The following is a 54,835-nucleotide window of genomic DNA, read 5'->3' on the forward strand; positions in this document are numbered from 1 at the left end:
TGGGTATAGGTGCCCAGCGGCGGTGAAGCCCTGTCTAAGGTTGTCCCCCTCTGGCCAAAGGAAAATCTTACCCGTCATTGGGTCATCACCTCATGCACACTGGTGATCTCTCCATCCAATCAGGCAAAATTTATCATAGAGACTTTTCTCAAATTTGGCAAAATTACACACACACATTTTTTTGGGTTTGGGAGAGGAGCACTTGAGAACCACAACAGCAAAAGGAATTTTCTAAATGTACTAAACATTATGACAGTACAAACATAGCCAAAAGCCAAAGGAGCAAAAACATCAATCAGCAGGCAACGTGTGTGTGTGTGTGTGTGCGTGTGTGTGTGTGTGTGTGTGTGTTTGCTGTTTTCTTCACGTGTGTTCTGTGCCTTTTATCAATGTGAACATCCTTTGTCCACATGTGTGTATTCAATAGACAATCCTGTATTTGAGTATGCATATATTTGTGTCTTTCTAGTGTCATGTGCAGTGAGTCTGTGTCTTTATACATTTCTTTGTGTGGGTATGTCCTTTGCCCACTCGTTTTCCATCTTGGTGGAACGACTGCTGTCCATAGTCTCTGAAATGGTTCGATCTCTCCTTGTTACTCTTTTCCATTTTTTATTCTTTTCACATTGAAAAAGTCCTTCAAGAAGAAGCAGTCATTGCTGTTGTTGCAGTTTGTGAAGTTCCATCAGGCCCATCCATCCCATGGTGGGTCTCAGTGTTTCTAAATCTTTTTGGCTTGGAGTTCTGAATCTTGTAGGTCTGGAAATCTCTGGATTTCTGGTTCTGATGATCACTCTGTTCTTTAAGAAGTCTTTTTCTTGTGGAAGTCCCCTGGCTCCACTAGTTCTGCTGGCCTTTTTGTCCTTCAGATGACCGAATCATCATTCTCCTGGAGGTTACACCTTTCAAGCAAACATCTCAATGCTTATACCTGAAACAAGATCAAAAAGAAATGGTTGCCCCCCTTTCGCCCACAAGAATCTTTTCACATTTAAAACATCATTGTTACAGAAATTTAATCACAGAATGCAATTAAATAATTTCTCATACATTATATTTAAATATCAATGCCATTAACACATTTCTTATAAATTATAAAGAATCACCCCCTTTTTGATAGTAAACATATTTTTCTAAAATATAATACTATCATAAAACCATTTCTCCAGTTCACATCAGCATCTGCTTGTGACTGAACTACAGTCATGTTGTTCATGCAGTGCTGTGTCTGGTAAGGTGTGAATGGCTTCTTCCTTATTTCCTTTCAACAGTGCCAACTGAGTTTCTAAACTGCATATCTTCTTAAACAAATCACGGTAGCCCATCCTTCTTTTGTGTGAAAATGACACTGCCTTGCCATGTGTCCCATCCTTCCACAAGCAAAACAAAACACTTCCTGATCTTTCCTACTTTTCTCCAAACAATGCCTTGCTATGTGACCTTCCTTTCCACATGCATAACAGAGAGTAACACCTTCTGAATTTACTCTTTCAAATCTCCATGGTGTCTGATGGAAACCATTAGATAATCTAGAACATTCTCTCCTGCCAAAGGCAGCAACTGGTTGTCTAGATTCTGCAGCTTTCATTTCTTCTAATCTTTTCTTAGTTACCTTGTATGAGGCAAAAAGAGCTTGAAGTGAATTTGCAACTTTTCCCTCTTTGTTTTTATGCATTTTGTGACAATTTTTGAATTGAGACAGAGCCCACTCGTAGGGGTCGTCTGCTTTCTCTATCCCATCAAACATTCCCACTGAGCTGTGCTTAGCGATGTGTTTAACTATAAGCTCTTCCATTTTCACAATCTTAAAAAAATTGTCTTCAGCCATTCAATAGGCTTCTTTTCCTCCACTGACTGAACATTATCTATTTACTTTTAGATACCTGTTAGTCTAATTATTCACAGCGCCTGTGCTTTGGACGCAAATGAATAAAACAGCCACACTATGTCGGGCTTCTAAACCAACATTTTCACTTCTTTGCACACGGCCACACTCCGTCGGGCCTTAAACTTCACTACACTAAACTGTTAAAAATGCAACACTGTCACAGTACGTCGGACACCCACACTACTTCGGGTTTATGTTATATTTTTAAAACAGTTTACTTAGCCACAGTACGTCGGGCAAATCGACACTACACACAACAGTTATGAAATAATTCTGTGACCACACTGTGTTGGGTCAATTCAGTTACTTTAGCATTTCATCAGAACTATCACAACTTCACAGTCAGTTTCAATTACGTTAGAAACGTACAACTCTGTTTCAGTTACTTTAGAAACAACAATTCCAATACAACTCTGCCACCACACTGCTTCTAAGATTCTAATGGTTGATTCAGTTCCGTTAGAATCTTAAACAGAATTTGTAAAGAATAGGCTTAAAAACTCCTCCTGTTGATACTGACTAAACCAGTATCAACTTCTGTCCTAAAAATTCTCTTTTCTAGATTTTTTTTTAAATGAGGGGGTTCCCTGACAAAAACAGCATATAAGAAAGAACCCGCTTTTCTTACCTTTCCCCGATTTTTTTTTTGGAAAACCCTCGCTGGGTGGCTCGCCAATGTAAGAAAAAGTGAAGAGGACTTTGAAGATCTTGATGAAGAAATTTATTGCAGCATAGCAGTGACAAAGTACATGTAGTACCTTGGGTTCAACAGAGTCGGAATGAATCCAGAACATCATAAGTTCTAACCTTTTATACATTTCCAGTTTACTACCCTTCGTGTAAATGAAGTTGCTCATGTTGCAACAGCTGTAGTCTGTTTGTTAATTAAGTTCTGACACCCCTTTGTCTGAGCCCACATGGAAAGAACCTATATGAGGATATATGCGCATATATGAAACCTATATGCAGTATATATGCACATATATGATAACATGTGGACGAGGAGACACCACCCCTCACAATGTAGAGCACTTTGAGTGCTTAGAAAAGCGCTATATAAATGTAATGAATTATTATTATTATTATTATATAGGCAAAATTGAGGTGCATATGTGTGCATATAAAGGCCATATAGGTCTCCTGTATTGCTTCTTTATATCCACATATTTTGGGCTTTTATTTATGTTGTCTAGCAGCTATGGATTTTAATAATTTTACTAATATATAGGTAAACATATAGGTGCATATATGCACACATATATATACATGCATATATGTACCTATATAGGTACATGTATGCACGTATATGTGTACATATATGTATGCATATATGTGTACATATATGTGCATATATGTACATATATTATAGGAAAACGGCCAATTTTATATATGTCACATATATTAAAAACATATATCAAAACCTATATTAAAACATATATGTTTATATAGGTTATTTCCGTGTGGGAGGTTGTTCTCAGTGTCCCACACCCGCTCCCATTCTACAATTGGTGGCCATTTACTCAGGATGTGATCATCCCAAATGCAACACAACTGCCGACCTCCCTATTCTCTATAATAATTAAGCCATTTTGGGAAATGAGCATGATCAAACATATTGCGGAGTGGAAACTGGGTCGAGGCAGACTATAGATTCTTACACAATCTTACTGAATTTACGTTTAGCATTAGCCAGCACTTTTAAATTTGCCAAGATGTCAGGTGCTCTGGCTCCCGGTAAACATTGGACTATGGTGGCTGTTATCTCTATTTTCACGTTCTGTACAATAAAATCCCCAATAACTAGAGCAATTTCATCAGGTTTCTCAGTGGGTGCGTCACTGAGTGGGGAGAAGCTGTTTGATGGTCTGATCGGAACAGAAGAGCGGTGTTTTGACCCGCGACTAGGCCGCCTTACAGTCACCCAGCTGCCCTGCTGCACGGGCTCAACCGGAACCGAACAATGTAAAGGACTCCCTGAGCTAGTCGTATCCAAAGCAGTATCTACAGCCCTCACATTCTTACTATCCTCAACTAAAGTTTGGATGCGTGTCTCTAATTCTGAAACCTTCTCTGTCAGCCTATTTACCATTACTATTTACCTGCATTTATCACATGTGAATCCCTCATCGCCGACAGAGAGAGATAAACTATACATGTGACCTGAAGTGCAAACAACAATAGCAGGAGAAGAAGCCATTACTCACCATGACTGATGAATGATACCAAATTAACTTACCACTTAACAATGTTGTTTGATGAACTCGTGAAAAACGGAGCGAGAAAAAAAAAGCAATAATAGGCACAAATAGAAACGTGAGTAACAAGCTAACCAGCTGATGCGCTGCACTCCGGTCCAGAACAAATTAGTTAGATTAGTTGAGGTGGGTCATATTTTAGTTTCATATTTATGCAGCATTGCCTCTTTACGCAGACTTTGGGACAGACACAGAGTCACCTCCGGGCAGCCTTACCTGGACCAAGCCCCTCCCCTTTTTCCTAAACTAACCAAAAGTACCCCTCTATCAACAATTGTTTACAGTTATATCGTGGTCAATAAAACAACATGGATATGAATTATGACAACGTGTACAAAACAGTAGCGAATGGCTCAAAACTCGGAAAATACCCACTCATATCTGTCAGTCTGAGACATTGCGTTGCTAGGTTGTGTGCTCAAATTTCATTGGACAATGTGAAGTGGAGCGGTATGGTTTTATTCATAATTTGGTTGAAAACTATGTAGCCAGGGTCTGGTAATTAATTATAAGTAATGTTTTTTACTATTATAATTACTATTATTTACATACTGCATATTGATATACCTTTAAACATTTGATGAAACTATAGTTGGTTAAAAGAAGCCCAAGTGCCAACAGCAGGCCTATTGTGTAAAGTGTAAGCAGTTCAAGTTCAAGAGCGCGCGGAGGACTTTATTTTTATAAGTAGGCATGGCATATAAAATTTTACTATAATTGTTAAATTTAAATGAATAAAGGTGCCTTTTTTGTTAACATTTGAGCCCCTGTCCCCGAGGAACTCTCTGTATGTCCTAGACCTGGACTGACACCCTACAAATATCTCAAACAACTCTCATTTAGGCTAAATGACAAACTGCACTGTCCTTTAAGAACATTGGCCTGTAATATTTTGTTCATAAAATACTTAAATTTGACTTCAACTTCAACGAGTAGGAAATCCAGCAAATCAGCAGAGGGCCCCAGACTCCTGCATACAGCTGTTAACATGATGTAAGAGAGCGCCACCTGCCGGAGATTGGAGAAAACGCCCCCAATCAGGTGACCTGTGTCGGTACCTCATCACGTGATGAGCCCATGTTGCCATGTCCGGTTTTCTATAATCAACATTGTTCTTGGTTTTTATCAATTAGCCTATAAATATAGACAATCGTGGGTGGCAATTTGTAGCCATTGTTTTTATTATTCTTTCTAGAATAAAGTCATTTATTAGGGCTTACTTTGCCCATGTAGTACAAGAAAGCTTAATAACATTTGTCAATTATCCCCACCTGCGGCTCGAGTTCATTTCTATCTATCTTTACCCAGAGGTGTGTGTGATTTAGATGGTTGTAGCTAGTAATGTTAAACCAGTTGTATGCTGTTTGTGAAACATTTTAATTTGTTTGTAAAATGAAATGCTCTAATTATGGCATCAGACGAACGAAATCAAGCAAATATCGGCAGCACAAAACTGAGATCGCCTATTTTTTTTTTTTTTTTTGAGGGTTATGGGTTATTTTAGCCTTAGATTAGTTAGGCTAATGTTATTAGGGAGTTTTTAGCGAGATCTGGCAACACAGTTTTGCGTGTTAAACCGACGGACCTTCTCTGTCAAGGAGGGGGACGTGACGTTTCGTTTCGTATCGTCTTGGTAATGGCGGACACATGTGGCCAAGTCCTCCTTGGGTCTGGATTAACAATCCTTTCCCACCCTCTTATGTACATCAAGGTTTTAGTTCAGGTAGGATTCACACAATACACGCAAATATTAGAGCAGTAGCTCGTTGACGCCTGCACACGAGCTGTTGTCGTGTACTTTTGATAACATGTTGATAAACGTTAGCCAGGTCGTTTATGAACAGTAACGTTAACTGAGTTAATACATATTGCAGTGTGTCCTTTTGAGACATGGGCTTCGTTGTGTGGAGTACATTTGTTTACAGGGATAAAGGCGTCTATGTTCATCGTCATGGGGTAGTTAGCTGTACTAGCAGGGTTGTTGACCGCTGTCTATCTGGTCTGTGTGAGTTAATGGTCTAAAACAGGGCTGTCCAAACTCGGTCCTGGAGGGCCGGTGTCCTACAGAGTTTAGCTCCATCTTGCCTCAACACACCTGCCTGGAAGCTTCTAGTATGCCTTGTAAGAGCTTGATTAGCTGCTTCAGGTGTGTTTAATTAGGGTTGGAGCTAAACTCTGCAGGACGCCGGCCCTCCAGGACCGAGTTTGGACAGCCCTGGTCTAAAGGTCAGCCTGTTAGGTCTGTCAGGTGTAATTTTTATGGCAGTTTTTGTCAATATACTTACAAGTCGTGCTATGTTAATGCATTATAAGCCCACTGAAAACAGTACAAACAGCATTTATACACCAGTGTCCGCTGTCTTTCGGGATATTGATTAAGGTTAATGCAGGGTATTGTGATGTGTATGTGTGTGTGTGTACACACGCATAAAACATTGATGTGTGTAGAAGTGAAAATAAATTGAATCAGCTTTACTTCTGTAAGCTAAATGATATTTATACTCACTCAGGATTTAACTGTTTAAATCTGATATATTACCACACAGTTTTTCACTGTATAGCAATAATATAAAATGTATTATTTTGATTGTTTCTTTCTTCCAAGTCAGATATTGTATATAACCGATATTAATAATATAACAGTACAACAAGAGGGAATGGTGTGCCTACATGTTTTGTTTTTGTTTAGAGGTACAATAAAATGTATTGTGTATCAATTTGTCACGTTCACCTGTTTTTACTGGTGAACTAACATATTTGTATCTTTGCAAATATAGGTTGGACATGAACCTCTTCCTCCTACTCTAGGAAGAAATCTGTTTGGTCGACAGGTGTATCAGCTTCCAGGGCTTTTTGCATATGGTAAGATTATCAGGGAACGGATTGCTTCTTTTTTTGCGTCCATAGCCATTAATTTAAGTCTTCATTTGATATTTAATTTGATTTAAGAATTCTGGAAAATGCATGCAGTTCCTAGACTTACATTTGTTTCATTTAGCCAAACACATCGTCAAGATCGATGGGAAATCAGGCCTGTTTAAGGGTCTCACCTCTAGGCTTTGTGCTGGGACCATTGGCACCATTGTTCACAGTAGAGTCTTGCAGGTACAGTATACACGGTTCAGAGATTTCTTTGTTTTGTTAAGAAATGTGCATGCTTCTGAGTGAGTTTGTTTTGTTCTAAAAGTCTGGTTGTGTGTAATCCTTAGTTGTTTGGTGTATGATGCCCAGTTTTTCCTCTGTGTTTCCATGTTATCTTTTCCAGTCTTTAGATTTGTGCAGGGTGTTGCTGGCTGTATGTTGCAGTGTTCAGACTGTTGCAATGTGACTTTTGTGTTTATCTGGCTGGGCACAGCTAAGCAGAGGTTATTTATACTCTATTTTAAATGGCTCTAACCTTTTGTTATAACCCACAGAAATGCCAGGAGGAAAAAATTGAGGTAGGAACATGTTTTCAGAGGTGTTATTTTAGTGCTTGAATCCATTTATATTTCCTTTTTTTTTTTTTTTTACTTTGAGTGAAATTGCTGCAGTTAGTTACACACGTTAGATGATATAATAGCACGTATCTCATCTCTTCACCTTCTCAGGTGTTGGGAAGCAGTCAGAAAGCAGAAGATGGTTCTCTGCAACATGTAGTAAATGAGGTGAGATGCTTAAAGCAGAATTTTGGACTAGTTTCCATACCTTGTATGTCAGTCAAAACCTGTTTGTTTACATAGTCATGAGTCTGATGTGACTGAATGACACAAGTAGAAAATATTTGCAAACAGACTTTCATGTTTGCACCAGTTATTGTTTACTGAAATGTTAAATATTTTGTGTTTTTGATGTTTCTTCCCCTCTTTTTTTTATTTTTTATTGTCCTTTCAGACCACTAAAGAGATGATTGCACGCTCATGTGCTACAATTGTCACACACCCTTTTCATGGTAAATACAGTCAATACAATAAAAAACAGGTTTTGTGATTTGAATCTCACTTTTCTATGAATGTCACCTGTTTTTTTTTGTTTGTTTTTTTTTTCCCCCTTCCCAGTGATCACACTCAGATGCATGGTCCAGTTTATTGGTAGAGAAGCCAAGTACAGGTTAGTTGTTTTCTTTTCAGTTGTATTTCCTTCTCCGTTTTGCACATTTAATAATTTTTTGTTCTTTCCAGTGGTGTCTTTGACTCCATAGTTACCATCTACAGAGAAGATGGAATCCTGGGGTTTTTTGCGTAAGTGCACAATTATATATTTTCAAATGAGGTAATCTATAGTTTGCCTCATGATGCATTTTTAAAAGTTGTACTGTTTTTAATGTATGGCACCTTGTTAAAAATGCATATATGTGAAAAAAAAATCAGTCAACCTTACTAGTCTACCAGTAATTTTAAGTGCTAAATAAATACTTTCATGAATGCTGTCAGTCCATTATACAACTCTTTGTGTCTTTACCTTCAGCATTTATGTGTTTTGTCAACCCACAGTGGCCTCATTCCTCGTCTACTGGGTGATGTACTTTCCCTGTGGATCTGCAACATGCTTGCTCACTTTATAAACACATATGCTATAGATGACTCGGTACGTAAACACACACAAACTTATGTACAAACAACAAAACATCTTGACCCTAAATTGGAACCAAATTTAATTTTATGTATGTGAGATACTTTTAATCTTTCAGTATTTACTGATTCATCATTGCATACTGTTTTGCTAGAACAACAATTCTACATTTGTGTCAGTTGTAGTTGCATGTTATGTATTGAGTTGATTGTCCTGTTGTACCTGTCTCAGACGAGTCATACAGGAGAGATCAAAAACTGCTCTCAAGCTGTGACTGGGGTAAGTCATTTTTTACAGAAACATTAAATAACGAATAGTGTCTCAAGCACTCACCACCAACCTGTAATTTCGGTTTAAAATAACATGCTTTTATATATTTTTGTTAAAACATGGTTGCCACATTTCAGTTGTAATTATTAATGTTCTATAATAAAAAAACAACAACTTCACTGGCTGATGTGTCTAGCTCTTATGCTTTCAGATGATATTACAAATGTATGTGTATTCTTAAAAAGCTGAAGAAATTGGGACTTTTCAGATAGTTTCTACATGTCTTAATTGTATTAATAAAAATAGTAATATAATTGTAACAATAAAAAATAACATCTAAATTAAAAATAAATATATACATAGAAGTAAAACAAAACAAGACAGATCTTGATTTAGAAAAAAGCCAGAGAGATATGTTTTGATTTATGTATATTTGTGTGTGTGTGTGTGTCTGACAAGTACAATAAAAAATGTATCAGCCAGTGGCAACTATTGTAAATATGTATGCAGGGGGTTGTTTTGTTTGACTAAGTTGTGCCTTTGATCTCATTCTAATGTATTTACCTTTTGTTCTTGTATCTTTTTCATCGTTGCTCAGTTTTTTGCAAGTATGCTGACGTATCCATTTGTATTGGTGTCCAACCTGATGGCAGTAAATAACTGTGGGTAAGGGATGTTGTGTGACTCTAGTGGAAGCATTTATGAATGGCATTACATGAGACCTGGTTTCTTAACTTAATGAGAAGCTTGTAATCTTAAACTTGTTCACCCCTTTCAAATGATCAAGTTCTATGCCTGAAGTTCATTTATTCACCTTCTTCCCCTTTCCCAAAAAATGACATGTACTAGCATGTAGGCTACCTGTATGTCCTAAAATATTTAAAACTAATGGAGGTATTGTTGGAAGTAATGTTTCTCCTGATCTGACCCAGGCTGGCTGGAGGTCTGCCACCTTACGCTGCCGTTTATCCCAACTGGCTCCACTGCTGGAGTCACCTGAGCCGAGAGGTGAGCAATTTTTATTGATATAAGTTACTGGGAATGGGGATTTTAATTTTGTTAACGTTTCTTGAATGTCTTAGTTCTTCCGCTGATGAATTCTAATATTAATTGGAATTTGAATAGGCTAACCGAATTAAAAGACTAATAGAATTAAAGCAGCACATTACTGTAATAATGAGTTTACCAGCATGACTGCATAAAAACGGAAAGTATTTTATTCTAGTCATCTGGATGTTTTTTTTCTTCCTGTTGCTCAGTATCAAGATGTTTCTCTTGTCATTCAAACAAGTTAATGTGTTAAACTGGATGATTGACAGAACATGTTGAGCAACAGAAAAAAAAAATTGTCAATGACTCACAAAGACATTTCATTATTAGGGATGACGTCTTTTAGCAATGGGTAACATTTGAAGAAACTGTCAGAAAATATAATTCTGATTCCCTCTTCTCTTCTTGTGTCTCTCAGGGCAACATGAGCAGAGGCAACAGTCTGTTCTTCAGAAAATTGCCTGCAGGGAAGACGTATGCCATTGAGCAGAAGAGATTTTTTTGAATGGGAAGCTATCAGCATAGTCTAAAATTATAATAATGTAACTGAGCTGGCCCACAAAGTTGGACTCCTAATTCTTTGTATGCACTTGTTTAAGATGACAAACTTTTTTTGGTAATCAGTCAGCATCAGCCTCCAGGATTATTACTGTTAATTTTATCAGTATATTGTTTTCACTACATTGTGATTTGATTTGAAATTATGAAACATAAAGAGCTTTATTTTAATACCCAGGGATTTGTATACATGACCATGTTAAACAAACCACAGTATAACTTCAGTGGAGCACTTGAGGGTGCTCTGGACCATCTGTGCCTGAGTCCAGTACAGGCCCCTTACATCTGTTTTTTTGTGCTTGACCATAATGCTTGTCAGTAAAACGGTAATAATACACCTGCTGTTGTCTCTACTGGTTCATGCACTGACTGACTGACAAACATGAATTTCTCTACCCTGTTAATAGTAGACTGCGTTGTGTGTGTACATGTGAGAGGAATGTTATTCAACACCTTATACCACTGCATTGTCTGTCTGTCTGATGTCTACCAGATGTGTTTTGCATAACTTTAAGCTTTACCTCCACCCTGGTGATTTTGACAGATAAGAGCCTCTGTGGCTTCATATCAGTGAGGGAGTTAGAATAGTGTGTGTTGTGGAGAGCAATTTCCCACTGCATCTCCATCAGAGCTCCGGTCCAGTCACAATCAGTTGAGATTTTTATTTCTAATTAAGCTGTAATTGACACAAATAAATGCGAGAATGCTTGTTTTGGTCTTTGTGTCTTAGTCGTCCATCATCTGCACAACAGATGGGTGCTATACATAAAGAATCATTTCAGGAACTAGCTGTAACATTGTTCTTCACTTTCAAATTTGTCATTGTCTGGAGAGCAAAGTAAATGAAATACAGTTTAACAAGAACTGAATAGTGTCTATATTATTTACATATGGTGCAAGCAAGAAAGTATGAAAATGTATTTATTATATAGGGTTGTGTGAACCACTATGGATTTTTAAACCAGGGGTCTGCAGTAGCGGTGTCTGCCAGTTTTGTTTGATGATATGTTTTCGAAAAGATAAAAATATGCATTCAAATTATTAGTACCAACCAAAGCTACGCTTAATGTTTAAGTGTCCCGTCTACAGTTATGTATTATAATGTAATGTAAATGACTCTGATGTTACCACATTAAAGTGACGTGACGTGGCCAAGTATGTTAACCCAAACTTGGAATTTGTGCTCTGCATTTATCCCATCCAAAGTGCACCCACACTGTGAACCACTGATCTATAATAGATAATAATATATAGGTCAGTGCCGTGAACACACACCCGGGGCAGTGGGCAGCCATTTATGCTGCAGCGCCTCGGGAGCAGTTGGGGGTTATCAGTCGTGGTATTGAGGGTGGAAGAGAGCGCTGTACATTCACTCCCCCCACCTACAATTACTGCTGGACCTGAGACCTTTGGGTTATGAGTCCGACTCTCTAACCATTAGGCCACGACTGCCACCAGCTATAACATATTAATTTGCTAAAGAAGCACTCAGTATTTTTTTTTTACATCTCAGTAGATGTAATTTTAAACAGATGTTATACAGTACTATTTGTACTAAATACTATTAGAGTATGGAGAGTACGGAAAGGTGATTTTCATCCTCTCCTTCAGCATTTCTAGCATTTCATTTAATAATGACCAGAATGCAATGTTGGTCAAGTCATAAAGCTTCATCAATATATATCCCAAAATTAAAAGTCATCGTAAAGAAGAGGACATATAATTTGTTTTTACAAGTTTTTATAACAAGTTGTTTTTACAACAGAATTAGTTATCTTTAGCCCTTGAATGGGCAGAGGAAGGTCGGTCATTGAATGTGGTAATACACTCAGATTAAAAAGTGGGCAGTCTATATCACAACCAAATATAGTTTATGAAATCCTTGCTTAAATTACAGAATATGACTTTTTTTTTTTTTTTTTTTTAATGATTCGAGTGAGTACCTGCACATGTGGGAGTCCAAAGCTGATGATCTACATGTTGATACTCATGTGGGCTAGGCCTACTAAGCAAGACAGGAGTTAAAGGGAAAACCCACACAATAATAACTGGTTTAAATTGTTCTTTATCCAGAATAGGAAAACATGAAACAGGACTATGTATGACAGTATTGAACATGTGCTGCTATTTGATGAAGAAAACGTCACCTCACATTAAAAAATGTCCTTCCTAGTGTCCAGGGATAAACAAAAATACACAATGGTTTTAAAAAAAAATCTCAAAACCACATATTTAGATTAAAGAATTTTAATATAATATAAGCATACACTGTTACGTAATTAACAGTTTTCCTTTAATTTGGCACTCTACACTCTTGTCCAATTGGTGGCGGTAATGCACAATGAGCAGGTTTGCCAAACCCCAAAACAAAGTCCACAAGAAGAAGAGAAAGCAGAAACAACATTTCAAGATGTCGTCGCTGAATGACAGATCAGTTTGGGATGAAGTGGAGGTCTGTTATATGTTTTTTCCGTGGTTCTATACTATTTTCCAAAACTAGTAAATATTGTACACGTGCAGAAATATGTATCAGGAGTGGTGTGTTTAAATGATGTTTGAGCGCTGGGTTTGGGTCTGATGGCTTTCTGAGGGAAGAGCATAGCATGACACAGTGAATTTCACTGTGCTTCAATCATTCTTTATAAGTGTGAGCATTCACCCATACATCATTCATCGTGGTAGATAATGACAGAACAACTCCACATTTTAATTCGGTCTAAAATTACTAAAAGATCGCAATACATCTTTAGTAAACGTGTGATTGTAGCTTGCTAGGATAACGTTAGCAGGGTGAGCTAATGGTGATCATGGTAACTGAGGTTTCCTGCTGCTCACATTAAGTTTAATCAGGAGCTGTTGTTTAAGTATAGGAACTATACAGGAAACCTGACGTTTATGAGGCTGAAAGACTTGAAAACAGACAACTTGTATTCAAACATCCTCCGTTATATTTTATAGGATGGCATCGGCGAAGAAGTCCTCAAGATGTCCACTGAAGAGATTGTTCAGAGGACTCGTCTTTTGGACAGTGAGATTAAGGTAGCTGTTGTATAATTCACATTGAGTGTGCAGATGATTGTTTTCAGTGTCTTCATGCAGTTCTGTGCCTCATTATGGTGTTTATGATTGCAGATCATGAAGAGTGAGGTTCTGCGTGTCACTCATGAGCTGCAAGCCATGAAAGACAAGATCAAGGAAAACACAGAGAAAATAAAAGTGAACAAGACTCTGCCCTACCTCGTCTCCAACGTCATAGAGGTAAAATGTCTCCTTTCCTCTAGACATATTATTTAATGTGTCAGACTGTCATAAGGAGCTTTTTTTGTCTGCATCTAGTTTGTGTAGGGGATTTAAAGTTTGTATGTGTTGTGTGTTTGAATGGAAGCTGCTAGATGTAGATCCTAATGACCAAGAGGAGGATGGAGCCAACATTGATCTGGACTCGCAGAGGAAGGGCAAGTGTGCCGTCATCAAAACCTCCACCCGGCAGGTGAGTCAATTATGCAGCATTGTTATTGTGTGGCCATGAATTTCCATTATGCTTTTCGTTCTGATACTGATTCATGTAACTTTATCTTAATGGTTCTATAGTGTATGACATGGTACTATAATTGCAGACCTATTTCCTGCCTGTGATTGGTTTGGTGGATGCTGAGAAACTGAAGCCTGGTGATCTTGTGGTTAGTGAGAATTAATTTCCCTTGACAAATTAGTTCAGGATATTCACAACCTTAAGTAATGTTTTTTGAAATGTCTCTTTTGCTTTGAAATGTGTTGAATTTGCATCTGCTACTGTTCACAGGGTGTGAATAAAGACTCTTACCTGATTTTGGAGACTCTACCCACAGAGTATGACTCCAGAGTTAAGGCCATGGAAGTGGATGAGAGGCCTACAGAGCAGTACAGTGACATTGGTGGTCTTGACAAACAGATTCAAGAGGTATTGAAGTTTCTCACAATGACAGTATTGTAGACAGAATGTTAGTTGACTTATTTCTGAGCTCACTGCTTTGCTCTTTGCAGCTGGTGGAGGCAATTGTTCTGCCCATGAACCACAAAGAGAAGTTTGAGAATCTGGGGATCCAGCCACCAAAGGGAGTTCTGATGTACGGACCACCAGGCACAGGAAAGACCCTACTGGCCAGAGCCTGTGCAGCCCAAACCAAGGTACAGTGTGTCTGAGCGAGAGAGAAACATAAGTGCTAGGGCTGCATGATTTGGGGGGGGTCACATTCTGATGTTTTATTACTTTTTTGTGATTGCTATTGCTTACTGTTGTAATATTTAACTGAACAAAAACAATACAATTAGGGCTGGGCGATAATTCAATAACGATAATTATCGCAATATCATTTTCCTCGATAAAACGATATGAAGAGTTTGATAAATGTTCGATATAATGTTTATGTACCAAACGTGAAACGAAACGGCGCGACTCATTTGAAGCGTGCCACACGGATGACACAGATGACTCTGTGATCTAAACTAGTTTAAAGCCAAACAGGAGAAACACTGTGCAACGAGACAGTCAGAAGGCTTTTCAATCTACACATAGCCATCATTTACCATGGATTTACTGTAGTAACACTCGCTGCACCATGGTATTGTGGCAGAAATGTGGGATATTCACATTTAATTTTATTACAGGAGTAATGGTGTATAATTATAGTATGTATTTGTGATTTAAACTATATAGCATATGTGCATTTATACTGAATGTGTTTAGACTACTGTTTTTCAAACAATAGGCTACCTAAAAACCATATTTTTTACCATGGTATTGAGGTGCTAAATGTATGGTTTTTAACTGTTTATCACGATTTAAATGCATGCTACTATGGAAGACCAATGCTTAATAAAAAAAACTTGGTCAGAATAAATTTAACCATATAAAACTGAGATTGCTACAATTTTTTTTTTATTGTTACGGATTTTGATAATGAACAAAAATTTGCCTCTGCATTCTAACTCAAGCTACTATCAAATGTGCATTTTTAAGAGACAAAAAAAAAAGTGTTATTATTAATATTATCTGACAACCCAAACCTGTTTCTTGATTTGAAACAATATCACTCATTAGAACATGCAGAAATTAAGAAATTTATTTTTCTAGTTGGATATTTATTTTAAGGAAAATTAATGGTCTGGTTTCTACAACTTCACTTTGGAGTAAAAACCTGGCTTTAAACTAAAAGAAATAAAGATTGGACAATTATCGTGATAATTATCGATATGGACTGATATGAAAAAAATGATCGTGATAATTTTTTTTGCCCATATCGCCCAGCCCTAAGTACAATTATCAGTACAAAAATGGCTAATTTCATCATTTTCGAACATTAAACCATCAAACTCTTTTTGATGCAAAACTGCAGGGACCCTTAAAGCTTTTCATTTATTTACAACAGCCGATTTATAAGTATTTCTCATTACAAGTATGGGTTGCATATTAATTTCCAAATGCAGGTTACAAGCGACCCAAATACTGTAAACATCTAAGAACACAGTGCTTCACTCTGAAACGCATTTTTTGATTTATTTTAATTGCATCCTTTGCAATTTGCAGTTATTAACCCTTTGACATATACAATCAGTGAATTTAGAAAATGTTCAGTGAATCTGGTGCCGTTTTGAAAAAAAAGTAAACTACCCCTTATTATGAGGATTTAAATTTGTATTATATTTTATTATATTATAATTAAATAATGCACATTTTACCCAAGTAGAAATTGAGTTTGACACTCCTGCACTACATTTGTGTTGATGCATTAAACTTTATCTTGAATTATTCTTTTACTGTCCTTTCTCAGGCAACATTTTTGAAGTTGGCTGGCCCTCAGCTGGTGCAGATGTTTATAGGTGATGGTGCCAAACTGGTACGTGATGCATTTGCTCTTGCCAAGGAGAAAGCTCCCTCCATCATCTTCATTGATGAGCTGGATGCTATCGGCACCAAGCGTTTTGACAGTGAGAAGGCTGGAGACAGAGAGGTGCAGAGGACCATGCTGGAGCTCCTCAATCAGTTAGACGGCTTCCAGCCCAACATGCAAGTGAAGGTACACACTTGAGCCCATATGCTTGTCATAATTGTGGACCTGTCAGCCCTGTCAAGTTTTTTATTTTCCCCCCAAGGTGATTGCTGCCACTAACAGGGTGGACATCCTTGACCCAGCTTTGCTGCGTTCGGGACGTCTGGATCGTAAGATTGAGTTCCCCATGCCCAACGAGGAAGCTCGTGCTCGCATTATGCAGATCCACTCACGCAAGATGAATGTCTGGTATGTAAAATTTGTTCTTTTGGGTCTCAGCTGGTCCTGGGTGTTGTTCTGAGTTAATATGTTTTATTGTTAAGTTGGGCATTTGCTTTTAAATGGTCATTTTGTATTTTTGCACATCAACTGATGAGACATTTGCAGTGGTAGAGTACAGTTTTTGTGGGCAAGATGTGAAGTTAAAGCAACAAAACAACAGCTTTCATAGCTTATTTAATGTTTTATTGGATTGCATGAGTCATTTGTCTATTGTATCTGTAAAACTGAAGTTCAACTGCTATACAAATTTGAATAGTCCTCCATCACAAAAATTTGCATTATGTTCTCTCCCACCATTTATTTCATGACTGTATCTTTGACTTTGTGTGCTATAGTCCTGATGTGAACTATGAAGAATTGGCACGCTGTACTGATGACTTCAATGGAGCTCAATGTAAAGCAGTTTGTGTTGAAGCTGTAAGTATGATCTTTGCAACCTTAAATTAATTTACCTTTACTGCTAGTATCTCTTTTTTGAGGTGGTATTTACATTGTGGTTAAGGCCCTTGAATGTCATTTGTGACAAGTTTGATTCCAAAAAGGGGCACATGTGTACTAAAAAAGTACTTCAGTCATTCACATGCTTTAATGCAAGATACCTGTCAGACGATACCTGACAAAAAGAGATTTTGTTTATTTGCAAATTGAATCGAAATTACATACTTTAATGCTTCACTTAAACACTTGGGTTTTTTCTTATGGGAATAGTCATTGCTCCTGATTGTTGTTATTGCATGGTACCTAAATGTGTATTGTTTGCTTTTGTTTATTAGGGCATGATTGCTCTGCGCCGTGGGGCCACTGAACTTAACCATGAGGACTATATGGAGGGCATTCTGGAGGTGCAGGCGAAGAAGAAAGCCAATCTGCAGTACTATGCTTAGCCCAGTAGAGGACTGTGTGTGTATGGGAGTGTGAAAGTGGTCCAACTGTAGGATCAGGTACACCTGTAAACCTGTGTTACTGGGATCCATTACTGTTCTGAGTAATCACCTGGTTCTGTTGGAGACAGCTCAACCAAAGTCAGATTGGACTGCCTCACAGTGATGATTTACAGAATATTTTTCAGTTAACCTTTAAGTTTGTCTTTCAGTTCATTAAAGCACAAACCTTTTTTCCATTATTTGTGCTTTTTTCTATGAAGGTGTCAAGTGTTGTTTCTTCATATATGTTCCTGTTTTATTAATAGTGATGGGAAAACCAATAGTGAATAATCCTAATTTTGTAATCAAGCTCTTCCATTTGTGTAATTTTGCACCACAAATGTCAAATGTAATTGCAAAAGTGACTGTTTACAAACCACTTAAAGTTACCACTTGTAGTACACTTTTTAACCCATCTTTCATACACTAGTATACTCGTGTACTACAAGTGGTGATTAAATACATTTTTTTTTTAAATACAGAAATAGTATATTAAATGCGCATTTTAATGAAGTTCCAAACATAGGTTCGGGAGGAGCCTAATTATTCAGTCCTGTCAATCATCATTAAGAGCCTATATAAGCAGCTCTCATTGCACTGTCCCAGCGTCAATTCTTCCGGCATCCCTCCCCATCTCCTCCTCTATTTATGTTTTTCTCCCTCTAGGCAATACCGTAATGGGGGAGTTGAACTCGGCACTCAATCCGAGCCTCGGGATAGCAAGCCAAGTTTGTTTACCATTAACCTTCAGGGCTGGATGGGCGAACTTGTGAAGTTCATATTCATGGTGTCCCAAAATAGCACAGTTGAGTACACTTAGTTGATCTTAAGTTTTTATCTTAGGTACTAAAGAATAATTTTTAGTATATTAATTAGAAAATTAGTGTGAGGAAAAAAAGTACACTTTAAGTATAGAAGTGTACTTTTGTTAACCTGGGAATGCTGCTGATTTTGATAGTGCTGATGTGTATATACCTTTTGTAGGAATCAATCTACGTTGTTGGGTTTGAAGAAAGTTTTCAACTTTTTTTTCAAATTTTATTTTAAAAATGTACATTCATAAATACAAAAATACATGCCTGCTGATCCTGAAATCACTGATAGGGCTAAACAGGCTCTCAAAGTTTGGTTACAAAAAATGATTGCACATAAGGTCTAATATCATACTTAAGTGGTTCATAATTCAACAACATGCCCACTCTGCGTAAACAGTCTGAATTGCATCATAAGGTTGGGAGATGCAGCTCTATTTCATCTACAACTTGTAAGCTCCTCTTCACTCTTCAGGCATAATGTCATGGGAAAACCTTCACTGGATCCTGTCTGTATATCAGTTCCCACACTATGTTGGCATCTTTTTTTTCTTGAGGGGGTGAAGTTCATGCTAAATCTAACAGATGAATGGAAAGAATAATCTGATTCTCACAGTCCTCTTAGAATTTTCCACAGAAACAGTTCAGCTGTCACAGTCAACCAAATTAATCTCTCTTCATTGCTCTTCTTTACTAACTGTCACTTCATGTGTCCCAGATGGTATTGGTGAACTTTTGTGGTGTTCATTCTCCTCTCCTCCCTTCTGACCTCTGCATTTGACCCATACGCACACAAGCAGACCACTGCAGTGCTGCCGGAAAGCCGGATCACAGCAAGCGTACAGCAGAGGGTTTAAACAGCTGTTCACGTAGCCCAGACAGATGGAGTATGGATGGACCGCCACCAGCCACTGGTCGAAACTGCAGGAAAAGGGAAGAATGCCCAGTTCCACCATAGCGGAGAGTGTCTTATTGGTGTGGAAGGGAAGCCAGCAGAGGAAGAAGGCCAGAACAAGGGTGATGATGATACGGAGAAGCCTGCGTTGGCGTGTATGATCAGGACGTGGGCCTAGGCTGAAGTGTCGAGAAAGAAGCCGCCCTAGCCAGCCATAGCAGAGCAGCAGCACTACAAGAGGTAACAGGAAGCCAAGCAGAGTTGATTTTAACCCCAAAGCTGCTGACCACATCAGCTCCGCCTGCTCCGAAGCTGCTGGGTCCAGATCATTTGAGATCAAGCTGGAGTAGTCCATGTCACACAAGCAGGAGGACACGTATCTGTCCTGTCCATCACCATCATCTCCATCTTCCAAATCCACATCTCTTACAGTCCGCAGAAGCAGAGCAGGAAGTGCCAGGATTCCAGCCGCTAGCCACACGCTACCTACAATCCACTTGGCGCGAGTGGTTGACCGTCCCTGCTTTGAGCCGTTGCCACGTATTCGTGAGATGACGCAGTAACGCTCCACGCTGAGCCCAGTCAGAGAAAACACGCTTGCATACATGTTCAGTGCCACAATGTAACTGCTCACCTGACACAGAACATGCCCAAAGGGCCAGTGGTAGCCCAGCGCTGTGTATGCCGCCCACAACGGCAGGGTCATGACAAAGGCCAGGTCAGCCAATGCTAGACTGGCTATTAAAGACTCTGTTACTGTACGAGAAGATGGAGGGGAGGGACAAGGGGGTGGATCGGTGGTCTGGGAAGATTTGGAACCGTTTCCAACCCTCCTGCGGCCCCTCGCTCGGCGGTCCAGGTACACCCATAGCACCAAGCCGTTACCCAGGGAGCCCACGACAAACACCAGGAGGTACACACTTGGAATCAGTACCCAGGTTGCAGACCATTCTCTGTAGTCACAAGAGGGATAGGGCGAGGGTGAAGGGAAGGGCAGAGACCCGGACATCTGAGAGACACACACTTGCACCTAGTGAAGAGAGAAGGTGAATGACATGAACAGGAAAGGGAACTGAGTTTCTTTTTAAGATCTTGAGAGGGGAAGAATGGTTTGGAAAAAGAACGATGATGGAGCAGTTGTCTTTCCCCTGGATTCTATATTTGGGAATTTCCCACGATAGTTGGAAGAGTCAGTGACACTTCCTTCCTCCTCTGTCGTCTTCAATTTCTGTGGGATATCACAGACAAAAGAAAAAAAGGTTATTGGAAGCTGTGCTATAAAAACAGATGAGAAAGGACTTCTCATATTATTTCTGGTTGTATCATATACATTCTCAACCCCTAAATAACCAGCTTATACACTGCCTGACCAAAAACAAATGGTAATATTTTGCTGGATCGCCTTCAGCTTTGATTACGCTCTGCATTCGTTGTGGGATTGTTTCAACAATTATTTCCATCAAAGGTTACATATTTATTTGGCTGAGATCTTGTATCGACAGTGGGATAATCAAACCGCTCTGTAAAGTCTATTTCAGCATATCCCAGAGTCTTTCAGTAAGGTTAAAGTCTCTTCTCAAGTCTATTCACAATTTGAGCCTGATGGATCTTGGCATTGTAATCTTGAAATATAACTATGGGATACTTCTGATGTGGTTGTTTAACAAATAAGCTACACACTGCATCAGGTAGGGGTAAAAGAACTTTTGTCAAACATATAATGTGCCAGAATTAGAAGTATTTGCTTATTTAAATACAAACAGTGATTTTATTTATTTTTTTGCCAAGTATGTTATATTTGGACATAACTCATCTATATTAGTAAACACATGCACTTCCAGTAATAATTCTGCAATATAAAAAAAAAAAACATTTAATTATTTTTTTGTGTATTAATCGAATGATTTACATACTACATATATAAGAAAAACTAATAAAAGCTATCCCACTAAAGCAATGCTTCTCTGTCACACCTCAGATGGACATCCACCATGAATCAAATAATCTCATACCTGTTTTTCCTTAAGAGTTTCCCTCTGCTTCTGTTAATGATTGTGCTCAGTGTTCTCTTCTCTGTGGTTGGTCTCACTCTGTTTTTAGATGATCTTTTTAAAAGGAGGGCACAAATTACTATGTATCCATGGTTTTCTCTTGATGTCCCTCTCAGCTCACCTCTCCCAGAGTTGAATGCTTCTTTCCGTGTCTCACCTACTGGGAAGTGTCTGCTCTTTAAAGACCATCTTCTCTTTGTGTCCATTCCCTTTTCTGTTCTGTCCTCCTCCTCTCTCATAGGACCACCCCGTAGCAGTTTTGTGAGATCTCCAAACAGTCCCTCTGCTCTTAAACAGACTGAGTAAACTCAGAACACCTCAGGCTTGAAAGAAGCTTTATACACATGACAATGTCTTTCACTGAAGCAAACAGCATACCTCTGGCCAACACTACCACTATATACACAAGGTTGTATTAGCAAATATAGTATGCATTCTTACAAATAATGGGTTACTTAAAACATTGGGAGATCAGGAAATCAGAGACATTATGTGTGGCCCATTGTTGTACAGACTGTTCATTGAATCACACTAGAGGGTGATTTTGTACCAGGAAAAGTAAGACTTTGACCCGTACATTTGCATGCATTTCTATATCAGCACATGCCTGCCCTGAAGAGTTTGAAACACGTTTACCTAAAAAAAAAATCAGAAGCTCTAAAAAAACAATTTCTCATCAGTTTCATGCTGCTAAGTTCAATACAACCACAGAGGAACTTACTATAGGAGCTAACCAGACGTTTATAATTTTCTAAGTCTTATTTCTGACTGCTTCTTCCAAAATTGGTCTGGACAAGAGACTTTGGTATGGTGGGTTGCAGAGAATAAACAATAAACCTGCCATTTCAAACATGGCAGAATTAATGTGACATGTGATGTTTATATGTTTGGAAACATTTCTTAGATTATAATAGATTATCTTATAAATAGTCTCACATTAGCTAATGCACAACTATGTGAACTGTTCACCTGCCTCTGTTTAACTAAATTCATTGTGTAGGTTCTATGTGAGCTCGGCTACGTGTCTGAGGTCCTGTTTGAACTATTTGAGCAGTCTGAGTCTTGTGTTCTTTAAACACTTCTGAAACTCGGGGATTCCCTATTGTGGGCTTTGTGTATTTTTGCATGTTGTCACTCTCAATAAGAATGAAAAAGGGAAAGTCTTTTGTCTTGAAGAAAATCTTGACAGAGTCTACAGGACAGCTATTTATTATGCAACACATTGACACAGCAAATATTTAAAATGCAACTGAGTACCTTGTTTTTCCAACGAATAGTGATGAATATGTGTAGAGTACAATAGTCAGGAGATGAGATGTTGCTCACAGACACTTTTATTAGCAGCGGTAGAAGCAGATGTTTGCATCTGTTTGCATCTCTATTTGAACTAGTCTAGATCAATTATTCAATAAAATAAAAAAACACTGACCCAGTGGGAGGCGCACCCTAAAGATTTTGTCCTGTGATTGTCCTGGTTACTGCATAGCATCTATGTGTAGAATATGCACTTCACACTAGCCACTCTGTGCCAGAGAGATGTTCACAGATTTTTCTCTCTTGTTTCCAATTGATCTCAGCTGTACAAATAGTAAGGGTCTATAAAAAGGTCGTAAGGTCATATGTATGACATGAGTTAAACACACTCTGTTTGCAAAGCACTGGGTCAAACTATAAATTGTACATAAGCATCTCTTGCATCAGTGTCCAGTAACTCCAATCAGAAAATAACTGATAGACCATATTTATGCATTTTAGAACCATGCATAATTGGAAATGTATAGACATTAAGTGGTGCAAGATAAGATTTTATTTTAAAATTTGCCTACAATATAAATAATTGTGTATACCCAATTCTTGTACTTACTGTAAGCTACTTTATATTTGTATGCCTTTAATTCTATATGTATGAGAAAATATTAAGCATTCCCCAAAATGAATCTGATATGTGCAATGCCCTCAGCATGAATTCCGATCTTTTATGTTTAATAATTTTTTCACCATCAAAATGCAACAACCCATGATACATTGAAACATGCCCATAAAAAGCCTTATTAGAAAATTGAAATATTTGAAATTGCTGTATATTCTGTGAGATGAGTCTAGAGTTTGATGAAATCTCTTAAGAAATTTGCCTAAGAAAAGTTGCAAATACATAATGACACATGTGCAATACCCAACACACTATTCATATTTAACAGACAGAATCCCTTTTCTTATTAACATTCATTTGCATAATTGCATCTGTAGTTGAATATATATACGTATTTATTCACTTATTTTATTTTTTTATTATCTTTTATTATCAGTAAGGGCAGACATTCCACAAATATGGAATAGTTTATGTCACTTTTAAAGCAATAAAGGGAATGGCCAAAATACATTTATTTACGTTATTTTGGCAGAGAACTAGTTACATATTAATTAACGTCCAAAAAAAAAAAAAAACAATCCTGAAACGAGGCACATAAATAATGGTTATAAATAATGGGGTGCTGCAGTGATACTTGTTAGTCATGGCTGTTAAAGAATCTTTTTCCTATGGGTTTTTCTAATGGCTAGTTAATGTGGTTAACATTAGCTGAAGAGACATCACATATTGTTTTACAACATAAATTACACACAGTCATAGCTCAAATTTTAAACCAGCTCCAGCATAGTAAGTTGCTAATAAACAGCTATAGGCCAATATGAGGAATCGGTGTAAATATTTAACAGAATTCTCAAACTCTCAATTTGCATAAAACTGCATGTTCCTTTTATTGGTCACATAAAGGTTCAGTAAGTTTCGCTGGCTATAGTGGTAACAAGAAGCTAATCAGCACACTGAAAAGACTATGTCTACATATTGCACGCAATGTTTTTTCAAGAGATTTTAAGCTTTAAAAGAGACATTCGGAAACAAGGTAGAGGAAAAAACTGGCGTAAAGGGTTTTTATGAAAATGACGATGATATGATAGATTAACCCTAACATGTCAGCATCCCTCATAACCCACTCAGTCGTACCACTTTTCTGGGTAACAAGATTAGCCGCGAAAGAATACACATACATAAAGCAGCACTGAATACAATAAATTATAATCAGATGGTTTCCCTTTCACTATTAAGTGCAAAACTAAAACAAAATACAAGCTTTAGCTTACAAGCTTTAGCAGTGAGCACACACAGTTTTAACATACAGCTGAGATTTACGCTGTGAATGCTTCTTTGACCACTTTACTCAAGATATAGAAGATCTCTGCATTCTCACTGCATGATACCACTACCAGCTTTACGAGGAACAATGCAGAAGCGTTTTAGAGAACACCCCACCAGAAGAGTGCTAGTGAGAGCAGTATTCCCACCACAGAGCGGCTGGACACGGACACAGGTGCTGTGTTACACAGGTCAGTGGTACAGCAGGAGAACTTGAAGCTGGAAATTTTGGGAAATTTCTCGCCGATTACATTGTAGTTACAATCAGAGTACTTTATACACTGTCTGTATGTGTCACCGCCTAGAAGAAAAGGGGGTGAGAAGATATGTCATGCAAAGTCAAAGGGTCGTGGAAATGTTTTTTTTAGAATACAGAAAGACGTTATTTTCTAATAATGAGTGAGCTGGCACCTCTCTCGTAGACGGTCACGCAGGCATCATCATAGTAGCAGTTTCGAATTTTAGAGCATGTGCCCGTGTAGTCCTTACAACTGTAACATTGAATGGCAGAGCCTTGAAAGACAAAGAGACAGATGCATTATTGTATTTCTTTTTTCTTTCTTTTTTTTTTTTGTTGGTTGCAGAAATAGTAATGCAATATATGACAAAAACACATCTTACGCATGGCGTAAACAGGCTTAATGACAATACATACCAAGCCCCACCAGAGCCAGAACGAACACCACACACACTCCAACAGAAGTTTTCATAATGCCTTCGGTTTACCAGTCTAATCCTGATAAAGAGAGAGAGAGAGGAATCTGAATAAAGTACAATTTGAATTTGTCTGAATGGGACTGCATGATATGTTAATTTCAAATTTAGATTTAAAAATCAAATTCATCCTAAATGTCATTCATAAATTTGTAGACTGATCTCAAACCCTCACATTCTGACTGTTTAGACTTGTAACAGGTTAATGCATGAACACCAAGCCTGTAGTTGCTTCTTACCATCATTTTGTTACAAAACTGTGACTGACTTTCTTCTGTGGAGTTAACCATCACCAAAACTGCTTGGTTAGCATTATTCTTCAAAAACTGCATATATATATATATATATATATATATATATATATATATATATATATATACGTATGTATGTATTTAATTGTTTGTTTGTTCTGTAGAAGTAACAGAATCATACCGGTTTGGAACCACATAATGATGAGCATATTTTGACAGTTTTGACTTTTTTGTTTTTTTTAAAGATTAACTAACACAATTATTAGAGAAAGAATTGTCAGTCATCTAAGGCGTATATAGTTTTGTTGAGATACATCCCGTTTTGACCGATAATCTGGCCTGTATTATAGCTACTACTATTATTACTGCAACTACGACCACAACTATTATTGATAGTGATATTATTGAATCTATTCTGTTGTATTATTTGCCTTTTGAACTTGATTCTGAACATGTCAGACTTTTATCAACATCCAGGTTCTTGAACAATATATATTAAACATATGTTTAATTTATGGCATAACACTTGCCACAATGTGACATTTATAAAAATAATACTTAAATAACAATAAAAAATTAATAAATACGCTTGTTCTGAGAACACAATTCAACCTTTAAGTTAAAATTGAACTTTACAATATACTTCATATACTGCTCTTAATGTACACCAGTGTTTTATTGTTTACCCAACAATTTCATTTAAATTATTTGGTAGCATTCACAAAAAAAATAAAATAGTAATAATACTAAAAATGTTTGTGGAGATAACCAACTACAAAAAGTTAAGAATTTATTTGACTCTCTGCCCCCGTGGCAGCTCGTCTACCTTTCATGAAATTATGGATTGATTGATTTTCTTTTTAGAATCTATAGTATTTGTAAAACTGAAACCAATGACTACCTTAAATCAAATGCCACATTTTATAATAATTTTCTACCATAACCTCAGAAGAAAAAAAGTCAATATATTTAATGCTTTATAGTTTTTAAAAGTTGTAAAAATGCCATATAAATCAGCCTGGTTCACAAGTACAGAATAGAATATACTAAGCAGTATGCCATAATCTCCCAGTTACTCTTCTGTAGTCTTACCCCAGTGTGAAGAAGGTATCCAACCAAAGACACATCCAAACCAGTCTGAAAACTGGAGAGCTTGAGCCACTTACGCTTTCCTAAACACGCCCACAATCCTCTTCAATGAATCTTTTGTGCATGTTATTGTATACCATTCTACGGTCCTAAAATATTTAAATGAAATTATAGGGTATGTTGATTTTCCTTTGAGATAAAAAAGAAAAAAATAATATTGCTATAACAATTCATCATTAAAAGAATTAATCACAAGTAATGCACTGTACATTAGAGTCAGGGACGGTCACCCTAAATCTGAGATATTCTGTAGCACAAGATTGATAGTGTAGCATTGTGATTTCTGTAACTGTTGAATTCCATTGCTATTCTGTTCTTACGAATGAACCTGCAACCTTCTCTACAATATTTATTCAATATCCTGTGGTTGAAAGCTGAATATTAAAGTGTTCTATTCCTCAGTTTAATCAATATACTTTGAGCAAAAATCCCACCATTAAACATGTACAATGTGTATATTCTTACTTGCATAAACAAGACACATTACTTTCGTGTTATTAGTCTCTAATTCTTGTTTTTAACCTTTTCTGACTGTTGTCCCATTCTTGTTGTTCAGCACTCCTGACTTATGCAAAATGCACATACGCTCAGTTCCTCTTGAAGATCCTTTTTATAAAACACTGAAGCAGTATAAGATTTAAATTTTTATCTATAGGCAATTTTTAAAAAACACAATTTGACCACACGTCTAGGTCAGGCTTCAGCAGACAGTGGCTTAGTGTATGGCCCATTATTGGACATGGGGTCACACAAGGATTCATTCTGCTGTAGCACAAGAACAGCTGAAATATGTGAGGCTGTCAGCAACGAACACACATGATCAAAATCACACGCATGGAAGCATAAAGCACCATTAAATATACACTGGTGTGCAACGGAATGTGATTTGAGGTGATCTGGCATGAAATCTGGCATATTGGCCCTAGTGTGGGCACTTCAAAATGAATTGTTTGTCAAAGTACTTAAGATATGTTACAGAAATTTTGCATTTTCTCTCTTTCAGAATAGCTGAAATGAATGAGTAAAGAGATGGGAGGAGATGTGTGCCAAAAAACAAAACGGCTCAACAAAGAAACATCAGTCTGTCCACAACAAGGCCCCTTCAACATGTTGCCATGACAACTGACACTATTGAGGAGGGTTAGGGTTAGGGATTGGGTCAGAGTGACAGAAATGACTAAGTTTTGTGTTGTGAGAACAATAAGTGTTTTCAGAGATATTCCAGAGCATGAGACAATAGCACTGAGACTGGCTGGTGAAAAATAGATCAACGGCCTCTTTGTGCTGAGATAGTAGAAAGCATCCTGATCACAACATGAATGTAAACAAACAATGTAGTAGTGAAACACGGGATTGATACACCATTACCTTTTTATTTACTCAAAAAAAACCCAAACAAACCCTCACACATACAAAAAAAAAAAAAAAAAAGGTTATTAGAGAGGCTTAACAGAACATAATAGCAAACGGTTGAAAAATCTCACTGCACAGCATTATTTTACAAAGATGATAACATATAATTGCAGTCATAAACATGAAAATCAAAATCGTACATATCTCTAGGCAAGATTAGCTCACATTCCCATTAGGAAGGGAAAGGGAAGAATAAAACAGAGAAATTCCTAAAGTCTGCCTAGATTTCTTTCTGAAAAAATGTGGAAAGTCACAATAATGCCATAAACTGCTCATAAAATTATCTTATTTTGTTATTCACACCACTCCAGCCCTTAAGATAATCAGAGCTAAAAAGATCCTTTACACTACATCAATGTATTCTGGCTGACCTTCAGTTTACATCCATCCAGCATGTCTGAGAACAGGCCAAAAGCACCTCTGAACACCTAAGAACTAGAGCAAGTAACTATAAAAAAAAAAAACAAACAAAAAAAAAGTTAAATGATTGCTTGCACAGGTTAGCTGATGTTTGCGTGAATTGGCTGGTTTGGGTCTATGTGCTTTTTACTCTTTAAATAAATCAGTTTCACTTCACAAGATCTGGACCTCAGCCTGTCCCCAAAACCCTTAGTACAGACGACAAGAACAAACATATACACAAGCACATACACGCTACACAATACCTGAGGCCTTGTGGAGGAAATGAATGGAATCAATTTATTTTAGCCTTTCTGTTACGCATTCTATATATATATAAAAAAAACACACAGTGATACAGTGTGCGTGTACTTTTCTACTAATAGTAGTGTCATAATTTCTCCCCGTGCTCTGTAATTGTAAGGATTCAAAGGGATAGTTCAAGCAAAAATAACAATTTTGTCACAATGTTGTCCCAAACCTGTATGATTGTCTTACTTCGGTCGAACTTGTCTTTTCTCTGTTTTTGAACAATATTTTTAGTAGGCCATAAAATTAAAGTCAGTGGGTCCAAAACAACACTTCCGCTGCATGGACAAACTATATTCAAATATTATTTTATGTTCCACAGAAGACAGAAAGACATACAGGTTTGGAACAACATAAAGGGGAGTACATTTCAATTTTTGGCTCAACTATTCCTTTAGGTAAGTGGAAGGTCATTGTGAAACCCAGGCAAGAAGAGCCAATCTCACAGAATCTCACACGCATTCAATAAACGCTCTCACTCGCAAAACACACTTGCAAACTCAAACACGCGTACAATGATCTCACACGTCCACAGACGTGCACAGACACAGATATGCCACAACCAGACACATGCCCTCAGAAACTGGAGAAAACGTTCAAGAGGTGACAGGCACAAGAGCGCTGCACAATAAACAATGGATGCCTAAAAGCTCTGTTTGTCCTCCTGCTCTCCTGTTTGTGCGAGTGTGTCTGTGCGTCAGTATCTGTGGGTGGGTGTTGGCCAGGGCATGTAAAAGTGCATCAGACATGCCGAGGGCAGCGTCCTCCTGGGTCAGCCATGTTCATGCCACGCATTTCTCCCTCCTCGTAGTCGTCTGTGTCTGATGAGTTATCATCATAAGGAGCAGACACCTCGCTGACTGAGCTCTAAATGAGATCGACAAACACAGAATGAGGGATTTAAAAATCACAAATGTGCACACATTAGCATCCTGGATATTTGTTTTTCTCGGACATAACAGAAAGACATAAATAGCGACTTACCGACCGCACCATTGATTCACGGAATGGTGGGCACACCATGTGGAAGCGTGGGATTGAAACGTCAAACACTTCCTCTTTGTTCTTGAGCCGGTGGAATGTGTAGTGGCCTTCCATGTACTCGGAGGTGGTGGAAAACGTGGTGCAGCTGGCGTACTCGTGAACTTTACCGGGTGTCATCACTGGAAACTCACCTACATGTACATCATACGCAAAAACAGATGCAGGACATTCTTTAGACCGTAGGGTAACTGTCACTGTGAATTATATGGATAGACAGATACTGTCAGAATGTCCTATCTTGATAATTCTGTTCCCAGTGCTAATTTGTTCTGATTTACTCTTAACTTACAGGGATGTGCTCTTACCCACAACACCAGGGCCACGGACCTCTTCCACATTTCCGTTTGCATTTGTGATCTTCCAGTACCGACTGTCTAGCTGGCATGCATTCTCTGGCAGGGCTGACTTTGCCATCTCAATCCTGATGCACAAGATGGCACAGCTCATTGTATCATCCCATGTCAAGTCTTAGTACAGCAGTGCTGCATTATAGCAAATTACAGCAGAAAGCAGATTGATCATTTTAGAAAAGCCTGTGTGTACAAATTAAGCACTGAGATCTCTACTTTTTGGTAAGACACTGGGAGAATAAACAGAGGAAGAGTGCCACATGTGTGATATGTATCGTCTATGATAACAAAATAATTGATTTAACAATGTCACTCGTTTGGCAAAACTCAAACAAAAACTTGCCCTTCACAATGTGATATTTTTGTGAGTTTTTGTCTTATATTTACACCAAAAGATATAGTTAAGCAGTATCACATGAGCAACATCTACCAAATAAAAGCAAAATTGCAAAAGTCATACTGAATTTATAAACAGTTAAATAAACATTGTACGTTACAATTTAGACGATTAAATAAACAACAGGCAGAACTGTTTTGCTTTTCAGAGTATCGGTGCTTCAATACTGGATGAATCCACATTGAGAATGATCAGTTTAATGAATAATTCAGCGACCGGATGAATCAGCTATTTGAACATATCGGTTTAATGAATGAGTCAATGACTACTTAGCTATTTAGCCGTTTAAACAAACCATTGAAATGACTTAATGAAACAACTCATTAAGACATTATGATTTGCTGGTAACTGGCGGTTAAAACTAATTTCATAGTTAAATATACAATTAAACAGCATTGTTTTTGCCATTGCAAATGTATTTAAGCTACCTCTGAGGTGCATTAAACAGTCTGTGTAAATGCATGTGAATGCCATTTCAGATGGAGCTTCAATGCCACTTCTGCAGTGCAAACATTTATGTTGTTGATGTGGATTTCATTTGATTGGTAACTTTCTCATTATTCTAATTGAATTTATTAGTTAAATGTAACAGTTTGATTAAAGAAGAAAAACACGATGCATACATTGACTAAGATTAGAAATGCCCTTATAAAAGGTAAAAATTGCTCTTAAATCAGATTAAGGGAACTAATCGCAAAAACGGATAACTCCATTTACCACTGATAACCACTTTTTGAAAAAATCCTTTTTTTTTTTTTATCATCATGTTTTTGTGTTAGTTAGCCGTTTTTTTTGTTTGTTATTTTTTAACCTAGTCAAAATAACCCAACTGCAGTTTGATTGAGATTAATTGGAATGCACAATGAAAAAAAAAAAAAAAAAAAAAAAAAAAACATGATTTCTGAGAATTGTTAAAGGATTTATCTGTTTTTGCAAATGAACTCAAATATTGCCTCAGTGGAAAACTTAATTCTGACATGGCTGTGATCGTTAGACAAAATCTCAGAAAATAATCACATGCTACACACCCAAAAATTAAAACGTTCTTCATTTTATCAAAGTAAAAAATATCAGTGTAACTTATCATCACCATCGGCAAAAGCCACTATTATCAGGCCTAGGAAAGAATTCATGCATAGCTCAGCTCTTAAATATTCAAATTACAAAGTCAAATTAGCGTGTTAATTTATATAGTACCTGATTCTATAGGTGAAGAAAAAGTGTGGCGGATGGACTGAACTGAGCTCTGGCAGGAAGGAGGTAGAGACAGACACTGTGATGTCACCAGTGGTTGCCACACAGCGCTTGTCATGAACATACCTGAACAAACAAAGGGGATAAAATGTAATGGGGCACTTACAATGTGTTTTGTAGTTTTAGATGCGGACATTAGTTACTAAAGCCTTGTCAGATTGTCAGACCAAATCAGATTTTTTGCATATCTGATTGTAATCTGATTTGACTGTCCACACTATGTATTGCATATTCAGATACCCTTTGTGTCCCCGTGGCACTTTTTCATTTTACTGACTATCTGCATTGGTTTCTATGGCAATGTTGCATTTATGCATAAGCTAAAAACAATCATAACAGCAATACAGTTGTCTTACATCATGACAACATATTGCTGTCGTGCTGAATCATATGCATCTTATGAGGCAGTGGCAGAAACATAGGAAGCTGGAATGTGCAGATTTATTCCATGCTGCCGTCTTTGCCAGTCTCAAATCTCAAAGAGGTGGGTAGACCAGCAGCACATTGCGAAGTGCAAGTCAAGTGGAAAATGACAAACAACGCAGCCTTGTTTCCGCAAAGACATTAAGCATGTTTTTTTTGTTGTTGTTTTTTTTTACAAACAACATCTGACATATTTACATGGTGTGAGAAAGTGTCATAGGCAAAAAAGCTTCACTAAATCTGATCTGAGCGGTCAGACTGAAATGGATTTCCAGAAAAGCGATTTGAATAGGATTTCAAATCACATATGGAAGGGAGCTTGAAACAGATTTGTAGAAATTGTATTTCACATTATTTTTTTTTGTCTTTCAGACTTGATCGCATTCTAATTGGATATGTACAAAAATCGGATTAACGATAACGAAAGATGGACCACCTGAAGATCTGGTCCCGAATGATGGGGTATTCTCCTGTTACAACATTGTCAACATAGGAAGTAAACCACTCCGTAAAGTTAGGACCTGATAAAAAGAAAAGAGGACAGAGAAGTGTTCATATAATCTGAGACGGTTTATAAAACTACAATGCAGTAATGCAGGCTTGTGCACTTTGTTACCCGTAATGAACATGTCAATCGCAGAGGGATCTTGTGCCAGTTGATCCTGTGAAGAAAAGACAAGAGCTAGTAAGAAGGGTTGTAATACACAAGACGACAAGAGCACCTCTTACTGGTCAAAGTGCAATGATGCAAGAAAAATACCCCTCTTTTATTTAGTGCTGAAGTCCCCCTCATTCACAAGCAGCGTTATACTTGATGTGGTGAACTGAGTCACCACCTGTCAGCTACAATACAGTTGGGAGGCCTTTTAAAGGAGTAATTCAGCCCAAAAATGAAAATATGCTGAAATTTACTCTTACCTCCAGGCCATCCAAGTAGATGAATTTGTTTCCTCATCAGAACAGATTTGAAGGAATGAATCATTACTCTTTAGCATCACTGCAGTGAATGGGTGCCATCAGAATGATATAATAATCAAAGAACTGTTTTAGACTGGTTTCGCTTTTAAGTGGTGCTTGATCTGTACTCATTTCTCTCCTGATTCAGACAAGATAACTTTTTTGCTGGAGAATCCAATATTTCAAATAGGACTCGTACTTTACTGAAGCAATGGTTTAAAGTAAAATCATCTAAATTATGGGTTTGTTTATTACAAACATGCAGATTTTCAATTCACATGAAATTAATTGATGGATCTCTGCGATTATTGTGATGTTTTTTAATCAGATGTTATTTATTATGACAGCACCCACGAACTGCAGAGCATTTACTGATCAGCAAGTAATGCAATGTTAAATTTCTCTGAATCTGTTCTGATGAGGAAACAAACTCATCTACATCATAGATGACATGAGGGTGAGTAAATGTTTGGGTAAACTATTCCTGTAACGGTTACCATTTAGTCTCCAGCAAATATATGGTTTGTATCAGAGTTTCACTTTTCATAACTGCTCGCCAGGCCCACATAAATGCATGTTTATGCATGGTAGATTGTTGTGGTCTGAGGGTGGTGATCTAACCGGGCATTGATAGAAGATCTCACTGCGTGTTCGTCCCTCTGTGCTCTCCAAGGCCATGTACTGGCTGAGGCCGGTGTGGAAGCAAAATGTGAGTGGAAGACACTGTCGCATTCCCTTCCTCTGCTGAAATCCCCCCGCTGCTGTCTCAATATCCAACAGGTCCTCTGAGCGATAGTGATTGGACAAAGCCATGCTGCCCATCAGCCTGTGGAGGGGAGGTAGTGCAAAGATCAGTTATGATAATGTTAAAGGTTTATTGACATTTTAACGCCATGCCAGCTTCCTTGGTTAATGTCAAGGTGAGAAACAAGTTTAAATACTATTCGATTGCAATTTAAAAACCTTAATGATGTTTTTAAAGTTTATTTTAGATTTAAAAAAAATAAATCAGATTCAGGGTTGACTCTGTTAAGAATTTCTTAAAAAGTGTTTGCTAGAGAACTACCAACACTGTTTAGTCAAATATATTTAAGAGATATTGGACTCTAGTGTGAGAAGCCTATTGGTGGATCTTCATTTGAACCAACTTGTGTGATTCGGGAATGTCCTATTGAATATTGTGTATATATGACCTGATCGCAGGGATTATTGATAAAATTAAGTTTGTCCACTTGCTTGTGTACAATCAATGTTATTCAAATCAGTTATGATCATTTAAATGATTACTTTAAATTTTCTAATCATGTTTTAATAATTGACAAGTAAATTACAAGGGAAAAACATTAAATAGGATTTTGAATTGATCAACATATTCTCAGAAGTCTTACCCAGGGACCACCAGTTTCTGTCCATTGTGTATCCTATAGGAGCAACGGTAGTCATTAGGGAGTTTGCAGCCAATCTGGGCCTCAATGGTGTCTAGCTCTTCCTCCCTCACTCCCTCTTCAAGGAAAAGGAGACAAAACATTCAGTGGACAACACTCATATTATGAAAAAAAAAAAAAAACACCCACGGTTTTTCAAATTATGGTTGGATGAGTAACACTGTGGACAGACCTTTAAGTGAAGCTATTATTCGGGGACATTTCTGATTCAGGTAGTTCTTCAGGTCATCCCAGGCTTTCTTGAGAGTGCTGTAATAGTCAATGTAACGGCCCAGATCAGCATAATATTCCCGAAACAGCTCCTTCCATGCCAGGCCTCTGTGGGTTTTGTCTGCCCTGAAAACAAACAAAAAAAAAAAATCATGTCATCAACACTGTATTTTGATTACAACAAATTTAAAAATGCAACAAAAAGACAGGAAAATGTATATGCCATAAATGAATCAAAAGTTCTGAGGGCACGAGGAGTGAGTTTACTCTGTAAGGAGCCAGTGCTTCTGACAAAGTCTCTTCCATAGGGGGTTATGGCCTGTCAGCTCATTGAGTCGACGACTGACAAAACTGCAGCTGAGAAAAGAACAAGCCAGATCAACAAAAACACTTTCAACTACTTGAGATGCTGAAAACATAGGCTATTCAGGCAATGCTTCATGTTAAAACATAAATATCTGATCATGTCCTTGATCAACCTTCAAGTGGATTTTTATAGGATGTGGTAAAAGTGTAATTGTGATGGATTTACTATTCTCAAACTATTAAGTAAAAACCTTAATCTTAGTTAAAGGGATAGTTTACCCAACAATTAAACATCGGTCATTGTTTAAGGTTCCCACTATACTTTAAATTAACTGAAAAAAGGTGTTATTTAGGTTTTCAATGCAGTTCAAAGTTAAGGTAACATTAGATTTTAAAAAAAAGTAAGTACCTTAATAAATTTACTAGACCTTGAGTGCAACGGAAGTCACTTTGGATAAAAGTATCAACCAAATACATAAATGAAAACGTAATAATGCATCCTTTAACATGATGACGAGATGTAAAGTAGCTGCTTTAAACAGCGAGGGGAAACTTAGTGGCAGGGTCACACAAAATTCCAGCTGACCAGCGTCACGTGATCATCACTGCCCATTTCCGAGTCCAAAATATTCATCATCGAAGCATAACTCAGTTTATGATCCCCAAAGCGCAAACAGTTGCCTTCACCGAGCGGCTGCAGCAGAAATAAAGCTTTTGTCCAAGTTGCCGCTTACCGCACTACACTGTCAACTCATATGAAGTCGTGCACTTCTATCTTCAAACATAAGATGCATGAGATGATCAAGTAAACAGCTAACACAGATGCGTGTCTTTTCATAGTGACTGAAAATGAACGTTATCGCAGTATTATCGTATCTGTCTATCAACAGAAGCAGCCTGACTAACAAGCTATGCTGTTAGCATTGCCAGCTAACTGTGCAGCGAATATTATTTTTCAAGCTCATTCAAGAAACAGACAAGCGTGCTTATTGCACAGACTGACAGAATGGCTCAAGTTGAATGTCTACCTTATCAGATCTCGGAAGTCCAGAAATGACAGCACCAGCAGTAAGGGATCAGACGGTAAGTTATCCAGGCTGAGCGCTATGGACGTCGCCATCTTTGTAGCGAATGCAGAAGCGAAGCCCCGCCCCTTCACTGCGATGACAAGAGGGCGTGTCCGCACGCTGCTCTGTTATCAAATATTGCGCACATGTCGCCACACAACCATCAGCCAAGGGAAAATGTACGATGTGAGCATTAAGGTGTTTAAATATTTTGTTTTCGATTTCACTTAACGCTCCTGGCTTCTTCCTTTTTTTTTCTTTTGCACACACACACATATATATATACACACACATATATATATATATATATATATATATATATATATATATATATATATATATATATATATATATAAAATGTGCTACAAAATTTGGCCCTACTAAAAAAATAGGGCTGGGCGATTTAGCTATTGCATACGATATGCATGCGCATCTCGTCAGTAAGACAAGGCAAGGCAAGTTTATTTATATAGCACATTTCATGCACAATGGTAATTCAAAGTGCTTTACATGAAAAGAAAATAGTCATAAAATAATAATAATATTGATCACAGCAATAGTTTTTTTTTATAATAATAATAATTATTATTATTATTAATATTTATTAAAAACATAATATAATAATATCTTGTTTATATAGGCATAAACCACAGAATACAATAAAAACTAATAATCTATAGCCTATTTAATTGTCGTATGAAAAACTGTCATCAATTATAATTTAGAGTCAAACATAATGAAAGTAATAAACCGCAGAATATTCCTCAACAGCTCCGACTAATTCAGTAATTCGCTAAAACAGTGGTTCCCAAATCTGTCCTGGAAGACCCCCTGCCCTGCACCTTTTGTATGTCTCCCTAATCAGACACACCCAATTTAGGTCTCTACTAATGAGCTGATGAGTGGAGTCAGGTGTGTTAGATGAAGGAGACATACAAAAGGTGCAGGGCAGGGGGTTTCCAGGACAGGTTTGGGAACCACTGCGTGCCTCATGTAGTCGGCTTAACAAATTACTCTTATGAACCGGTTATTTTTGAGTCAAAAACACAAAGCGCAGCCCATTCACTAACGAATTGTTTTTACATTTGGTCACGAATCTTCACTCAGACCCATCTTCACACAGATCTTCAATAGATCGCTGGAGCTGTGTGAAGTCCCCTCATGCTTCAAACGCTCCACCATCATCCCCGTCCCAAAGAAACCCCAAATTACTGGACTTAATGACTACAGACCTGTGGCCCTAACGTCTGTAGCCATGAAATCATTTGAAAGACTGGTTTTGGCTTATCTGAAGGACATCACTGGACCCCCTGCAGTTTGCCTACAGAGCAAACAGGTCTGTGGATGATGCAGTCAACATGGGACTGCATTTCATCCTGCAGAATCTGGACAGACCAGGGACTTATGTGAGGATCCTGTTTGTGGACTTCAGCTCTGCTTTTAACACCATTATCACAGAAACCCTCCAAAATAAACTAACTCAGCTCTCCGTCCCCACCTCCGTCTGTCAGTGGATTTGCAGCGTTTCTCAATTTGCATGTGTTGTGAGGATTTGCAGCGTTTCTCAATTTGCATGTGTTGAGCATTTGCAGCGTTTCTCAATTTGCATGTGTTGTGAGCATTTGCAGCGCATGTGTTGTCAAAATGATGATGTTTTCTTGATTTGCTGGTGTTTTGTCTATTTGCATGTGTTTTCTGAAGTTGCAGCGCGTTGAGCTCTCTCGGCCACCGTACTACGAATGACAACTCTATCTTAAAGATTTTAAGCAAAAACCTACACACAGCCCCTTTAATGTTATTGATTGTTAATTAAAGAAGCGAACGTAAATCGTTCAGTTCTGGTATTTTTAACGGAACTGCTAATAACCCACAGAACACATACAGCCGTAGAATGCGGTGGCTTTATATGAAGACAACTTTGGCATTTATTCACGTAATTTATGAAATAAGGTGTTTACCTTTAATATCACCTGAAGATGGCGTCACAGGTCCATTTTCTCTCCGGCGTTCTCAAGGTCAAACACTGCCTCTTCATGAATCGCAGACAGCTCCATGTTTTTAAAGGAACGAGTTCCAAACCTTAAAAAATAAATAAATAAAAATTACCAAATCAGCAAAAAAAAGGTAAGACCCGAGCAAATATTAGGCTACTGTCTAATTCTACAGTCATACCATAGTGCTTATTAGTAGCCTACATGATGGATGCTGTCCTAGCCTGTGGTGCTGTTCCTCTGTATAAGAAAACATCTCTCCTCTAAGCTCACTTTCTCACTTATGCTTTTATAAGGACAAATACGCTCTTTACTAAAATCAGTGAATTATTATTGTGTTATTATTGTAAGTCACAAAATGTGTAGAAGTGTAAAAGTAATTAATGCGTTAGTAAGAATGTGAGATTCTTTTATTTATTTATTTATTACCATATGCACTATTGGTACACTGGAAAGTGAGTGAAGTGCATGACCAAACAGCACAAGCTTGGTGGCACCAAGCAAAATCACAAAAATATAGGCCTAGATATCAGAAATATAAATGTAAGAACAAGCATATTTATAAAATCTATTTATTTTTTACTATATTTATAAAATCTTTTAATGTTGTTTAACGTTTTAGCTCAAATAGCAGCGCATAGTGCTAGCAACGCCAAGGTCATGAATTCCCTGCAAATGCATGAACTAATAAATTGCAATGTAAGTTAAACTGCATAAATGCATCTGCCAAATGCGTAAATAAAACTGCCTCTCTTCATAACGACACTCCTACACTTCATACCTCATTATTTTAAGAACCTCTCTATACTGTGAGTGTATATATGAAGATCTGCTACTGTACAGCACACCCAGTGTGTGAAGGTGAGTTCATGCAGCTCTGACGTAAAGGCTGACGCACAGCCACTTTGGTGATGAAGGGGGTGGGCTGCAGTGACAGACTTCTCCTTATTGAGGAGGGGTTGCCAGCCATCTAAGCCCCTCCCCTTTGATTATCTCTGTCTGTCTCTCGTTCCTTCTCTCTCTCCCTTTTGCTCTGTCTGCCAGGCTGAGTTGGTTTCAGACAGTGCACCACACACACACACGTGCCACTCTGTCTCTCGTAGCTCTCCACTCATCTCCTCTCTCCTCCTCCTCCTCATCTTCTCTCAGCATGGAGTCACATCACTGAAGAGTGGACTGTTCCTCCTGTTTTCTCCTCTTCTCTCCTCTGAACTTCATTCGGTGTGTTTGGGTGTCTGTTTCAAGGTGGGAATGCTGGTGTCTGTGACAGCGCTGTTGGGGGCTACGCTGGGTACCGTGTCTGGAGTGTTGACGCTGTGTGGTCTCTCCCTGCTTTGCAAGAGCTGTAAGAAGGGGAAACTTGAAAGAGGGGACGAGACTGACCCAGAGAAAGCCAAACCCAGTATCCTGCATACCCTGACACAGGTAAGATCAATACTCTTGGACCGGCAACCAGGTTTGATTTTAAATACAGACACAGACAAGAGCTTGTAAAAGAACAAACAGAGATGAGAACACAGGCTGGGATATGCAACGAGTGAAATGTTCTGACTCACCTGAGTGGAAGGATGAAAGTGGCACTTACATAACACAGGTTAGCTCACTGTGGCAGAAACAATGATACTGTACTAAAAAGGATTTCTTTGCATGCATCTGAAAACTCTTTACTGGATGACTGCGCCATCATGCCTGCTCTTAATATATCATTATGGTGTAAATATACTAAAAAATATGTTCTACTCTATGATTACATAGTACATGCTTTGTAAATCAAATTTAATGGCTGCTGTAGTTGCCTATATCTCACCTTATTTCATATTTCTGGTATGCCTGTTTAAGAGAGTGCTCCTAATCTCAGCTTGTTACCTGTATAAAAGACACCTGGGAGCCAGAAATCTTGCTGATTGATAGGGGATCAAATATGTATTTGATTCATTAAAATGCAAACCAATTTATAACTTTTTTAGAAATGCGTTTTTCTGGATTTTTTGTTGTTATTCTGTCTCACTCTTCAAATAAACCAACCATTAAAATTATAGACTGATAATTTCTTTGTCAGTGGGCAAACGTACAAAATCAGCAGGGGATCAAATTAATTTTTTTTCCCACTGTGTGTGTGTATATATATATCTATATCACAAATATTTTCTTCACTACATATCTTTATTGTAATATTTTAATCATAATGAGCAAAAGATGATTAATAGATGCAGAGAAAAACAGTTAGAGAATCCTGACAGGGACATTACAAAAGGAGCCAGTGTCTCTTGTTACTGCCCATCGATCACAATTCTGAATCTTACTATAGAATATAATTTCTGTCTCTGTGAGGTATAATTATTGATATCAGTCCTGCAAATCAAAAGAGAATGGTCAAAATCAGCCATCTGTGTTCTCAAATCAGATCAGCTCTCTCACAGAACTTAGATTGTTTCAAAGAACATTGAGTTCATCCAGTAACAGGCAGGTTAAGAATGGTGAGGGACAAGTGTGATATTATTAGAATCTTCTCCAGAGTGCTTTTATAAGAGGTAATTAGTTTAGAAATGATTTGTCTGTCTGTTTTTGTGTATGTGCATACACTCGTGTACACACATACTGACACGCTGGTGTTGTTTGGCATCTGCTGAGCTTTCCCTGAAACAGTCAAGAGTCACGACTCACGTAGCTGCGAACACACACACACACACTTGTTCTTTTCTCATGACTTCTATCATGTCTTTCTATATTGACTTGTATTGTTTATCTTGAGCTAATGATTTTTGTAAATGTAAACCTTACTGAAACATTTACATTTTAACATTTTATGTATTTTTTTAATGTTTATTAAGCTGTTTTTCTCACAGGAACCACTGGCTGGTGCTCACAATGTACATGATTCAGATTTTACTGTCCTTCTGGGGGCACTTTGGTGGTCATGCTGTTGGCAAAAACTGACCCCTCCGCACACACATTTCCTTTCAAAGTCTTTGTATATTTATATATCTGTATATTTATGCAGTCAAGAATAATTACTTACAGACCATAACGTGTTTGCTGAAGGAAGAGCAATAGGAATATCAAAAAGAGACGTCACACAAACCACAAACCACACATCAAAATGATCAACAGCAGAATGTCTTTATTAAAAGTGACATGAGATCTACAGGGACATTTGTGAAAACAACTTTTTTCCCCAATCCCCAACCCCCAATGTATGTATTAATATTAAGTGTGACACTTAATTTAAACTCAAAACTCTTCATGAAAATATAATAATTTATTAACATTTTACCAATGTGTCCTATGAAATGTTTTATAATGTAATACAATTTATTATCAGAAACTGTAGTAATCAAATGAATGCATAAAACATCATTTGATTAAATTCACATTTATTTGTATAGTGCTTTTAATATACATATGGTTTTAATGCTAAAAACACCGGAAGGGTCACGTGTGCTTGAGTATGTGGGGTAGATGAAACTATGCTATTCATTCACACAGAGACATGCAAAACATGCAGACATATTTAAATAGCAGTCTTTTTGTGGTTTATTATTCACAGACACTTGTCCATATCACAATGTGATTAAGTGTACAGACCTACCATTTGATTTATTCATCCAAAGTTTGACAAATTGTGACCTTTTTTTGAATGCTGTGAATTTTTATGACTGGAATCTGTGAAATCAACAATCCCTACAATCCCACAATCATTCTCTCCATTTATGAAAGAGAGCACTGGTTGTGAGAGCATAGATTTCCCTCTTAAATCTTTCAGCCTTTTTTGATAAATTAAAATTGCCCAATTAAAATGTAATCTGAGGCAGACATGAGCGAAAACTGATTATAGTTCATTTGCTGATTTTGTCTAAAAAAACACCACAATGAAGACAGAGCTGTGTCTGTACCTAGAGAATTATGTGATCGTGTGTGCATGTATATCATTATACAGTATATATTTAGCGTTAAGGTCAAATCTCATATTGGATTTTAAAGTAGGCGAGCACTGTCTCACTGCACCAATATTTATTATTAATAAAGATGTGAGCGGAGGAAGATGAGAAGTGTATAAGAATATCCTCTCTCGCGCCTTTCTTTGTGCACTCTATTTCAGCATGATAACTGCCCACCTGAGGGACATGGAGTGCTGTGGTATTGATTTTTTCATTCATGCTTTCCTGTTTTTTTTCAGACTCTACACATCAAAACCTCAATGAAACATACAGCCATAAGAAAGCCCTTAAGTGAAATGCCCCCATCTCATGTCAAGATTGTTAAAATTAATGCAGAGTACAGAATATGTCTGTGTAATATAAGGTTTGAATATGAAAGAAAGAATGGAATTGATTACGTTTTGAGCTTTAGTTCCTCTGGGAATGAGAATAATTCATTCATGCTGAGCCCATATTACTTGGATCGGGCTTAGTCTAATTTTATTGAATATATTCTTTGCTGGATTGGTACTGGAATGATATTACCTGCATAATCAATGTTTTCTAAATATTCCGTCATTGCAAGAAATTTATGAGCAGGTTGAGCGGTTCGTGTGAAGTAACTTTTTTTTTTTTTTTTTTTTTTTTTTTACCTAACCAGTTATGTTTATTTTCTCTTTCTTCTTTATTTACGTTTTAGTTCAGTGTGCAGAAATGCACAGAACCCATCCAGCCTCAAGCATCTTTGAAGTTTCCTAAAATCTACCACCCCAAACCCTCTGTCACCTCTCAAGAGGTAGTAAACTACAAAGAACATGGAGCTGCTGAGCTCGACACCTGTAACCAGGCAACCGAACGTGAAGAGGTCTTCTCCCTCCCACGGCAAAGTAAGGAAATGACAGCTAAAATCTAATGGAACTTAATGGGGGAGGCTGTGTGTGTGCGTGTGTGTTTGTGGGACCGGTTTTCCTATGCATTTCAGACTTCCTATGCATTCCAGCCAGAGGGAGAGACCAGCTAATTTCAGCCAGTCTGAATTCAGTTGATCGTTTATGGGGCTGAAACGTTCTAATTGTGAACTATTAATCATCTCATCCCTTAAGGAATTAGATGCAAACTGGAATTTCAGCCATTAAACACCATTAACATGTTTGACACCAGTGGCATCTGCTGATGCTGTTAAAATCTGTGCATATGTGCCCCAGAGGCAATCGTTAACCTCTCACATTAAAGCAGTGAGACCTTCTACTATAATCATGACTGTTGGTTGACATACATTTGATCTGACTCACAGTTTCTATCACGTCACTTAAAGGTTACATACAATATAATAATTCAAGATCAAGGCCTTTCTTTCTGAGCAAGACTTGACGATTATCCACCCACTAGCAGATGCAGAGAAAGAAAGATAAGAAATGCTACCTTTTTTGACAAATTTAACAGCATGTGTACTGTTTATTCAATTTTGTGCTGCGTTCGCAGACCAACAGTGTGATGTCACGTATGATTGCTTACATAAGAACATTTTAGATGCATTATTGTTGCTTACATTGTCTATTTTTGACGCTGTGTGTCTTCAAGCAGCACTCACTAATGAATGATTCCTAAATGAATCAATGATATTGATTGATTCATTTATGTCAGTGATTCCATGACTCACTTTAAAAAGCTAATCACTTGTCGCCACCTACTGGCTTATCGATGTAAGGTGCAGAAAAAGTCACTGAACGATCCCCACCACTAATGCATACAAACAGTGAAAAGTCCCAGGAGGACCAGAACTAACTGTAGTCTGTAATGTTTTTCTGGACTAAGGAATCCAGCAGATTTTAATGAGAAATTGTGCCCCTAAAATAGTCTTTATTTACTCTTTATTTTATATTCATTTTCTTCATTTTAGCTTCCACGGATGAAACGCCCTGCACATCTGAGCAAACCGGTGCCATGACGACAAGTAGCTCCATCCTATATCCCAAACTGCACTTCTTTATCAGCCTGCACAAAGAAAATGGAGAGCTACACATCAGCATTGTAGAAGGTAATAAAAATTAATCTACTCTGATGAATTGCAGGTGGTGAAATTCGGTAAATACAACCCAGCACTGGGTAAAATATGGACAAACCCAGTGGTTGGTTATTAATAATCACAGGTGATATCCAGCGGGCGCCCTGGAGGCTGGAGCAGGGCCAGGACAGGGAGGAGACAAGGGAAGCCTCCAGGGCGGATCAGGAGCCTCGGGCGGCCATGGTGGATCAGGGGACTCATGGCCATATTATTTTTCCAGGTCACCATGGCGGATCAGAGAGCTCCGTGGCCTTGGCCCGGCCACACAGGCAGTGACTATATGCCCCCCCCCCCCCCCCCCCAAAAAAAAATTTTCCTGGGGAGGTTCCCCTCTGGGAATAATTTAGAAGAAACGGGCTCTTGGGGGTGCTCTGGAGGCGCGGACACTTTAGGGCGCCCTGGAGGCGCGGAGCTGGACGGAACCAGTGGAGACGCAGGAGGGCCCGACGGGACCAGCACTGGAGGGCACTTGCGAGGAGTAGGCTCTTGGGGCCGCTCGGGCAGCGTGGATTCCTGGGGGCGTTCTGTCAGCACTTTCACAGGAGGGACTGGCCCTGGAGAAGCGGCCACTGGAGGGACTGGCCCTGGAAAAGCGGCCACTGGAGGGACTGGCCCTGGAAAAGCGGGCACTGGGGAATGCTGACGAGGAGCGGGCACAGGATTCCAAGGCATCCTCTCATAAACAACGAGTACCCCCAAAGGCACGTGAGCGTCCGTGTGCGGCCTTGCCATACTCTCTGGCGGCGGGCTTGGTTTCTCTGTGGACGATGGTGGCAAGGACATCGCCGCGGGCGGCAGCATAAACATCGCTGCGGGCGGCGGTTGGCCGATGTTCCCCGGGCCAACCTTGCGGGGAACTAGTCGCAGCATCCTCATTAGTCGGTTTGGTCTTGGATTCGGTTACGGTATTAGTGGTTGTAGTCACATAAAATAAAGGGTCAGGAGAACGAAGTAGCATCAACGCACTTTAAACGTTTAATAAACATTAATCAAAGACGATACAAAAGCCGAAGGCTTATAAAGGATGGGAAGCAAAGGAGCAAACGAGATTATAGACTAATAATGAACTAATGAGAAGAACCGGAACAAAACCAAATATGGGCAAACAGGAACCAAACCATGACATAGCATCCCTTTGGCGATAATTTACCAACAGGTGTTTCAAAGGGTGCATACAATAGTGTCAGCATCCTGGATTCCTGTGAAAATGTTGTCATGTTGTAAGACTAATTAGCAACTTCACTCAGACACTGCAATCACAAATTCACCGTTTCATCTTTTCAACTTCAGAGGTGATTACAAAAACACAAGAACACTCAACATAACTTTAAAATTCTGAAGAAACATTCGCCATTCACTGTGTTACAAGTCAGAAATTCCCTAAACCAAAAGGGAAATAAAATAAATTATAGTGTTAAATAAATATTAAAAAAAACTTGTGAAAATGACAAAAGGACATAATAAAATTACTAAAACATAAAATGAGATGTAAAACAAAAATAAAACTTAACCCAAAATATTAATGCATTATACTAATTTATACCAAATGCTTGATTCGGTGAGTTCAGTAAACCTGACAACTGAATCAGACTGGTTTGTGAAATGGAGCAACAGATTTATTAAAATGTCTCAAGAAATTTGTGGCAATTAAAAACAATGTGTTTTAAATTCAGCTCCAAAATCCTTTGGATACTGGATGGAATCATAACTTAAGGTAAAAAAAATGGAGTTTGTGCTCATCATACACTTTACTCTGTAATCTGTCAACTCTGACTGCCCAAAAACTGCAGACTGACTCTAAGCAACTATACTGCAAATCAGAGCAAAATATCAGTGCAAAGGCCTTAACAAATGCATCAGATGACAGACACGAGCAATTCTCAACCCCTAGCGATGCTCTAGGAGCATTTTTTTAGTATGTGCAGAGGTCATCAGAAGGTCACAGAACATGAGCAAATATCTGTAAAAAGCTGGCTTTGGTGTTGTACATGTAAACTTTTTATGGCTCAGCCAGGTGTGTTGTGTTTGTGGGATAGGGGTGTCATTGTACAGTGGTTTTGCTCTGCTTTCAAGGCTGGAACAGAGGGAGGTTTTGATATTCAAACTCTCTGTGATTAAACCAATGTTTGAGAGAAATAAAAGCCTCTTTCAGGCAGCTTTAGGCCTCTTAATCACAGAATTACCATTTCAATAGTAGCAGCGGTGATTGATATGCATCATTATCGGTAATGAGCGTAAACCTGCTTTAAACTCAAAACCTCTATTCTGCACATCCAAATAGGAAAAGGGGAGAGGATCAGTCATGCCGGCTGAGATGCAGAAAGGAATGAAAAGTGAGGAGTCATAAAAAAGAGAATAAGTGGCGCTTGGTGCCTCGTGGCTTGGAGCAGCTTCATGTGGCCCAATTTGTCATCCTGCTCCTTGTTATAATATGACTCATTCTCTTTTTTTCCGCAGCGGAAAATATATCAGTGGAGGCCGGATGTGAAGGATATATATCAGGGTGTGTGAGCATCTCTGAAGAGCAGAAGCACGCTCACACAGCCGTCCACAAGCTGGCAGTGCATGTGCAGTGGGGAGAGGAGCTGGTGTTCGCTCTCCCCATGGAGAGCACAGAAGACACAGATAGTCTAGATGGAGAGGTGGCCCTCTCACTTCACTGCTGTGATCGATTCTCCCATAATTCCACTCTGGGCACGATGCGCTTTAAGCTGGCTGATATAAGCATGATGTTGGATGCTGATTGCTGGGTTGACTTGCAGCCTCCCAAACAGGTGAGGAACATTGCTTTATACATCCATGATTGCAACATTCAGCACTGTTCTTTCAGCTGAGAGATACAGTTAATACCAACTTTGTCAGCTGGTCATTATCACAAAATAAACTTCATCAGTGTGATATTTGATGGTCCTCATTTTGGGGTTTACTGTGTACTAATAAAAATCTGAATGTAAATAAATACATGGATATGAAATACTGATTTGAGCTAAATATATATTATACCCACTGAAGAATAGAGTGTTCCAGTAAGCCATGCAATAAATAGAAATTTAACTTGGTGGATAATAAAACCACGTTGGTGTGGACAATCCCTATGAATGTACTGGTAGCTGTAGCGGAATATATCAATGGACTGTTCAAGGGAAATTCATACAGTTTGAACTATATATTTATTATGACCGAGACCCAGTGTGCATGAGTATGACCTTTAAACATGTATTTCTAGGTTAGAGAGGTGGACAAATCAGCCAGTGAATCATACTGGTCTTTTGTGTTGGATTTTTACTGATGCACACATGTTGGTTTTTATGTTTTATAGGGGCTCTCCATATACGTGTAATGGTTTCTATGCTGTACAAAACTGTAATTTGTACATCTTCTGAATGTTCATATTTTGTTTAATGTTTGAAAACAATTATCATAATGTGCGTTGTAATGCATTATATCTTTTCATAAATAATCGTAACCAAAGTTAAAATGCATTATAATATTTAAAGGTTTGTTTGTCATGTGTTTTAATGCATTTTACTTTCTAAAGGTGTAGCAGTGCTACAATGTATTATAACTGTGATTATAATTATTCATGAGATCGTACAATGCATTATAACAGGCATTGCAAGGCATTATTTATGCATCGATTATACTTTTATAATGCATTAATGTTTAACCAAACATTTTTAGTATATTTTTTTTAACTATTTTAATTATGATGACTCAGGAAATGTCCTCATAAAACATGTTTATGTTGTTATACCAGTGTAATATCCATGTGATTATACAAATATGTGTCCTCATAAATCACAAACACACACACACTAAACATCTATTTACTCTATACCACCTTTGAGGTTTTTGAGTTCTGACATGGTGTTATTATTACTAGTGAATTACCAAAACAGTAATAAAAACTGCTGTTAATAATTTTAAAAATGAAAGCCAAAAATGTACAATATTGCAATATTAGTACTGCAGTAGAGGTAATGTTCTTCTGACACACTTTATTATGGGATGTTGACTGTGTGTTTGTGTTTCTCAGTCTCCACAAGTGCAGAGTGCACATATTGACAGTTTAGAAATAGCTCAGACATTTCTTTTGGACATCTACATATGTGCAAGTCATTACTCATAAGAGGTGGTAGGAGAATGGATCTGAGACTTTGTTTTAAGATATTGTACACCCTTTACACCTTGTTTGCTTCAAATAAATCTATTGGGTCCCAAACCGTACACACACACACACACACACACACATATGCAATCCACCCCCACTGCTGTGTGATCTGTTGATGATATCATAGACCTCCAGAGCTGGAGATCTTTATCTGCGTCATCACACCTCCCAGAGGAGATCCAGTTCTAACAGACACGCACACAGACATGCCAGGAATTAATAACTACCACTGGACTGCAGAGAGAGAGAGAGAGAGAGAGAGAGAGGGAGAGAGAGAGGGAGAGAGAGAGAGAGAGAGGGAGAGAGGGAGAGAGGGAGGGTATTTGATGTGTGTGTGTTTTGCATGTACTGAATATAATGGTCCAGGCCGGTGATGAAAAGGATGATGCAGGTTGAGCTGGGTTGTATAAGCACCATTCAAAATTTATTATTTGTTCACATACTCTTTTGAGTGCTCTTATTTACCATATGATTCATGTTTGATTATTCAGGATAGGGCATTGGCATATGAAGACTTGGACACTTTTATTTTCTATCTTCTAATTCCATTCTTGGAGCTAAATATCTCTGATGAATGAGGGAATGAGACCGAAACTCATGTACTGTAGTATATGGACAGATATATCTGCATGCATTGAATGCGATTCCAATTTATATCCAGACTTTATCAGTTTGGATATTACTGTGCTAATTTGACTCAATGACAAGAATGTTAATCAAAATGATTGCATTAAACTTTAAGTATTGTCCATTTGAATAATATTTATCAGTAATGTTTGACACCATGCTCATCGTCACTGCATTGGAGTATCAAACACAACAGTTTGACAAATCTAGTCTAGTCAGAGCTAATTCAGAAGCACCAGATTATATTTCAGTAAATCTGTAAAAGAAAATGTCATGTTCAGCTCATGCAGCTGATTATGGGGCAGACCGAAGGCAGGGGCAGATTAGTATAAGGTCATGATGCTAATGAAATCCCATCATTCAGAGTGTTTTAATGTGAGGACTGTGCTGACAGAATTTAAATGAGCAATTTTTACCCTGAGGGAGGAGCTGACCATATTCAGTCTGCCTCACAAATTACCAGAACATTTGCATGAAATGATTCTTTATGCAGTCAAAAGCCAAGTTCATTAACCCTGCAGAAAGATCTTTATGAATATGCTAATTCTAAAAGCCATATTTATGTGAACACAGTTAAATGGTAAAATGTCATGACCCAAAAATAATTTCTCAGGTCAGTGCTTTTATTAAAAAAAAAAAAAAAAATTAACCCAAAGTTTCTCGGGGGGGTTTTCCGCAGGAAGTGGCATCATCAGCTGGAGAGCTACTATTGTCACTCAGTTATCTGCCAGCAGCCAACAGACTTGGGGTGGTGGTAATGAAGGCTAGAGGACTTCAGTCAGACAAACTGAAAGACAACATAGGTATCTACCACCAACATATGACAATATCAACACTTAAATTAATGTGTGAACATAATAAAATAATCCAAAATCAACTATTAATTTATCATCTGTATTCTAAAATGGAGGCGAACTAGAGATTCAGCAGCTCAATGCAATGCATTTAGTAATTTAAATTAAATACCAGTCAAAAGTTTGGAATAAAGTTTTTTTTTCTTTTCCTGAAAGAAGTCTTCTGCTCACCCAGGCTGCATTTATTTGATACAATAAAGGCAATACAAACTTTAACATTGTGAAATATTACAATTTAAAAGAATGTTTTTCTATTTGAATATATTTTAAAATGTAACTTATTCCATTGAAGACTGGAAGATGACAGGAATAAATTATATATTCAAATAGAAAGCAGTTCTTTTAAAACTGAAATTATATTTCACAATATTACTGTAAATACAGCCTGGGAAAGCATAAGGGATAACTTTCAAAAACATTCAAATGTCTTTAATGTTTTTATCCATCCACCCACTTTCGAAACCACTGGTCCTAAATAAATAAATACAATACATACAATATTAATGTCAATAGGTGTAATAAAGAGAACACTCTATCCTTGTATGTTTTCTGATAGATTTATCGGTGAAGCTGACCTTGAAACACCAAAACGCCAAGCTGAAAAAGAAGCAGACACGGCGAGTGAAGCACAAGATGAATCCGGTATGGAACGAGATGATGATGTTGGAGCTGCCCAGTGAGCTATTGGCTAAATCCAGCGTGGAGTTGGAGGTACTGAACCTGGCCAGTCCCGGGACCCTGCTCCCTCTGGGCCGCTGCATGCTGGGGATCCACTCCTCCGGCACCGGCCTGCAGCACTGGAAACAGATGCTAGATAATCCACGCAAGCAAATTGCAATGTGGCATCCACTTTACACCTAAGAATACAGGTTAATATTCTACAAAACACCACCTACACACAATGATTGGTTAAACATGTGGCTGGAGTTTTATGATGGTACTCTATACCTGTGTAAAAATATGCAGTACTCCAATATAATAAATATTTACCTAGATATAATGAGTGAACCCAGTTGTGATCGTTACATATTATGAAACTATTTTCTCTGAAGGTAAACGCTGTGGGAGACAGTCACATACAGTACTAATATTGTTACACAGTAGTTTAGAGTATTTTAATGTAAGCAGTGCTGCATTTACCTTTGGTGTTGTTGTTAATGTGTTTTCAAATTACTTAATGCTATTTTACACTGGTCATCTCCTAACACTTGTCAGATATAAAATATGACTGAACAGCTCACTCAGTCAAAATAATAGTGACTGATGGGAGAGAATATCTGATACACCATAGAGCGTAAAGCCGGGCTGGATCATATCAGGAGAAAGGTTAAACTACTGTATCTAACCAGGTTTGGCAGAACAGATGTCTCTCATAACTCATCGATAACACCAAATTTAACACACCTGCTCCCCATTCACACCTGAGACCTTGTAACACTAACGAGTCACTTGACACCGGGGAGAGAATATGGCTAATTGGGCCCAATTTGGACATTTACTTGGGGTATACTCACTTTTGTGGCCAGCGGTTTAGACATTACTGGCTGTGTGTTGACTTATTTTGAGGGGACAGCGAATTTACACGGTTATACAAGCTGTACACTCACTACTTTACATTGTAGCAAAGTGACATTTCTTCACATGAAAAGATATAATAAAATATTTACAAAAATGTGAGATACTGTGTGTGTGTGTGTGTGTGTGTGTGTGTGCATATATATATTTAAACAGCAGTATATGAATACTATATATGTGTATTAGCAGGATGAAGGATCTCAACAGGTACTGCTTGGCTCCAGGAAAGTTATTAAAAGTACTATATGGGCAGTTACTCTATCATCAGTTATACATTTGAGCGTAATGGAGGATGAAACTTTATGCCATTATTGTACTTAAGGACATTTTGGATGAAAAAATTAAAATCACTAACTAGAAAACAATTGCGAGACATTAACTTTGAATTCTGAAATTCTTCCTTCTTTCCAATCCCAAGTCAAATTGTAGCCAGACACCAGATTCCAAAAATGTATTCGAGTTTCACCAGGAGCCCACGTTCTACAGGTGACATGCCAAATGCAACTAAAATCAAATATTATGCATCTGGGAAGGAATGCATATTTTGTGCTATAACCAACACAGGTAGTCATTCAAACAACCGGCAAATCAAATCAATCAGATGTAGGCAAATATTCAGCTAAGATATTTGCTGAAGTATTTATGTGTATTTTAGTCTTAATCTGTTTTGTGTGACTTGATTACAATAAAATCTCCAACTAGATCAAATTATTCTTCAGGCTTTTTCATTATTTTGACTTTTTTAATATCATCAAATTAAAAGCAATGTTTTAATGACCAATAATCCAGTTAATTATTAGATCATTAAAAGATATGTTTACGTCCCATATGTGTAACTATTTTGATAAATTTAGCTTTAAATATATTTGTAGAGGTTCCTTGAGTAGCAGTTAAATGCAGTGAAATACATTAGATAACAATCTCAGTTTGCCCTTCAGTCACGTTTGAATATTTACAGTGCAATGGTTTTGAATTAACATCATTTCTGTGCCTGATACTTTTCCAGAAAGGGATGACCAGTGGAATGTTAATCACTGCAATTTGATCCATCTATAGCCTATGGCTTACTGCATAACACTGTTGATTTCATACTGACGGAAATGTATTTTTAACCCACAGATATGCTTGAAACAAATAGCCTTGTGTTGGTGTGAAATAAATATTCCTTTCTCAAATGTGTTATTTCTCATGTGTGTTTGTTTGATGTCAGAGAATTGACAAATCTATTTCTAGAATTGGTCAGACTTGATGACACGCAGATGAGCAATATCAGGAAGTGACAGATATCCAGACCAACAGCACCTCCCACAATCAGCAGCAAATGAACTCACACTGAGAAATATATCAGAGAAAGACAGAGAGCAAGAATGGAAAACAAAATGGATCACAGCATATTAAAGTCATCTTGTATTTCTCCCTTTCATCTTCAAAATATATAGTGTCTTGTTGCATAACAGGTGATATTATTAATATTATTGGTTTTGGTGCAGGGCATGACAGGGCACAGTATGTCTTATTTGTGTAATCAGAATGTCCACTGTCTGTCTGCTCGGTAGCCTTGAAAATGGCACAGGATACCAGCGGTAACTGCAATGCATCACTGATGAGTTTCTTACATAATCCTGCTGAAAAAAAACAACTCTTCCCACCTGCTAGATATTGCCCTGCCAGAGCTAAAAATTATTTTGCTGGCTCGCTCTTCCTGAAGGAGCTGTGTTTGTGTGTGTGTGTGTGTGTGTGTGTGTGTGTGAATGAATTAGAGAATACACTACATGTCACATGACAAATGTCTTTTGTCTGGTTCTGTCCTTATTTCAGGAGGACTGAGTGAAAAATTATAGCTGATCACTGATAACAGGCTTATTGATCAAGGTTAAATAAGTGGAAAGAATGACCTGTGGAAAGGATTTGCATCACTCTTTCTAGTTATACACACATATTTAAATGTACAGAGAGAGAGCTCGTTAAAGCTCTCATTATGGTTTTCTGTGTGAAAACCACAAAACTACACCTCATTACTTTCTTTGCCCAGCATGGGCAGCATTAAAAACACTGTCCTCATTCACACTGAATAACACTGCTTTGAAGAAACCTGTCTGAAATCCCCCGTCACACTGGGAGGAGTTCTTCCCTAAGAAACAACACATGAAATATCGATAGAGGCAAAAGCTGCCCTAGAAAATGTTTCTTTCTGATGCTGAGCCAAGTTAAATTTTGCTCTCAGACAAAACAAGGAGAGAAAAAGATCCTGCATGGAACAACCTGTACTGCTTTGTACTCTTCTGTCTCTTTCTCTCCTCTGCGTGGTCTGTTTAATATTGCTGAATTACTGTGGTCTCTGCTGGTATACAAATAGAAACAGAGGAAGAGGTTCAGATCATCTTGAACACACGCAAGCACTCTTAATTCACTACCATGTGCAGTGAGATTTAATGAAAATGTGGGATTCAAAATCAAATTTAAACCTTGAATTAATGGACCTTGAAGAAAATTTTTAGGATGTAACAAAATTGTAATGAAATGTTATGTTGTAAAATTAACGAATATTTGTTTGGTTGAGCACTGACATACCAGTGCTGGGAGTTCTCACTGTTTCCATTACTCCGCTTGTCTGTATCTGTGTGTTCCTGACAGACTGTCCTTCTGTCCTTTAGTGGTGGAGATTTTTTTCAGTGACTCAATAAAGTTACATTACCAGGAAGTGGTGACAATTTAAGAGTGAGTCATGGAAACATTAATTTAACGGATTCATTCAAAGCCAATAAGTGTGCCAATGCATAGTATGTTGAACAGGAGTAATTATTAATCAATATCTAACCTCAGGAAAAAAAATCACTTTATTGATTTAGACCAGGTAGGTGATATATTTAATTTTTGACAGGAATGAAAATGAGACTGTGAGGGACGGAAGTACAGTGCGTCCAATGGATTGTGCTGTTAATGAAACATCTTTTGCTTATATATATATAGTGGAGAAAGAAATTATTTGATCCCCTGCTGATTTTGTACGTTTGCCCACTGACAAAGAAATGATCAGTCTATAATTTTAATGGTAGGTTTATTTGAACAGTGAGAGACAGAATAACAACAAAAACAATACAGAAAAACGCATTTCAAAAAAGTATTAATTAATAAAGTATAAATTGATTTGCATTTTAATGAGTCGAATAAGTATTTGACCCCTTCGCAA

General features: G+C 37.9%; 6 protein-coding genes across 9 annotated transcripts; 3 read left to right on the forward strand and 3 right to left on the reverse strand.

The window, feature by feature from the left end:
• The first annotated feature begins 5,559 nt into the window (after window positions 1-5,559).
• On the forward strand, window positions 5,560-11,740 carry LOC306877346 (mitochondrial carrier homolog 2-like). Its single transcript, XM_079429067.1, has 13 exons — window positions 5,560-5,866; window positions 6,921-7,005; window positions 7,142-7,248; window positions 7,560-7,583; window positions 7,734-7,790; window positions 8,017-8,074; window positions 8,181-8,232; window positions 8,304-8,363; window positions 8,616-8,709; window positions 8,926-8,973; window positions 9,563-9,630; window positions 9,897-9,972; window positions 10,433-11,740. Exons 1-13 carry the CDS (start codon window positions 5,780-5,782, stop codon window positions 10,517-10,519), a joined length of 903 nt encoding a protein of 300 aa, XP_079285193.1. The 5' UTR covers window positions 5,560-5,779; the 3' UTR covers window positions 10,520-11,740.
• Window positions 11,741-12,875: 1,135 nt separating this feature from the next.
• On the forward strand, window positions 12,876-18,299 carry LOC306877284 (26S proteasome regulatory subunit 6A-B-like). Its single transcript, XM_079428962.1, has 11 exons — window positions 12,876-13,024; window positions 13,531-13,611; window positions 13,705-13,830; window positions 13,958-14,062; window positions 14,190-14,252; window positions 14,375-14,512; window positions 14,596-14,739; window positions 16,383-16,628; window positions 16,705-16,850; window positions 17,219-17,300; window positions 17,657-18,299. Exons 1-11 carry the CDS (start codon window positions 12,914-12,916, stop codon window positions 17,765-17,767), a joined length of 1,353 nt encoding a protein of 450 aa, XP_079285088.1. The 5' UTR covers window positions 12,876-12,913; the 3' UTR covers window positions 17,768-18,299.
• Window positions 18,300-18,842: 543 nt separating this feature from the next.
• LOC306877331 (apelin receptor B-like) lies at window positions 18,843-21,799 on the reverse strand. The gene is made up of 2 exons (XM_079429049.1): window positions 21,526-21,799; window positions 18,843-20,741 (listed from the first exon to the last, which is right to left on the reverse strand). The coding sequence occupies exon 2, from the start codon at window positions 20,520-20,522 to the stop codon at window positions 19,296-19,298; it is 1,227 nt and encodes a 408-aa protein (XP_079285175.1). The 5' UTR covers window positions 20,523-20,741; window positions 21,526-21,799; the 3' UTR covers window positions 18,843-19,295.
• A 959-nt stretch (window positions 21,800-22,758) lies between these two features.
• Window positions 22,759-26,861, reverse strand: LOC306877396 (CD59 glycoprotein-like). Its single transcript, XM_079429162.1, has 4 exons — window positions 26,815-26,861; window positions 25,413-25,493; window positions 25,169-25,270; window positions 22,759-25,058 (listed from the first exon to the last, which is right to left on the reverse strand). The coding sequence occupies exons 2-4, from the start codon at window positions 25,465-25,467 to the stop codon at window positions 24,859-24,861; spliced, it is 357 nt and encodes a 118-aa protein (XP_079285288.1). The 5' UTR covers window positions 25,468-25,493; window positions 26,815-26,861; the 3' UTR covers window positions 22,759-24,858.
• Window positions 26,862-28,210: 1,349 nt separating this feature from the next.
• Window positions 28,211-36,534, reverse strand: LOC306877292 (F-box only protein 3-like). 4 transcript variants are annotated; one of them, XM_079428971.1, is made up of 11 exons: window positions 36,407-36,524; window positions 35,340-35,429; window positions 35,035-35,198; window positions 34,806-34,920; window positions 34,039-34,243; window positions 33,077-33,122; window positions 32,897-32,981; window positions 31,981-32,103; window positions 30,342-30,457; window positions 29,977-30,167; window positions 28,211-29,859 (listed from the first exon to the last, which is right to left on the reverse strand). In XM_079428971.1, the coding sequence occupies exons 1-11, from the start codon at window positions 36,496-36,498 to the stop codon at window positions 29,734-29,736; spliced, it is 1,353 nt and encodes a 450-aa protein (XP_079285097.1). In that variant the 5' UTR covers window positions 36,499-36,524; the 3' UTR covers window positions 28,211-29,733. The 4 variants fall into 4 exon arrangements, with proteins under 4 accessions (XP_079285097.1, XP_079285098.1, XP_079285099.1 ...); XM_079428972.1 differs by having other exon boundaries at window positions 35,340-35,423; window positions 36,407-36,513; XM_079428973.1 differs by lacking the exon at window positions 36,407-36,524 and adding an exon at window positions 35,788-36,263.
• Window positions 36,535-39,484: 2,950 nt separating this feature from the next.
• Window positions 39,485-52,817, forward strand: LOC306877328 (synaptotagmin-13-like). Its single transcript, XM_079429032.1, has 6 exons — window positions 39,485-39,861; window positions 43,054-43,240; window positions 44,254-44,391; window positions 46,876-47,192; window positions 49,896-50,019; window positions 50,627-52,817. The coding sequence occupies exons 1-6, from the start codon at window positions 39,688-39,690 to the stop codon at window positions 50,929-50,931; spliced, it is 1,245 nt and encodes a 414-aa protein (XP_079285158.1). The 5' UTR covers window positions 39,485-39,687; the 3' UTR covers window positions 50,932-52,817.
• The last annotated feature ends 2,018 nt before the right edge of the window (window positions 52,818-54,835 follow it).

Source organism: Barbus barbus (genome assembly GCF_936440315.1).
Source record: "Barbus barbus genome assembly, chromosome: 2".
In the NCBI taxonomy this organism is placed as follows: domain Eukaryota; kingdom Metazoa; phylum Chordata; class Actinopteri; order Cypriniformes; family Cyprinidae; genus Barbus; species Barbus barbus.

Coding starts and splice junctions, on each gene's coding strand:
- LOC306877328 (XM_079429032.1), top strand. CDS start 39,688: ATGCTGGTGTCTGTGACAGCGCTGTTGGGGGCTACGCTGGGTACCGTG. Junction 43,241..44,253: donor CTTCTCCCTCCCACGGCAAA/GTAAGGAAATGA, acceptor TCTTCATTTTAG/CTTCCACGGATGAAACGCCC. Junction 50,020..50,626: donor CAAACTGAAAGACAACATAG/GTATCTACCACC, acceptor GTTTTCTGATAG/ATTTATCGGTGAAGCTGACC.
- LOC306877292 (XM_079428971.1), bottom strand. CDS start 36,498: ATGGCGACGTCCATAGCGCTCAGCCTGGATAACTTACCGTCTGATCCC. Junction 34,244..34,805: donor CAGAAACTGGTGGTCCCTGG/GTAAGACTTCTG, acceptor TCCCCTCCACAG/GCTGATGGGCAGCATGGCTT. Junction 30,168..30,341: donor CCGTGGCCCTGGTGTTGTGG/GTAAGAGCACAT, acceptor ATGTACATGTAG/GTGAGTTTCCAGTGATGACA.
- LOC306877284 (XM_079428962.1), top strand. CDS start 12,914: ATGAGCAGGTTTGCCAAACCCCAAAACAAAGTCCACAAGAAGAAGAGA. Junction 14,253..14,374: donor TGAAGCCTGGTGATCTTGTG/GTTAGTGAGAAT, acceptor TACTGTTCACAG/GGTGTGAATAAAGACTCTTA. Junction 16,851..17,218: donor TCACGCAAGATGAATGTCTG/GTATGTAAAATT, acceptor TGTGTGCTATAG/TCCTGATGTGAACTATGAAG.
- LOC306877396 (XM_079429162.1), bottom strand. CDS start 25,467: ATGAAAACTTCTGTTGGAGTGTGTGTGGTGTTCGTTCTGGCTCTGGTG. Junction 25,271..25,412: donor TCTGGCTCTGGTGGGGCTTG/GTATGTATTGTC, acceptor TTGTCTTTCAAG/GCTCTGCCATTCAATGTTAC. Junction 25,059..25,168: donor CGTGACCGTCTACGAGAGAG/GTGCCAGCTCAC, acceptor CTTTTCTTCTAG/GCGGTGACACATACAGACAG.
- LOC306877346 (XM_079429067.1), top strand. CDS start 5,780: ATGGCGGACACATGTGGCCAAGTCCTCCTTGGGTCTGGATTAACAATC. Junction 7,249..7,559: donor TTCACAGTAGAGTCTTGCAG/GTACAGTATACA, acceptor TATAACCCACAG/AAATGCCAGGAGGAAAAAAT. Junction 9,973..10,432: donor GGAGTCACCTGAGCCGAGAG/GTGAGCAATTTT, acceptor TGTGTCTCTCAG/GGCAACATGAGCAGAGGCAA.
- LOC306877331 (XM_079429049.1), bottom strand. CDS start 20,522: ATGTCCGGGTCTCTGCCCTTCCCTTCACCCTCGCCCTATCCCTCTTGT.